Source organism: Trachurus trachurus, assembly GCF_905171665.1.
Source record: "Trachurus trachurus genome assembly, chromosome: 24".
Lineage (NCBI taxonomy): Eukaryota > Metazoa > Chordata > Actinopteri > Carangiformes > Carangidae > Trachurus > Trachurus trachurus.
This window is the reverse complement of record NC_139910.1, coordinates 16,463,761-16,531,368: the sequence shown is the minus strand read 5'-3', so window position 1 is coordinate 16,531,368 and position 67,608 is coordinate 16,463,761. Positions and strand designations below refer to the sequence as shown.

The following is a 67,608-nucleotide window of genomic DNA, read 5'->3' as shown; positions in this document are numbered from 1 at the left end:
CAACCACTTCACTGCTTTACTTTTTCCTATTTTTCAAATTAGAAGAACGATTTCTTGATAGCATTGTATTTTTGCATATTTCATACGTAACAAACATGAGTGTACATATTTCATTAATTTACTAAATAAAGTTGCATGCAGGTCATTTGCCTGTAGAATAGCATTTGATGTGCATTCTGAGTTAGATGCCAAAAATGTACTAATAAACATGATTGCTGTACTGTGAAGCTGTTAATGTTTTCTTCTATTTTACCTGCTTGTAGAGCAGGACACAATCTTTCTTTCGTTCTTTTTTTTTTATCATCCAGTGTTTTATTTTACATCTTGTACATTTCCTGACAATTGTATAACCTGAAGTGTAAAATAAACCTTCTTTTAAATGTCCCATTACTAAGTTGCAGCTAATGTAATGGAGTTCCTCTCACTGAGACACATAAATCACCACCACTACGCACAAACTGCACATCAAACTGCTTGTCCAGTTTCACAAAGGTGCATTTTGTTGCACTAAGTGCCGGCCAAGACTTAAAGCAGGAAACTGCGCGCCATGCATAAATCGCTTGCCAAGGCGGATCATAAAAAGCATAATGCAGGAAGTGATTTCCTGGTGCTATAAATTAATAAGGTAAGAAAATACAAGGTAGTTAAATTTATTGTAAACTTGCTCTATCAGTTTGAGGTAAAAGTGCATACAGAGCACAAAAAGTCACAAGTCCTTAAATATATTCGGATCACAAAACACTACATAGTCGATTATTTCAAAACATATTTAACACTTAGGTGTCACAACAAAACTCTTAAAAATGGTTGAAAAGGCTTATCAGGTCAATTAACAGCAATGATAAAAGCACCATATATTTTTATGAAATATAATCATAAGCCCTTTATAGTGCTTTTAGTTTTTGCAACTTTATCTTACATCACTTTATAGGTGGCTGTGTAGGATTACTTTCACAACATCCCTATCTCTCTTTAAAAGCGGGAAAAAAAGGTAATACCCCTGTCCTCGATGATATGACACAAGGTGCCTGCAGGTTCATATAGCAACATACTATAAATCCTGTTTCCTGAGTCATAGTGTTGGTTTGAGGCTGCAGGGAGTAGCTGATAGACGTGGGATTGTGTTTTGATGTAAGGGATAACTGGCACTGATTGTTTGAGAAGATAAACTCACGTCTTGTAAAAAAAAAAGAAAAAAGAAAAAGAAAAGCGCCTGGCTCTTGAGTCATCTTCATGGGCGGCTGTGTGATTCTACCAGCGTAAAAGATCAATGAAAAAACCATGAGAGTGGGGCTCATCACAGATTAGATGTATTTTCCTAGTGGTAACAAACATGTTTGAAGCCACTGTGTCTATTTGCTCGCTTCTCTCAGTAACACAACCTCTCATAGGGACTAAACATCCAGACACTTTACAGAACTAGTTTAATAAGCCACTTCACCTGGTATTTAAACTAGAATGTAGCTCATCAAAAATGTAATTACACTGAAGTATCTAAGAATATAGCTCATCTTAAAATAATCCCTATAATACTGCTTTTTAGGGATTAGTTGATAATGTTATACCTCATCCTAACTCAGTGTATTTGCAGCACTGCAGACTTCTTTCCATTAGTCCTTCTGTTGATTTATGAGCTGTTGGTACGGCTAAATTTAGCTTTGGTTAGATTTTAGATGTAATTCTGAGATCAAGGCCCACGTATGTACTGTGTGTCTATAAATAAATACAGGGTCTGCATAGGAACCTACTTTCATTATTGGCTCTATGTTTCCATGGGGGCAATACCAGCAGCCTCCTCTGTGCTTCATGTATTTGTGCCTGGGTAATGGAGCAGAAAGAGGGATGAATTAAAGGTTTGTTAAAGTTGAACACTGGTACTACTGGGCCTAAAATTCAGTTTTTATAAATGTGACCACTGACCAGTTTCTTTTAGTAAATGAAAAATGTCCCAATCTGCTTTTACATGGCAGTTATACCATACCATATAGCCTACCATATGGCAGAAACTGGATCTCACATGGCGCACAGCAGTGTACTAAATGTCCATCCACAGCTGTCCATACACTGCTGTGGTTATAAATATCAGTGTATCTGACCTTCATGAGCAACTTTCAATAGAGTCTCAATATCAAACAGTTGCAACCATTAGCAACATAGTATTAAGCCGTTAGGGAAGTGTGGGACACCTTATCAGTAGCTAATTGGCCATTTCAAAATTGTGTTAAATAGCCAATTAGCAATTAATTACACACTTGTGAATACTAAATGAGCTGTTCATTTTCAGATCCCAGGACACTGTGGACAAATTAGACATTAATAATGAACATATTGCCCCAAAGTTAAACAAAAATTCCTGATTTAGCATCGAGTTAATTATAAAGTCTGTACTTTGTGATGGGAAAATGTGTGAGATCATGTTCCCCATTTTATTTGACCTACATATAATGTCTCCGTCCAGATGCCCACTGCTGCCATAACAGAAAATCCTACCCATTATAGTTACTCTCATTCTTCATTCCTGCTCTTCAAAATGTTTTTTTTTTAAACTGCACACAAAAATTTCTCACTGAAACAAGGCTTAACTCTGCTGGCATGACATAGCCTACATGTACTCTGTGAGCAACAAGCTCAGATCTGTCAGACATCAGCGAAGGAGCAAAAAGCATTTCATGTGGAGAAACGCGGCCACAGTCTTGTCACTGAATCAGGGTCTCAAAGAGATCAAATGCAATTATCAAAATAAAGCCAATATCCACAACATTTTAAAACCTAGTGTACCACAGTGTACAAACGCAGCCTACAAGTTGTGTGAAGGCTTAACCCATGGTCCAACGCACCGTGACAGAACCCCCTCGAGAGATGCTAACCGAGCTAGCTTCTCTAACTTACTTGCATAGATAGTTGTAGCAATTTTAGCAATGACTGCACCATAACAAACATCTTTCCCCACGCGCAAACCGCGATCAAAAAGCCATTCATAGCCACAAATAACTTAATGCCCAGAACAACAGCACCAAACAAAATCAACAGTATTAACAGGGTCCCAGCACATAATACCAGGCATCAAACATCTGTTAGCTTTGCCTGGTTTCTATTGAAAAGAGACGAAAACAACTCACCCACTCTCCTCCAGTTATGCAGCAACTTTCCGCGTCCAGCTTGTGTCCAGGCACTGACGAAACACGTCCGAGTCCGACTGGCAGCACAAACAAAGTTTCAGTGGCCACCGGCAGTGACCACACATGACCACTTGATTCCCCCAGGTCCAGCACATAGACGCCACCGGCAGCTGTCCCTTTTTCACTTTCCTCCATTTCCTTCAGCTCGTCTTCGGTAAACTCGGTCTCAAACTGATAGGGGCGCCCATCGAAAAGAAAACAGTCGTCGTTGTTCTCAAACTGCATAAACTCAGCCGTGTTGTCCCCTCTGTGATGTCTGCTTCACTATTTTACAGACAATCTCTTCCGGCAACAAACGTCGTCCTAATCTTGCGTGTGACGTCACGTCTAATCTCGCGCTTGTTTACGTGATTTTCTCCCGCAAATATCTAAAGTTAGAAATGCCCAATTCCGTTCATTTCCCTGTGGACACTCGATAATAACTTTTATAAACTGATGGGCAAAATACATAGGAACTTTGACTGCATTGCATGGAGTAATAATCACACATTTTCATCCTTGAGCTGCCTAATCGCCTCCACACCATGTGGACTACCTAATCATGGCAAGCATCACAGAAGGGACAACAAGACTGAGTTTATTATGCAGTTTGACAACAACAACCAAAGATAGGCTACTTTATAAACCGTTTAATTTACGCCGAAATATCCCTTTAAGCATCTCAGTCTCAGTCATTTAGGTCACTGTTCAAGGGGACATATGGAAATATCCTGCAGCATGGTGCAGCCACCACAATCCGTGGTTTCTAATGCAGCTCATCATGAGTGATCCTTAAATGCAGCTGAGGCTCCAACTCACTAACATATTACATGTGGATTAAAGTGGTCAGAGTAGAATAGAAAATGTAAAATATAGTTTTGCTTCTAAACATCCATCCAAGGGAAAAGCTGTTACTAAGCTTCTGTAACCCTTAAATTACTCATGTCTGAGACCTGAGAGAGATCTTTACAGGCATCGGGCGCTTTTCAAAATCTACTCTGTGTAGCGGAGCTGTTTCTCCCTGCCCCTGCTGTTAGTTCTGCACAGTCTGACAACAAGATTGGAGGCACCCTGCCATGATGCAGCATCCATGACTGTAGAAATTAAACTGATATTTGCTTCTGCGAAAAACCAGCCTCTGAGGGAAATGTTGCTACTGCACTTATAAATAATTTTTTTGTACTTTAAAGCACTTTTTCAAGGTTAACCCGTCTAGCTCAGGTGGACACAGTGCACAAGAGTGAGACACAGTGCTGAGGTCACATTTTCTCTCATGACTTCCTCCTCATTAATTTCCTCTGAAGAACCACAATTAAATGTTAGCTACAGGTACATGAACATACATCAGATCACCAGGTAGGCTACTAACAATGATGTCATTCATTTACCTTTTATAATGTGACCAGAGCCCCTCAAAAGATGACACGTTGACAAAGCCCATTCACTGTAAATCACTGTAATACATTTCACTGCAGATGGCACACATCACTGTTCACCTGTCACTTTGAACATACTGCAATAAACCCCTCCCCGGCAGCATCACAGCTGCTCAGGTATAAATATTGTATCAGGTGCATCAACATGTAAATTCTCACAGCAGAACTCCTGACTTTTCAATCAGGCAAAAGCAGCGGCCTGAATCAACTGACACATCGATGTGTTTGTGTCAGTCAGAGAAGTCAAACAACAGAATGTCCTTGCTTTTGTTCAACCACAGCGAGCTGGGAAATGTTTTGAGAGAAAAACGCTGTAACTTCAATTTCACGTTTGGACTGAAATATTCTGGTCACGTCGACAGAAAAAACTGAAAAACACACTTTTAACATTTGTTTTTGGCTCCCATGTTTCTAATTGAGCTGTTTAGTCGGCTGTTTTTGTAAATGGTTTGTAATTTTTGGAAACAAAGTGCTTTCCCACAAAAACATAGAAACCGCTGTCTTTGTAATCAGGACTGCATGGAGATGTGTGGATTCCATTTTATGAAAAAAAAAAAAAGGTCAATACGATGAAATATTTGTACAAAGTCATTTATTATGCATAAATATGTAACAAACCAGAACAGTTACCAAATTCTGTACAAATCTTTACATGGTTTAGGACAACTGCTTGTGGTTTATTCATCATCATCATCATCATCATTATCATCCTCATATCACAACACGGCTGGAAACCCACAGATTGCATAGATAGAAAATAAGCACCTTCTTTGAAAAGTAAACTGATATTGTAAACGTCAGTGGTTCATTATGTGGAAATTGTCCCTCTTTTTTCCAGTTGATGATTTTCATCTTTTTTTTGTTCCAAGCCTCTGAGCCTCACTGGGTGATTTGTATTCAGTGCACTCAACTTGGCTTGTCATACCTCCAAGTGCAGGTCTGCCCTCCTCCTGCACAGAAAACTCTCAGCTTATGCCAAGCATAACCATTCAAGATTTGCTGGGTATCTGCCCACATCAATGCTATGCATACAGTTTGCTCTCCAAGTGACAGAAAACTCTTGGAGATATGTGCCATTAAATAATTTACAACAAGGCTTTTGTTCAATTCTCAGAGGATCCAAAGTGATTCAGACGAGCTTGGCTTCAAAAATCTAATTATATTACATTGGGGTTTTGTTTTAAAATCAATTACAATGGGAAGAAACTGGTTGAAAACTGTATCTCCAATAATTGCAATATCTAAAAGTGCTATTTATAGATTGTTTAGTACCATCACCCAATTCTCTTCCACATGCATTTGATAATAATGCAGCTTCTGGTGAAGCTGGGTCCAAACAGAGCCAATATTTGTTTGTCATTCGCTTTTCAAAACTCTTGTTTGTTGGCTGTCATTATTGAAAACCAATTCTGAGCCAGTATCTGGACAACAGCCCATCTCCAAATATCACTGGATAGCACTGAATCAGCAAATACAGAGGCGTCCGCACATGAATCAATCAGTCAGTCGATGATGGAGAAGAAAAGGAGAGAAAATGTTGCAGAAATCATTTCTCTGAGGAAAGATGTCGGAGAGGAAAAAATGGCTAAATTGTTGCTCTGACAGCGCATCCTGCTAACCTCGATCTTGGACAGTCAATACTCCAAAGCAAACATGGCTGAACAGATCATCCATAGACATGCTGGCAGGTATTTGTGATGTCTAAACATAACACAGAGCTTTCTTTCCAAAAAAAGAAGAAAAAAAAGATGTAACCGAGCTGGTATTTTCTGCCAATCAGGAACGAAACAATGAAATTAAGCTTCGTGGCATAACCTGATAAGCCATCCAATTATTCTGCAGCGGGTGTCATGACAACAACACAGGGCCTCTGCTACCTCCCGCCGTCACAATTATTCTCAGTCATGATGCCATGAATACAGAGAGAGGGACCACTTCAGCCAGACTGGGGCACAATATAATATCCTCTTGATAGAGAACGTCATCTAAGTGGTGGATAAAAATAATTTGCAGAGTCTGTGCAGACCAACAATCTCCCTGTAATAAGATTTGGGACAAAGGACATGTTCTGCAGCACAGACTGCAGTTAGGAGATGAAAATGTGAACTGCATCTGTGAGTGTAAGAGGTGATTACAGACTTGAGAACAGGATCATTGTTTTGTGACTTGTATACTGTTCATGAGTTACTAATGACTATTTAGAAAAAATAAAGCAATTCCTGCAGTAAAAAAACAAAAACACATACGGTTATATTTGTATAAATTGTCTAAACTAATGCAAAACATACAAGCATCTACACATTCACATCTCAACAAGAGTGATAATTATCTTTAAAAAAACAACTGTGTGAAGCCCTGATTCTATTTATCCTACTTCATTTACAATGTTACAATATGCATACATACATTACAGAGCTTTGACAATGAAAAAATACAGCATATGGAAATAGGTCTCTTTATTCTAATAGCCTTGCCTTACAATTGACCTCCTAATCTTATATCACCACCAGTCTTATAACAGCAGCTGAATGTGCGACAGCTGAATGGATAAAGAGATACAGTGAAGTCATACTGAACTGAGACAGCACTCAGAGACTGTTATGTTCAGTGAGTTTGAAGATTAAGTTTTCTGTCTATTATAAACAGAAATCCTATTGATACCCACATAAAATCACAATTACTGATCCCAAAGACTGAGTCATTCACAACAATAAAGTTGTGTGTTTGAATTTGACTTTTAAAACCATTACTGTATAAACACAGCTCTGCATGATTAGGTATTAATCAGCCTGGGAAAATGTTTTTAAGGCTCTGGACGTAGCCAAGACACGATGATGTTATAGTGATGTCATCCCCACTTGGATTTGGAGATTATTACATTTTCAATGCAAAGACTGAATTATAAACAGAGTGGTGTTTTAATCTGGCAGGTAAACTCTAATAAAAGACCGTTGTTTTGCATTATGGGAAACATAGGATTTTCTGGGCAGTTTGGTTCTACTGTCAAGATATCTCTAGCTCTTTTGCTTCAATGTTGATCAATAATTTATAATCTGTCTCTGCTAACTCAGAAGAAACAGATTACAAAGTGCAACACTAAATCACTTTAGGTGTCAGGTGTTTAGGTGCTGAAAGTCTCTAAGTGAGTTCACTTGAATACACAACTTTAAACTTTGTGAAGCGACAGAGAGAAAAAAGAGAGTCACCATTTAAAGTTTTAGCTGGAAGCTTCGTTCTTGACCTCGAAAAAAGTAGTTTGGTTAAAAATACCCAACACAAGTCCCACTTAGTTGGTGCCTCTAAAGCTTTAGCAACAACTAGTGTCCCTCCTCAGCAGAAAATAAAGTAACACAGATGTGACAAAGATGTTTTTCTTTCTTATCATATGATATGACCTACGTGTGGAATTTAGGTATCAAGAGATCAGGAGGATAAAAGGGAGGAAGGCCACAAGATGTGGTTGAAAGCTTTGAAGTAAGGTATCTTTGGGTTGGGATGTTCTGACCAAAAACACACAGAGCTTATGTCTGATTTATTGGAAATAAAATGTTAACACCGTCCACCACTCTGTACTGTATATGACTCTTGGACAAACATTTCCTTATTTCCCAGGCTTTACTGTCTGGTCTTTGTTACCATACATTTCTTCTGGCTATCTGTGTGTGTGTGTGTGACTGTCTCTACTACTACTGTATATCACATGCCTTTTCATTCTCCAAAGTGGAAGTGGTTCAGTCAGCAGCAGCACAAACTGAATAACGGATGCATAAATTCACTCAGTATCAGGACAGAACATCCACAGCGGCGTCTGAAGATGTTTTCTGGGGCTGGACTTCCTCCAGCCACTGAGGAGACCAGCAGCTGTTGCTCCGCCAAACAAACAAGAAGATCAGAGAGTGTTCACATTTCCAGAGAGCGACAGCGGCCTTATATACACACACAACCTTTTTGATGCAAAGTCAACTGTTGTGCAATCCTCAATTCAGAATTCAGAGTCTTTCTTTTTTTTTATGGATTGAAAGCAGGAGAGTAAACTTTATACATTGTTCAGCGTGTGATCTTCTGTGGGAAATTCTTGAGTAGAAATATATAATTTTTGCTTTGCGTGTGATGTGTTTCTTTCCATTCGTTCATCCGGCAGTTTGTGAATGTTTGAATATGGCAGGAGATGGCTGGGGATGGCTGTTTACACTGAGTGGAGTGCGTGTGTATTGACTGGCAGGCATTCACAGAAATAGCAGTTTATAATATCAGGGTATTCATCCTGGCTTCTCTCTGCAGCAGCAGCCACAGAATATCAAACAGAGCCTCTCTGATTCAGGTTATGCACCAGGGAGCGTGATATGTTTTTCTGTCTGTTCAGTTGACGTATGCTTTTTGTGTGCATGTTTGTGTGTATGTGTGTATGTTTTTTTTCCTGCATTTGGAGACTCTGGTGGGATTTTCTGTCAAATTTTTTGTAGTGCTGTAAATTGGGCAATTGATGTCGGGGGTGTTATTAAAACTCATTGTTGTGGATAGACAACGAATCCACAGGGGAGACCTCCTGGGGACTCAGAGCTGCATCGTCAGAGACGGGTTCGGAGCGGGACTCGGCCAGTCTGACAGAGACAGAAAGAGAAAAAGGTTCACACACAAAAAAAGAAGAAAAAAAAAGCCAAGGTTGAAAAAACTGAGGGAAAGACAGACAAAGTGTGACAAGGGAGGATGAAGAGGATGTTGATTTGTGTGATGGGACTGACAGTGAATGAGTGGAGGGGCAAACACACAGGGGGCAATGTGTGGAGCCGTCGGTGGCAGACAGGTGGCGGATTACAATAACCATGAGCTGCCGCATACTAACAAGAGAACAGAATAACCTGAGCATGGGAGAAAAAAAAATAATGTGGCTGGTCTGCTTTGTTTATATGACAAATGTATTCAAGGAGGCCAGGAGTTCCCCTAAAAGTACTGAAAAAAAAGACTGAGAAGTATGGATTTGTGGACAGCGCAGATGATGATGGATCAGTTATGCCTGGTAAGTCACTGCTGTTCTAAATATAAAGCTTCATGCAACATGCAGATCCACTTGTCACATCACTCACCAGTGTCCATGTCTACTTCCATGTTGCTGCATGTCAGGTAGAGGACAGAAGAAATCAGTGGTGAAATAAGAGAAAACACTGAGAATGTCAAGCTGAAAAAATGTCAACAGAAAGGGCACCAAGACTCTAACAAGTGTGTGTGAGTGTGTGTGTGTGTGTGTGTGTGTGTGTGTGTGTGTGTGTGTGTGTGTGTGTGTGTGTGTGTGTGTGTGTGTGTGTGTGTGTGTGTGTGTGTGTGTGTGTGTGTGTGTGTGTGTGGTCCCTGCTTGACCATGCGTAGTAAAGAAACACTCACAATCGCAGAAAAGAAGAACCTCGCCACATCCAGATGAGGTTAAATTATTTAAGCGCCTCGGTTTACGGAGGAGCCGAGGCAGTGGGTTATATAATAGCCACTTTAACTCCAGGGTCAGTATTAATTTAAGAAATCTTAAATACAAATCAAACCATTTAATTAAAACCATTTGAATAGCGAATGATGCCAATAGTTGTGAGCACCAAGCTGCTGTTCGAATAACGATCACTCAGTTCTAAAAAGATTTTTCACAGCGGCCCACACCCTGACCTGCGCTCATACGGTTAATTAAAAATGATTCTACTGAACTTAGCTTGGTTGCATAAGTTGAAGCTGAACTTATAGGACTATACAGCGCTGCTAGGAAGCCTCAGAGGCTGCGCAGCTACTAATACCCAAGTGGAATTGGATGTGGTTAAAAGTTAATCACCTATGGCATAAAGTAAGAGCATAATTTACAGGGGTTTTTAAGGGGGAAATTCAAGGTTAATTGCTTATTTCTGGTCTAACTTGTGATATAGACATGTGGCTTATGTTGAGTGGATGTTTCTTTGCTTTTAGGTGAATGAAAAAATGAATATATTTTGCAGCGGCCTTTACCAGGTCCTTATTTTGTCAGGTTCAGGGCATAGTGGAGTTTTTCTAGAGCATCTCGAACTTTGAGAACATTAGGAAAAGACCCCATTTAAAAACAAAACAAAGCCACAACCACAAAGTAACAATAAATAGGTACGACAGTCAGTGTGATCCAGAGCCTTCCGTGTTTCAAGACAAATCCTATCCACCATGCTCACACCGCCACTCCACAGCTCGACAACCTTGTCCACCTCCCCAGAGGAGGAGGAGGAGGAGGAGGAGGAGGAGGAGGAGGAGGAGGAGGAAGAGGAGGAGGTCTGCTCCAACGCTCCAACATCCTTCAGCACTTCCTCTCGGATGTCAGGTGTTGTGTTCCACCTTTCGTCCATTTGACAGCCATCCACGTTTGAGGCCGGTATTCCCTCATCGCTGCTGAAAACGGCCTCAGTACCAGCCTCCTTCCTGTTCCCTCCACACATAACCAGCTTTGTCTGTCTACATCGTCTCTGCCTCTCGTTTACACATTTGTTTTCACAAAAGCGTTTCATGCTCTAACACAACAAACGCATCTATTAGCCGCGGGCCAACACAGCCTAATGACTTGCCACGTCTTTAATGTTTGGGGCACCGTCCCTCCGCTGCTCTTCTCTCTTTAGGGGAGGATAATACAGCACTGCAGGACACATACACATATCATGTGGTTATATGAGGATAAGAGAGGCCATGCAGAGAGCTCAGCCAGTCACTGGACTGTGTGGCCTACATTCTCAGCAGTCTGTGGTGCATGGGCAGGCGATATCAAAGTATTTTAAACGCATTTAGTATGTCAGAGGGACCACATGCATATGCAGTATCAGTCCTGAATAAAGATTATTTCCATCACATGTATTAAAACAGGGGTCCATGTGAGTGAGCACAACCCATGTGCACTTGGCTGGGACCCACATTTTACCGTTTCGCTGCCGTGAAATGACTGTCACGCTTTCAGAATAAAAGTGTTGCATTGTAATCCTAGCTCCGTGATAAAGTGCTGATGCACAGTGGAGCGCCCTTGCTGGCTTCAGCGGCTGTGCTACTGACAGCTCTGTCAGCAGAGGTGACGATCACTTCGCCGGTCATCTCTGCTGTCTGCTGCGGTTCACTTGTAGCACAGTGACCTCACAAGAGTTCAGGATGCTCACTGCCGATGCTCTCTATGGTTTATCTAAGTCACATGTTTTGTTCAATGGTGTGTACTGCACAGTCATATAAAATGTCTTCAGTTAATGCAGTGGAAAAGAGGTGTACAGCTAAAACCACAGTTTTCTCAGCTGCAGCTAATTTTTTTTTTTGGCTGAATTCAGATACCTACAATAAAACCTTCAGCTTAAAATAAACTCTGCTATTAAAAAGCTTCAAATGGATCACAGAAGACATTACAAGATGATATTGCAACATAGATTTTTCTAAAGGAATCTGTATCATCTAATATAAATGAAATATTATATCTATCCAACTGTAACTGCAGTGCTTATTTTAGGAAATTAGACATCGATCAAAAACACTCAATTTTGGAGCCAGGTATTTCAGTGAAGTGTTTCAACTAGTTTTATAACAAGGGACTTGATCATGACTCCAACAAACTAAACGGACTATGCCATTCATTTTGTTTTGATTAGAGCTGATACATGAGTTCCTTCTCATATTACTCAGCTCTGGTTTAATAGGACAGATTTAAATCACAGTAACTGTGGTCATTTATTATATTAAGTTAGAAGGAAGCACTTCAGGGCAGCTTTAAGAGAGAGGACTGGGGAAAAGAGATTTCCTATTGATTATCTTGTGTGGTATGTATAAAATTATTTTTCCAATGTCATATTAAATCTCTGAAAGAGCTCTCATCATTTTATCCACTTTTATCCCCTCACCAGTCAGTGATGACTTGTACAACAGTATGTTCAAACAGCAAACACACATATTGAACAGTCAATACAGTAACTCCCTCTAATCCATAACCTTGAGACAGTTGTTTTCATGCAGCTACCTTTCTACCTCATGCCATTGCCATGAATACAATGTCATCCTTGCTTGTCCCTTTGTGCGAGTGAATTTCAATAACAACTTGAATTTGCGTCAGTCGATATATCTAATAAAGGTTTTCTTATTTAAAAGAGTTTAAGAGGTTACTGGCAGGTTACTGTCATCTTCTGCAACTGTTCGACAGTCTTCAAAAGGCAATCTATTTCTGATTAATATTAAAATCAACACTAATTGGTTTCCTTTTGTTATTCTGGGGCTGGGTGAGGGTTGGAGAGGTTTGTGTGCAGGAAAAAAAATCTCATCTCCTTTCATAAATGAAAGAACAGATCCCCAGTGTTCAGCAAACTTGCAGTCAGTCATAAGCAAAGGTTACCTTGAGAACGCATCATCGAGTCCATCCTCCACATCCTGTTGAGACATAAACAATATGAATCAATACACACATAAATTACTTCAAATTACAATCCCGATGCTACTCAGCTTGTTTCAAGCCCCAGTGCGTCGCCACTGACTCAGGTGTTTGTCATTACTTGTTTATATTCAAATGACACAAATTAATTCAGGAGCAAATGCTGCAAAGAGGCTCTCGGTGTCTGTACTACACCAATACTCAATCACAACTCACAGAGGGAATAACAGAAACTATGCTGTCTTTGTTCTAGTTTTTCCAACCTATTTAAATCCCCTTTCGTTCTTCTAATGCATTATTATAGCATACAGTAGTATTCATGGATACAATCTAATGAGTTGCACAGGGCAAAATACTATACTACATACTCCTTAACGCATGTGAAAAGATGTAGGGGAGGACAGTATATCCACCCAATAAGAGGTCGACATATCACAGTGAACCAGATGAATTTCATTTAGTGGGATCAGTCTGAGGGGAAGATATTCTTATGATTATAGTGTCACCTAGTGTTGGACATCTGTAAGTGAACAAACAGGATGTTGACCGCTGAGCCACTGCAGTGCAAACATTGAAATGTATTTACCTTAGAATTAGACTCTTTAACACACAAAATATAATTATTTAATTGTTGATTTAACTGAAAAGGAATCACTCATTAAATCATGAGGAAAAATAAGATGTTTATCATCAGTTTTGTGTTGGCCACCAAGGTCTGTTTGTGTTCAGGTAAAATCTGGCCCCCTGCCTTTGGCTGAGCTATTCAGACACTTTTATTCCATCCCAGAGGAAGACAATGTCACCTACAGTGGAGTCCAAAAGTCAGAGACGACTTTCTGAATCAGGCGAATGGGAAAGTGACTTTTGCACCCCACTATACTGTATATAATCTGGATGAAGCTGCTGTTGTTTTATTGTCTGTTGACGAATGAAAGTATATTGTAGTACATGTTTGTGTGCAAGATGTTTGACTTCTCTCAGGTTTTGTGAAAGTCTCATCATTGGTAAATGAAACTAAATCTTAATTCAATTTTAGAATTTAACATTTTAAAGGGACTACGAGGAGCGACCACTAAATAATAATATCAAAATAACTATGAAGACGAAACAATAGATTCATCCACATTAATATGAGACTCTTTTATAACCAAAAGCAAACTCCTCGGGGTCTCTTTAAAATGAATAAATAAATATGTTCTGAGTTTCTTATCAGTGTGATAGGAACAGTAAATTAAATGTTGCTATTGACTTTTGTGAGTTTTTTCTAAAGTAAATGTCCTACACTCATCACACACATCGATGTAGATGATTAGTTCAGGCAATAATGCTCACGTTTTATTTCTAACCATAGATACGGCTTATACTTAATATAATGGATATATAAAGCAGGTTTTACACATGTCAAGGTTTTGTATGCCAAAAAAGATGAAGCATTCAAATATCTAGCCTTTTAAAACTGCATTTATATATACAGTAAACAACGTAAATTGCCATTTTACAAGACACACTACAGTATACTGTCCTAAAGGGATATGCCAGTTATTGAGCGGATCTATGATGAAGTCATATTAAATGTAGTTGTTTGCTCGGAGCCATCATAAAGTCGAATCAGATTTAGACTCCTTCCCTGGCCTTATATTACCTCCCATAAATCAATGCACACATAAATCAATGCAGTGTTAAAGTCAAGAGGAAGCAAAAACTAGTGCTGGATCAGTTCTCAGTATTGGCAGATATCCTTCTGAGTTGAGGAAATAGAATTCAGTATCAGGAGGGAAAAAGTCCTTAAAAAATCTGCACATCATGTACAGTATAACCTGAAAGAAAACCGCTGACTGTTGCATTGGATTTGGCCCAATCAGAAGCACTGGCAGGCTGGAGACAGATGGTGTGACCTACCCAGGAGTCATGTTTGATTGGTCGCCTTCGAGTGGGGTTACTCCGAGGTGAAGGCGAGCTGAGCGAGGCAGAGAAGAAAGGCCTCCGCAGCTTCTCCTCCATCCCAACAGGCTTGTGCGCCTCTGGATACGAGGCAGCAGGTGTTGATGCCGGGACAAAGTGACAGAGCGACGGAGACAGAGGACGGGTAAGGGAGAAGGTCGGAGAAGGACAGAGAGCAGGAGAGAGAGAGAGGAGGGGGGGCTGTTAGCAGTTCTGTCACAAAACATCAACTCCAGACTCTCATCCCTCTCTGCAACAGGCAGCAGTTTAAATCACGTCTGTAAAACTTTCTCTGTGTTGCTCCCACAGTGCTTGAGGCTTTCAAATCAGATCCTCTCTCAGTCTCTCTCTGGCCACTACCAGTGGGAGTGGAGCACATTTTAATTGAAAGAAGCTGGAAAAGCCAGGACTTTTGCCAACAACAATCAGATTAGTCTCTTTATATAGACCATTTGACCCCCTGAGGAGTGGGTAATAATTTGACCTATAAATGTCACGGCAATTGGAAAGTACTTGAAATCTACTGCTCCTCTGAATGACTAATAAGTTACTTGTAATTAGGCGATTTATGCTCTCTCTCTCTCTCTCTCCCTGTGTGTGTGTGTGTTTGAGAGAGGAGGTGACTGTTATGTACATACAACCACGAGAAAGGTCATTCTAAAGTCATTACACGACTGACTGCAGCAGCATATACTAAATCATGTTCACTGGAAGCTGTTCGGTTTGTGAGGAGGAGCTCCCCTCAGCTCAGGCAGTGTAATATACTACATCTATCTATCTATCTATCTATCTATCTATCTATCTATCTATCTATCTATCTATCTATCTATCTATCTATCTATCTATCTATCTATCTATCTATCTATCTATCTATCTATCTATCTATCTAGCAAAGCAACCAATGAGAATTACTGTAAGATTAAGAGATGTTAAGATAAGAAGAGTATTACCATGTATCAGTATCATCAATACCTCCTCCACTGTCTGTACTAGCTAGCCTGGTTCTCTCCAAAAAAAAACCCACAGAAAACATATGCTCTCTAAATTCCCTCACTCATTATGTCTTGTTTATTTAATCCTTGCAAAATCCAAAAGTCTAAAAACTGCCTCATTGTGGTTTTACAGGCGGTTATGTGCCAAAACCATTTCTTGGCTAGACGCAGTAACTTCCTGGCACATGACTGCCCGAGAAAGTCCAAAGTGTAGTTTTGGCACTTCAGTTTTGTTGTGCTGATCAACAGCAGAAAAAATAGTTGTGAATACTAATCAGAGAGCTTTAGAGGTTCTGGTTGAATTAGTTATTTTTAGGACAGAGCCAGGCTAGCTGTTTCTACCAAATTCAAGTATTTATGCTATGTCAGTTCTGTGCTGCAACCTTTCACCAAACCAACCACATCTGTCGTTACTCTTAAGCTCAGGTCGATGTGGATGAGGACAAGATAAAAGAAAACTCACCTGCTGGGACACACTGAGTGTCTGTTGTCGCCGTCTGCCCATTGCTCGCAGCACAGGAACAGCAGGTCCTGGTCTTTTTGCTTTTGCCTGTAGAAAAAGAAAAGTACTATAAAACTAAACCTTTTTTTTTTTTTAAGCATTTTCAATAACTTTCTTGCCAAGTTGGCTTAAAAACCAAAGGAATACTGTGATTAGAGATGGATTTCAACCCTTTCTTACTCATATTGTGTCTATAAACAGCCCGAGAGGAAAACGTTTAACTGAACTGGCCTGCTGTCACCTTCCCATTGTTCAGTGAACTCACCTTCCTGAGCAATCTCCCACATATCCAGAGCTACTTTAAATGCCTGGGCTACTGTTAATGTTACAGCCTGAGCCTGGAGGAGGGGAGAAAGAGAAGGACAACAACAGTAATAAAACATATATATATACACACACAATATACTAAAATAAAAAGAAAGAAAATAATAATTGTTGTGTGATTCCATTTTGTGGTCCAGGACGATTCTGATTTAATTTGTTCAGTTAGATTGAGATCATCATATTCACATTTTGAAAATATATTTTACATTTCAACTGTTAACAAATCTATATCATGTGGGTGTAATGTATTTATATATCAAGATCTCTGTTATTTGTCATTATTGGTTATTCTAATAATTATAATAAAGAAACGTGAGGCTGCCACAAGATGGAGCCAGACACCTAAACATTCGTGCTCCCTGCTGCCTTGATGCAGTTGATTACAAGGAGTCGATCCTGGAGCAATCTGACCTCCTGACCGGCTTAAGTCTACAGAGTATACACATTCAACAGCTGTAACGCTCAAAACAGCTACATACAGAGGTGCAGAACAGAATCACAAGTGTTGTGCACTTACAATCTTCTTCTTTTGGCAGAGAAACGCATGGCACTCCAGAGTCTCGTTGAACTGACTCTGAGAGACGTACGCAAAGACCTTGTCCTGAGTTTTGTCTGCTGTGCAGTAAGAAATTCTGAAAGAGACAAGGCAGGAGAACAAAAAGGAATAGATAATCATTACAGCTTTATCAACTCTATCAACATTTGTTTCATCCTAAAGTAAATGTTTTTTTTATTTTATCAGAGGACATACACAAATAGAACAAAGCAGTACAATCAATGAAACCTGAGCTACATACTATAATACAAGTCAATTTAGGCCATAACTTTCCTTTTGTGCTCAACCTCTTGCATATTTATGAGCAAACCAATCATTGCAGGATGAGAGCGGTTGTTATGAATCTTATGTTGATGATCAAGTCCCACAGCTGGGAACGGTAGTGCAGGAGACAACAGCACTGACACACATGAGAGACACTTGAAGCTGTGACAGAGCTCTTTGATGCTTTCCATGTCAGACAGTACATGTGCATCAACGCACATAGTGACACAATGTTGCCGTGCGGAAGGTTTTTCATTTTTCCATGTAAGGCGTTCTGTCTGTCAATGGAGGTACAGGGACACACAAGAGTTTCAAAACCTTAAAGGGATAGTTCAATTTTTTTGGCAAATTGGCCTATTGCCATAATCCCTATAGTCTTAGGGGTAGGTTCGTTACCTTTAATTGTCATGCAAGCTATTTTTAGAACGGCGGAGCAGAGCCGCGAGCTGCTCAGAGCTACTCTACAGAGGCTAATGGGATTTCTTAGTTTCCTTCATCAAACTCATCAAATTCACAATCTAATAACTTCAAAATGCTCTGGTGGACAAGTTGTGACCTGCACATTCACCACACTATGAGATACTGTAATAATGGAACGTTGCGAGACAGAGTTGTTTTCGAGGCAAATGCAGAGACTGTTTGCTGAAAAACTGCCCCTGAAGGCAACGCGCATCAGCGGTTTTGCATGAATTTACCTCGAAAACAACTCTGTCTCGTTACGTTCCGTTATTATCTCATAGCGTGGTGAATGTGCAGGTCACAACTTGTCCACAAGAGCGTTTGGAGTTGTTGCATTGTGTATTTGATGAGTTTGATGAGGGAAACCAAGAAATCCCAGGAGCTTCCGTAGCGTAGCTCTGAGCAGCTCACGGCTCTGCTCCGCCGTTCTAAAAATAGCTTGCACCAACGATTAAAGGTAATGAACCTACTGCTCAGACTATATGGGCCAATTTGCCAAAATGTTGAACTATCCCTTTAATCTTTTTTGTGCTGTGTTGGGGTAAGTTGGATGAGTTTTGTCACTGGGGACACCAACAGCAGGAGAAATAGTTGTGAAACTTAAAGGGATAAAGAAAACTGTTCCTTCCTAAAATAATCTCCCTTTATGTTACATAACGTTTTGCAACTTTCTATCAACTCCACAAAAATCCCCCTGTGCTGCGGGTACACGTATTGAAATATCTGTATTTCTGCTGTCAGTGGAAAGTCTTGGATTACGAATTGATCTCTGCTGTTATTACATTGCAGTCGAAACCTCATTCCTCAACAGTCACACTGGATCTCTTCTGCATCCAGTATCTGGTTTTCAAGGAATCCAGTCGTCTGCAAATCCAGTCGCAGCCACGGCCATGTGATTTTAAACGGTTATCTAAAACCAATCCAGCCCACCCAGACATTTTGCTTCACCTTGCAATAGCTCACAGTGGTTCACTGAAGCCCAACCGGTGGATTTGTTTTGTTGGATTTTATGCAGGCCATTAGAGGCCGTATCGATCTCCAGTCTGTCTGTACGAAGCTGTTACGTGAACCAGCAGTGTGCATCATGTTTGCTGCTTCAAATAGATGCATAAATGAGCCACAGTGAGTAATGCATTTGACCTTTTGTCACTATAATTAAATATACAGCCTTTATTGTAAGCAGCACAAGGACAAGATTGGCTCATTATGGGAGGGGGGAAAAAAGCTCTGCTGTGAAGGCTGAGTTGTTTTCAATCTCAATTAGATTTAGATACTCAAGGCCTCTTAATGGATGTCGACTGCAGTCAGCAGCTTGTGGATCTCTCCATAATTATTACAGTAACTTGTAAACTGTATGCAAAGCCACTCATCTATAGCAGACCACATCAAAAGAGGCGCTAAAAAGGGAAGTTATTAATTTGATCAAACAAACAAGCATGAAACCACCAGCCCTCACATCTCGCTCTCAGATTGTTTGCTGGCTCGCACCACTGATGCATGACCCACATAGCAATGCCCAGGACACCTAACTCTGTATCCCTCCACACACCCACAGTCACCCACCCAACCTCACACAGCCTCCTCCCTCTCTCCCATGTGCTCAAACTCATATTTGGGCCTTAATTGCATAGAAATGAGCAAAGGAAAAAAGTTGAAAGTGATGACCTATTTAGGTTGGGAAAACAAGCGTGATATAACCCTCTCCTGTAACTGCTCAATAAGCTCTTAATTATCGTTTTATTGCGGTATCAACTTTCAACTAACTTCCTGTGCTGTTTTCTGCAACATGATTTTCATTTGTGTCATTGAGCTTGCATTGCTGAGACCTCCACAGGTTTCCATGCTGTCGTCCGTGCACTATTGTTTTTCAAAATATATTAAAACATTTATGAATCATTATATATAAAAAAAATACTACAGCATCATTCAATGTAGTTACTGTAGTGGTAGTAAGCAGGTGTGTTTCTGTCATTTCTGTCGCTATTATTTTGCAGAAAAGTTGCAGAAAAGTTGATTTTGTTTAGGATTACTTCTAATTGACTAACCCAACCCCTGTTTTAGCCCCCAGCCCAGTGCAGTGTCTGCTAGGATTGGCTCTAGCCCCTCCTCCCTACTGTATATCGCTAAGCAGTATGGATAATGGATGGATGGTTATCTACAATCAGTAAGCATGAGCGAAACGAGCAAATAGGTCAGTCCACATGCAGCACATGTGTCACCAGTGTCTCCACATACTGTATGTGTGTCAGAATAATACATAAGTGCAATGTGAGCATTGAAGTAAAATGGCATAATAACTAAATGTAAATTATGAAATTTGCATATGCACCCCATCTCCTTCCATTATCAACAGCAAGAATGTCATGAATATGAATTTATCACACATTTAAGTGTATACATAAGGGTAACCCAGAGATTTGTTCATCCATGTGAGAATAACAGACACACAGACAGAGCCACCTCACTGAAGTGAATACACATTGAAGATTTCATCTTTCTGGCAAAGACACACAATCATCTTCTATTTACTAAGGTACAAAAGTACAAAGGTTTCTTTATAAAAATCTGTCTGCATTCACATGGTGCAAGTAAAAGACAACATTTTTACTGCTGCCGCCAGTGTCACAAACAATGGATCATATTCCCAATATAAGCCTACAGCCTGAAACAACAACAGTAGAGGGAAAAAAAAACAATAATTGACAGCCTCAGAGTTCTCACTAAGCTTGAACAACAGAAGCTGAGCTGTCAAGTTGCATCATATCTCCGAAGGGGCTCTGTGGACGGCAAGCCTTTGATCTCCTCACTGCGTAGAAGCACCGGTGTTTGTGAGAAAGAGACGGAATATCAATGGAAATATTTAAATATTTACAGCACAAAGCCTGAATAGAAGTTCATACATCAAAGCTCCCAATTCTCTGTGTACACAAATAAAGCAGGTATGCTATTTATTACAACAATGAACTGCTTTTGTTCAACTCTCAACCCAGTGTAAGTACAATAATGGCAAAAACAACAACAACTTTTGCAGCTTTCGGCTGCAGGGAATCAGGAATCAAAACACATGATATTTTTTGCAAAGTGGTGAATAAACCAATCTCTTAACAAACAGTAAACATTTGCAAGAAGGTTCATGAGCAGCGCAGTCACTCACTCATCTTGGATCCTCTGTTCAGAGATCCTATAGACACATCTCACTAATTTAATGGCATGGCAGAACCACGTGCATCGCTGTCAGGTTGAGTGCCAGTCGGTGTTTCATCTCTCCTCCTCTGTCCTGCGTGTTTTGCTGATTGATATGCTGGTCGGTCGCTGAGAGCTCTCGTCAGAATATGAATCAGAAACTCAGGTCCAGATGGAAGCTGAACACCCTCACAACGTTCTGCTCGCTGGTGGATTTTAAATAAGGGCTTTTTATATAAGGACAAATAAGGCAGACTGATTGCATTAGAATTCAGTACCCACATTTAGACCGGCTCACTTTGTCAATACAGAGAACCAAACTAAACACTGGTAACTTTCTACTTGAACTGACAACATGTTTCTTCACACATCTGTACAGTGTTGTTAAGATGCCTATCATTTTTCACATTGGTGTTAGAGATTTAACTTTAAAAAGTGGTAATTGTCATTTTTGCTCATCAACATCCACTTAGTCATGACAAAATGAAAACATGTTTTTAGAAAAGTAAGTATGACTTAAGTAAAATAAGTCAAACCTCTTATGCAAAAGCATTCAGGCTTTTTTGCTGCAGTACTTCAACTAACTTTACTGGAGTCTGCCCGTGGCAAATGGATTTGAAGACCCACAATTCACACTTCATGTGAGGACAAAAAAACAAACTGCAGCAGGTTCAGCAGTGAGATGGAACAAACTGCCAGAAGGACAACTCTCTCAGCAGCACTCCAGCATTCAGGCCTTAATGGCAGAGTAGCAGCACATAAGCCACTTTGCGTAAAAAGGCATGCACAAAGACCAGCTTTGAGTTTATCAAATGACATTTTAAAGCACGGCGGTGAAGGCATCATGGTGGGTGGGTGGTGCTGGTGTCTCAGTGGCAGCCACATGGTGACTGGTCAGAATCCAAGGGAGATGAGAGCAGCTAAACACAGATACTGTAGGTCCCCTGAAGAAAACCACAGTTAACACAATATGTAAAGTGAGTGGAGTGGCAGTACAACTTTTGTGCGTTCTCAGGAGGTTATGTGCTTCTACAGGCTTGTGTTTTTACCAATGGACAAAGCCAAGCTAGCCATTCCCATCTGCTCCGAGCCTTTATGCTAAGCTAAGCTAACCTGGGTATAGCCATACAGATGTGAAAATATACATGTGGCTACATGTCATGGATTATCATTATGGATACCAACATTTACATTACAAATGTTCACTCTGAGCACAGTCAGCATCATATATCAATGTGTTTTAATAGGTTATGGATTTTTTTTTTTTTTTTTTTACATTCGTCAATCCAACCAAGCTTCACTGTCATGGTAGAAAACCCTCAGACCTCCTGTGTGGTTCAGTGCTTTGCTACTATAATTCCAGCAGTCAGACCTCCAGCAGCAGTACAAGGCCGACGTGACCATGGAAGCTGGAAGATCAAGCTCGTGATAATACAAGTTGAATGTCTGATGCCGCAAATGAGATGCACTGCAAAGCGTGCTGTCCTGAAGCGAGAGGCTGATGAAGCTACCAAATAAAATTTCACGTTGGGAAACTGTGAGCACATCAAGTATGATATTGCATTGTGGGTGGGTGGGTGTGAGCAGGAAGGTGTAAGCAGGAGGAGGGTGGGGCATAGTTTGAACTAAAGGATCCTTTTTCCCTCTATTTCCACTGCCATGCACAATGCCTTCCAGTCCATTTTTTATCCCTCACTAAGCTCCCCCTGAGGGAAGCAGCCAGTAAGTGCGGATACACAATTAACTTAACAAACACACACATTTACATACAGACTCACTATATCAGGTGCACCCAGATGTAACCTTATCCATATATATGCACACACATACACATACTCCCTTAAGCACAGGAAACAGGCAGATTTCATCCATCCTCTGAAATCTACACTTTCTTTCACCCTTCACTTGGTGTTCTGGGCCAATAAATGGATTATGAGCAACAAAAATACGACACAAGAAAGGAAGTGAGGGGAGGGGGAAAGAGCTATAAGTAGGAGGGGGTGGGGTGGGGTCTCAGAAAGGGGATAAATCAATCCTCAGTCAACCCAAGCTCTGTATGTGGCCCTTCAATCGCTCCTGTATCATTACTCGAGGGGGTACGGGGAAAGACTGGCAGCGTGAGCTTCAAAGCGGGCAATTAGTCGTGGGTATTCCTGCGTTCAGAGCTCTGTTTATGTTAATATAAGCAGAAAAGAAAGATGTCTGTCTACACAGTGAAGAGGAAAGAGGAAGGTAGAGAAGAGGACGATAAAGAGAGAAGAGAAGGGGGATCAAAGAAGAGGCTGATCACTCTGGTCTGGGGTCTGTTACCACTGATAAGGTGGATCAGAGGGGGATGCAGACCTCAGTGTGTGCACCCGCGCACACACACACACGCGCGTGCACCCTCTGTTCTCATCGCAGCTTGTTCTGTAATCACAGTCCAGCCATATGATATTTAGACTGTAATCCTCAATGACATGAGGTCCAGTCTATATTACAGGATGCTATCGTGAGAGGGGAAAGCCAACCAAACATAACACACTCCACACACGCTCACACACACCCTCACTGATTTGGTAGAATGAAACCTCGCATGGATGCTGGGAAAGGTTAGCTTTCATTGACACTTTGAGACAGTAGCAGACACCCCCTGTGGCCCCCTCCTATTATTGGTTTCCGAGTAAATTGATCAAACACAAGACTCAGTGAGCAGAAAGCTGTTTGGTTTAATCCTGCTAGAAGAAGCTGAAGCAGTGGACAAAGAGGAAAGTGACCTAGATAGATGATGATATCAGTTTCTTCATGTATCAAATGAGGCCACCTTTGTTCTAAGGGCTCGGTTGGAGTAATTAGTAGCTTTGTGACACAGGGGCCATAAAACATTCAAACCATACTGTAGAGCGGTACCAATTCAGTTCATGAACCACAGTGTTAAGTCACTATGTATTATTGCTCACCTATGCTTATAAAGTCAGGTATTTGCTCACTCGACTATTGGAATTTAGAGTCAGACTCTTCATGCAGTGAGTTGTGATGTTGTACATTGTGTTTTAAATTATTTGCAGTAGGAGGCTGGTGTAGTCCCACACTCCACTCTGCAGGATCTGATGTTGAATCTGTGTTTTTCATTAGGACCCATAATTCTGAGGGAGATGTGCACGTGTGTGCACTTCATATAAATATATTTAATGGTTGTCAGACATTGCACTTAAAAGGAACTCAATGTGAATACATGTACAAAATGTATGAATGTCTCTGGAGGATTTAATTAAACACAGTAGTTGCTGAAACATGTGTGGGGATGGACAAATCATTTACCTGTATATGGAGACATTCTCTATGAGGTCTGTAGTCTCTGTGTCTGTGATGATGATGCCTTTGGGTGAGACCGTCAGTGTTACTTTCCGAAACTTCTTAGCACTGGCTCTGGCCTGTGGATATGAAAAATAAAAACACACAGTCAGAAATTAAAATCAGATGGAGAAACTCTTGCCTCAGGCACACACACAGAGTCCGCCTGTCTCCCTGACCTTAATACAAGATGATTGTACTTCTGATTAAACACTAAAAGCCGTCAAATGTAACACTAGCTGTCGAGCAAAAAAAACAAGCAGGCTGTGTAAGTTGTCCCAGAAATGAGGGGAATTTATAAAAAGTGACAGAACTGCAGGAAGGGGTGAGAGCGGATGGGAGGGGAAGGGAGGGGAGGGGAGGGGAGGAAAGCTGCAATGTGCAGCCCAGAATGAGTACTCGAGGTCGGGCTGGCAGCCACCGACTCCCCCTGCCGCTCTGCTCCATCTGGAGTTTCAGAAAATACAGCCCTGGTGCTGAGCTTGCAGTCTGCGAGATCGCCTGTTGACAATGGCGGTGACCTCTTTAGCATAAAACTGGCGAGCAAATGAGAGCAGTTCAGTTTTGCGCCCAAATGACAGCAAGTGGAGTGACTGCGAGGGAATACAGAGGGGGATGTAAAGATAAAGGGACTTTAAACGATGTGATCTTAATCTTTGATGAAAAATGTATGCATTCACCCTGCATGACAACGCTTTCACTTTTGCAGGAGGTGAAATAAAAGTCGACAAAAGAAGAGAAGCTGAGGATGAAATGGAGCTGGATCTTTGCTCAAAGAGAAACTGGGACTTCAAGGACGTCAGGAATGGTGCCACAGTTTTCTGTAGGAGCCCAAATGCCCTGGAGATGGTGACAACCAACACAACCCACAGCAGTGCCATGTATGGGAAACTGAGAGCGAGGGGCTGCTGTGCCTGACTGTGGCAGCTCATCCATGTAGGAAGTGCTAACAATCACATTTTTCTGCTGTCATGTTACAAGTGTCATGCCACGAGGCAAAAACCAATCTGTCAGCTCCAGATAGAGCCCGAGTTCAGTCTTTCTCCATACGTCTGGCCCCCTCTGACTTGTCTTATCACCACCGACTACAGCATGTCATAAATGGGGAAAGCCACAGAATGTATTCAGTCACCCCATTCAGGATGATTGGTTTCCAAGGGAACAGACCGAGACAAGTGAGTTTTCTCTCTCTGTCCTAGTGTAAATCGATTGAATCTTAATCCTGCCATTAGGTTCGCTTCAGCCTGTAATTGAGAAGTAGGGGGGTTTGTGATTAGGCTGCAGACAAAGCTTTCTAACAGATTAGACATGTTCATTGTTGGCTCCATTCAGAATAGGTGTGTGTGCATGCGTGTGTGCACACATGAATATAATGTGAGGTTTGTGCACAAAATAGATACTGCAGATACTCATGGGGGATTTTGCGAGTCTGTAAGTTTTTATTTGCAGTCTGAAATGTTCTAGTGGACGGACAGGGACTGAATGTACGTGGAAAACCAGACTCAGAAATCCCATGTGCATCACATAACATCACTGGTTTCTGATGCAAATGTTTGACTCTTGATAATCCTGGATTAGCGGCTTTGATTTCATGTGGCCATACTGACCATCATGTAAACAGTGTACGCTGATTATATAGTTTGAAAGTAAATCTGGTGGTGGCAGCTCAGCAGTTTACAGAACGGTTAGATGTTTTTCCCTAAAGCCACCAAGAGGACGGCACATTTTTACTCACAGTAGAAGGTCACACTAATCCGTGAATAATGAATTAGACGATTATGACAGTAAGCATAATCATTTCACAACCATCTGAGAATACACTGACTTTAGTGAGTTTTCGTCTCTTTGTCTGCAGTGCTGCTTCAACTCTAGATACAGTGTAACAATTTGCCAGTTTCTATCCTGCATGGTCCTGGGTCATTGGGGTAATATAGATACAATCTAAATTGAACAACGATTCCCCTCTAAGTCATTCAGATAATGTGTATTGCAGTTTCAGGCTGTAATTTCACAAATCCACAGGAGAATTTCTATAAAAAGCGCCACTGTAATTGAAATCTTCACAGTGTCACTCTTGAAATGTAATGTTGCTAATGAAGGTGCTGATCCTGCCTACAGAAATAAAAAAAAACATAGATCATTCACTGAATGCAGAATTTACAGAGGAATCAAAATAGTATGCTAGTTTTCACAAGCAGGGATTGAGAGATGTGTCACAAAGGTTATTAGTTAGTCACCGTGGCGACGATTCTGTGAATGGCTGCTGAAGCCATGTCCTCTCCTTTGGGCTGGCCCACCAGCGTCATGCCAAGGTACTTCACGTTAAACACCATCCCCTCCAGCAAGGTCTCCTTGGTGTCCGTCCAGTTCTCTGGCAGCTCTGAGGGGACAAAAAACAGGATGTCAGAAATCAATGACACCTAATCAATGCCACATAATTATAATAATGGCTTACATTTATATAGCGCTTACTGTACACGATACCCAAAGCGCTTTACAGAAATCATTATTCACTCATACAACTTTCACACTGGTGGTGGTAAATGGTCTGTATTTATATAGTGCTTTACTATACCTGAAACGATACCCAAAGCGCTTTACAGTATATCATACAGTACATTGCATTCACCCATTCACACACTGATGGCAGAAGCTGTCGCTCCACGACCCATCAGGAGCAAGGTGCGTGAACCGGGACAGAACGGGATTCGAACCGCCAACCCTCTGATCATTGGACGACCCGCTCTACCACCTGAGCCACTGCCGCCGTGGTAAGCTACGTCTGTAGCCACAGCTGTCCTGGGGCACTGACAGAAGCGTGGCTGCCAATGTGCGCCAAACGCCACCCCTCCGACCACCACCAAACAACGCATTCACTCGAGGCAAGGTGGGTAAGGTGTCTTTGGACGGAGCAGGAATCGAACCGCCAACCCTCTGATTATTGGATGACCTGCTCTACCTTTATGTAAATGTCACATAGGTGAATAACAATCATTATTTATTACCATAGAAGAATATATAGGTGGGATGCTGGAAATACTTGTGGATGCTTGCAAATCACAAATGAATGCACTGTCTATAAATGTTGAAGTCCAGCAGACTGTTGACAATGGTTGGCAGTGGCACAGACAATGTGTGAGCTGGCAGAGTGGAGTCACAGCTGAGCAGACAGTGGTGTGGACATCCAGACAAAGACAAATTCTGTGTCATGCAACCATTTCAATATGAAAGTCATTCATTTTTGCTGGGCATTTCGAAATACCTCTCTGTTGAGCAAAGTCTTAACAATGTGTGCATGGGATGGGAATTACAATAATTAATAAGTGTGTTTTGCGTTGTTATTTCAGATGAAGCAGATTATAATTATTTATTTTGTCAGAATGGAAATGGACATCATACTCCAGACAACTGTATGTGTGCATGTCTGATTTTGATTCCATCCAGCACTTGAACGTCACTGAGCTTTGTCGCCATCTTAAAACTGTCTGAGAAGCCAGAATTCCTGTAGTGAAAAACATTACAGGTTGCAAAAAAAAAAAAAAAAAAAATGTTGCACAGGCCAGAAAAAGTAGCAGCTAGATCCTGACAGACTGCACTGAGTGGCTGTGATGTCCTGCTGCTGCTGCGATTTCCAACAAGTAGTACAGGGCTGTACTCTAGATGGCTACTGCAGGCAGGGGAGGGGGGGGGAGTGAGCCCATGCGGAAAGCTTAAAATATCTCTCAGAGGCACCTGGACACCCCGTAGAGGAGCATCAGGAGAGGAATAACTTACTTACAAAACTACGCAACAGACCACATCCTGTGATAAACTTAATGGGGCAATAAGTGAAACATGATCCATTAATCCACAACATTTCAATGCATTCTTTTAACAAGGTCCGCTCGCTGCGATGAAGAAAACCATGTAATAAATGCATAACCAGCTGGCAAACAGGCATGGAGATTATTTATGCCCAAAGCACTGAAAAATATACGATACAGAAAGAAGAGCTTGGAGCGAGAGCGAGAGTGAGAAACAGACATACACACACACACACAATCGTGGTCCAACACTCTACTGGGCTTATACTGGCACCAAACTCTCCACACGGGCTGAGCCATCTGTCACTGGCAGGCCCCATGCAGCTGTGAAGGCGAACAGCAGAGAACACCATCCCCGTTACACCGCTTCCAACAACTCTGAATTATTAACTAATCTTCAGACACACTGTGGGGGCTGCTTCAAAACCGGAGAGCACATTTGATGTCATCTCATGTGATTGCTTGGATACATAGAGGACGGCAGTGGCAGCCTGGCAGGTGCCTTTGACTGTTGTGGATGAGAGGTGCATGACAATGAGGAGAATATTCTGGAAGTTGAGATTTAAATGCTAAGAGAAATTCTTATAATAAATATAATGCACTTATACTCTCCTGAGCCTGGAGACAAACCACCATCCAAGGATGGTGCTTTAATACACTATTGATCCACCAGGGAGAAATTCATCTATTTTTGCTGTCTCCTCTCCACAGCAGGTCAGAGGTCAGGTTCAGCTACAACACAAAGGGTTTCAAGTCTTGTGCTTCAAGAGAGAACGCTTTTAACAACACAAAGGCGTGATAAGATAAATGGATAGCACACCATCTCTGCAGCAGCACTTTACACTTGGATTTTTCAAAAGGATTGTTTTTTTCATGCTTGAATTTTCACAATCATCCCATTGTCTTCCATTGTAATGAGAGGGCTGCGGAGCTGTCAGCAGCGTATTTGACGATAATGGCGACTAAAATAAAACCTCCACCCCACTAAACCCCCTCCAATAAACAGTGACAGTGCAGACTTGGCTCAGTGTGTGTGGAGCTGTAACCAGACTGATGCTCAGTGAGTCTTTACTTGTTTGTTATGAATCATCAGTGAAGGTGAAAGTGTTGACTTTTGACTGGGAAATGCAGCCTCTGGTCTTTTAGCACGTAAACATGCATGCAGCAAATGTGCATATTTACGAGTCTCTCTTATCTTTTTTAATAAACTTAATCTAATTGACTACACATGCAAGGGAAAGGCAGGGAGAGAGGGGATGACATAAAGCATATGGTCGTAGGTCGGAGTCAAACCCGTGGCCGCTGCAGTTAGAACTACATCCATGTCTACATGCTCTACTGGATAAACCTGCAGCTCCTGGACTGTTTTAAAGGGATAGTTCAACTTTTGGCAAATTGGCCCATCGCCATAATCCCTATTGTCATAGCAATAGGTTCGTTACCTTTAATTGTCGGTGCAAGCTATTTTTAGAACGGCGGAGTGGAGCCGTGAGCTGCTCAGAGCTACGCTATGGAGGCTGATGGGATTTCTTGGTTTCCCTCATCAAACTCATCAAATACATACTCCAACAACTCCAAAACGCTCTCGTGGACAGGTTCACCACGCTATGAGATAATAATGGAACGTTACGAGACGGAGTTGTTCATAGATATTTGGACAGACATCAATACACTTTAAATGGCATTGTTTGTTTCATTTGTTTTAATTAGCACTTTTGCATTTTATACTTGTGATGATCTGATCTTCAAGTGTTAAATAATGTAATTAATGTAATGCAAACAGCTGATATGTCATCACTTGGAGAATAGGTGCCTTTTTCTGGTAGCGCTATATCTATGGTAGCTGTAAAATCTTCTAGCAACAGTTGCGGTTTCAGGCAGCAAGATTTTTAAACAAATTTTAAGTTTGTTTAATTAAATCTGCAGATATTAGCATTATAAAATACAGTATATTCCTGACTAGAGTGAAGGTCAACAGACAGAGCAACAGGGACTGTACAGTATGTGTGGTAGGGAATAGGATTAGCAAAGCTTATATTTTAATAATTAAAATATTATAATATAATAATATTAAACTTTAAGCAGTTTGGACCAGCGACACATCAACTGGTCAAAAGCTTTACTGCCCGGTTGAATTCTTTAAAATGTCACAGCACTACAAAGCATACATAAGTGCTACAGTCTCCACCATACCGGCTACACTCATGAATTATTAAAGAGCTTCATGTTGATGCTGCAGGGTTTCCAACATATTATCCCCCTAAAAGAGGAGCGCTTAAATTTTTAATAAATCCTGTGTGAGCCTACAGAGGCGCTGGGACTGATAAGAGTGACAGGAACAAGTGGAGGGAGGCTAATTGGATTGTAACATGTTGAAGAAAATACTGAGGCGTACAAAGACGAGTGCCATTTGGAGTTTCCAAGGAGGCCGGCATACAGTACGCGTCTGTGATTTGGGTAAATGTTTGTCAGGGAGTGAGAGCGTGCGGATGAAGGTGATCTAATTTTAGAGAGCACAAAAAAAAGATTAGGGAGGGGTCGAGGTGGTGCACTGATGACGTTTGCATCTTTATTAAACTGATGCCTGGCTGGCGACACCCTCACACCTGGACCTCTGCAGTAAGTGCAGCGACTCCATTATGTGCGCACAAAGGCATCACATCACAGCTGGGGACTCTCACTAGAGGGAACAGTGCATTACAATGACTGCACAGAGCGAGTCGATGCCATTTCTTCTGCACCGGGGGCTCAAGAGTATTCACATAAAGTTATAATAGTAGCTACTACCCTGAGATGATGAGCGCTGTGAAATTTCCGACACTCTGTTGAACAAACAACTGACAAGTGTAGCATTTCACAGTAGCTGAGCCGACTCGGAGAAGTGCTGTTGAAGTATAATAGGCACCATGTGCTCTGCACGCCTTCAGCTACATGCAGCGATCACCAGCTGTTTCTTCCGAGCTCCTAATTCAATTTGCACAGAGAAGTCAAAATCGTACCCGGGTGAGTTCTCCTCTGGCTCAACATCCACACTGACGGTTAATTAATAACACCAACAGGAGCGCACAGATACGCACGTCGCACATCATGGGTAAAATACATAGCAGGAGAGGGCACAAACCTCACAGGTGCGGGTACACAAACGCACACACACACATGCATGTTCTAGATATGCTGAATTAACTGCAAAACCTGGTGGTGTAAAGTGTGTGCTCCGGGGATCAAGATAACAAAAGCATTGCCTCTTTTTTTTAATTTTTTACTTTCACTGCAGGTCAGCCAGCACAGGCTTTACACACCGTCTTGGTTGAAATCCAAAGGAGTTGAGTGCAACATCAACACATGAGAAAAGGAAAAAACATCAAGCTTGCTGTCACCCACCCTCCCGATCCTCTACGTCCCCCTCCATATAATCTCTTTGCCTCTCTGTTTTACTCATCTGATGGAACTTTGTATCTAGGACACCACCTTGACAGGGAAAATAGGCCGCACATTCAGGGAAAGATGGTGGGCTGGGATAGCACGTGTGTGTGTGTGTGTGTGTGTGTGTGTGTGTGTGTGTGTGTGTGTGTGTGTGTGTGTGTGTGTGTGTGTGGGAGGGAGGGAGGAAGGGAGGAAGGGAGGGGAGGGTCTGTAACTGGTTTCCTGATTCTGCCTTGAGGGGAGAACCAAGTAAAGCTAAGTCCTTCCTTTCAAGCTCTCTCTCCTCTTGCTGCTGTCTTTAATCCTCAGCTCACCTGTCTCACCTATCGCACCTACACCCCCTCTGCTCCTGATAGCACCTTAAGAATAAAAAAGAGTAATTAGACGCCTCTCAATCAGTACAAGCTACGCCTCAAACACCGACAACATCAACAGTAACAAAGACAAGAGTCATGGGATCAAACAGCAGACGTTGCCAGGCAACCACAGGCACTATCGCTACCCAGCAGTGGCAAGGAGGTGGTACCTGCAAATTACATTACTGAGCACCTTGGCCAGGCATCAAAAGAAATGTACAAACCACATAAAATGCTCAAATAACAGTGGGATTAGCCTTCGCTCTGAGCTGCAGCAGTAGCTACATAAAACTCCCACCTCTGGAACTGAATATTACACGTCCCCCTGGGCCCACACACAAAACCTCATGTCACGCTATTTTGAAATATTACCAGCCCAACTTTGACTTCCTGCCTTCAAGTCTCACACAGACACGAACCTGACAAAGCAGCAACATTAGCGAGCGCCTGCAAACACAGAGAAGTATCCATTACAAGTTCCTCAAGCCAAAAGGTGATGTCTTCATATTGCTTGGCTGAAACAACCAATGCTGCAAAAGACTTAAGGATTTTTTTCAAACTATTTTCACATAAGAACTTGGAAGAGCAGCAGATCCCATCAAATAACAACAATTTTTATCATGAAAATTATATATATCAACAACAGTAGTACTGTTACTGTATATCAAAATAACTGACAATTATGTTTGACACTGGTATGCAACACAGGAAACAATAAAATAAGATGCCTCCAAACAAGTTGTATCCGTTTGTGTATGATGAAGAATGAATGTGAATCCTGACAACAGCCCTTTGCCAAATCACATTTGTTAAATACTGTAAAGAGTAATCATCTCCAGTATGGCACTTAGTGTTGCCAAGTAGTTGTTTAATCAGTGGATTACTACTACACACAGACTTCATTACAAAATATAGTGCTACTGCTGTTCCTTATTTGATTACAGTGGTTTATTTCATGGTGTTTTGTTCTGCATCGCTTGTATCAAATAAGTGGAAATTACATGAGAAAGTGTTTTTTGGGGCAAAAACGAAGAACCCTTTGAAAATATAATAGATTTTGGTTTGTAATGGACGGTGTTACTCCTTGTTCAATCTTTTAATTTGATCACCCAATCAAGTACAGCCACCTTTTCATTTGCCTCCTCATTAAAGCTTACAAGAAGCTGTTTTATTAAGAGTTTTGGCTGAATTCATGTTTCATTGTGATAATTTTGCTTTCCTCCTCACAAAAACTGGAAAAGACCAATGTAAGCAAAACCAATAAAAGGCATGATTCAATCCCTGAAGACCATAAAGGGATTTAATTGCTTGCCTTTTTTTCTTATATTTTAGCACAGCTGAGCTTCTCCACCACTTCCTCTGCGCCTCTACTTCATTTGCACTGACAAGAAAAAATATGTCTGGAGCCAAAAGATTCAGGTTCAGGAATCAACTATTTGCCCTGGAGGTCCTTGAATGAATCAGTGCTGGTGTGGATCTTTCTACATAATCCCCTTTTCTCCAGAACCTCTCATTAATTGCTTTCACTTCAAACACCCTATCTGCTGTTAATCATAATGAAGATATGAGTTATCTGCTGTATGCACGGCTGAGCAAATAGAGCCGATGAAAAGTGGAAGCTGTTTAGGTCATGGTGGGAATATGAGGGAGGAAATGTGAATTGTTGGGCTTTTGAATCACAGCTAAAAGATAAAATGAAACGAACATTATCTCAATGTAAAAAAAAAAAAAAGTGCTAGATGCTGTAAAAGATACAACTCAATATTAGTTATTTTTACATATAAAGAAAAAAATCAGCATTCAACTGGCAATTGTGGCTGGCAGCATGGAATATACAGTGTGTGATAAGCAAGTATTAAAAAATGATAAAAGACTTTCCTATAATGTTCTGAATGCTAATTGCCTTTGAATGCAGTTATTATGCAAGACAGAGGCCTCCTATCAGAACCTGTCCTCCAAAGACTGTGAATCATTAATTAGCGAGGATCAACCAGACGTCCTCCCATACTGTACGGCAGTGAAGCAGCCTTATCTGCTGTGAGCTAAGAAGCATGTTTTGTCCTCAGAAGTGTCCAGAGAATGAAATGGGATTAGCGCTGGGGTTATTTTGCGGGCAAGCATTATTACATGCTTCAAATTAAAAATCAACACAGACGTTTGGGTTTTGTCTGTGAATGACTTCCTGTGATCTAAATATAGCTGGCATCCCCACTGGGAAAACTGTGCTAATATTTGCTCTGCAGACGGTGGCAGTTCGGGTGGTGATGGTGGTGTGGAGGATGAAGCTAGATAAGCAGAAAATGATTTTTTTTTCTTTTTTTTATAACAAGCCAGGTGGCGTAATTCCAGGATGCAGAATCCACAGTGAAGAGAGTGACGCCAAAATAACTGACAGTAGTTTCCAAGTAAAATACAAGCTGACTGGCTTGTCACACTAGTACAATATACCCATGGGAATGAAGGTGACACTGACAACCGCTCATGGATGTCATCGTTTGGAAGGAGCAGTAGCAGCAGGTGGAAAAGTTTCTTTAAGGGCTGGAAAGGTTATTCAGTATGCTACTCTTTTTTCAACAGCTGAAAGCTACAATATTTTATATTCCAACAATGACAATGGTCATGTCATATTTAGACAGAGAAATGTCACAATTCAGTTTCCCTCAACTTTACCAAGCTTTTTAGTGTCTTAAATCTCATTGTTTTGGTATTAACCTATTTTCCAGCAGCAGACAGACAAAGTCAGTGACTCAATGGACAACATAGCTAGTGGAACAGGTGGTGGCTAAAGAGACAGATATTTTCCTAGATATTTGGAAGAGACCAAAACTGAGCTAAAAAGGAGCAAGCGACTTATACATCTAGGTCATGTGAAACATGTCTGCTGGATGAGTAACTACTAGAGGCAACTGTTTGCAAAGGCATGGCCCAAAACAGCTTTATTAGAGGTGACATGTTATGCCCCCTTTCCACAAATTAAAATAGTTCCCAGGTATCTTAAAGACATACTCTCAAAACCACACTGTTCAGAGCGGCTGGTTTCAGTGCCTGTCCCTTTAAATGCAAATGAACCACTGCTTGCCCCGCCCCGCCCTTTCTAAAGGTCACAGGTAGGGGTGGGATTATGCAAATTAGAATCCTTACATCACTGGAAGAAAACTGAGGGAACAGCTCATAAAACCATGTGGATTTCAACCTAGGGAGCCTGCTCATTACAGATTTTTTGTCAATTCTCACATTTTGGGGGCCAGAAGGCAAGACAAACACCCAAATGTATGTTAAATAGCCTTCAAAAAGTGATATTTCCATAATGTGTCCTCTTTAAGTCAGTGTCAGTGGAGTTTGCTTATCTGCCTGCAAATAGAAAAAAAAAATACCCGTGAACATTCAACATCTTTTAGTCATGACCATGACGCATTCCCCAACCCTCATGAAATAATTTTAGTTCTCTCAATTTAACCAAACCTGAGGGCACTGACAGCCTGTTTTGCTTTATTCCATGACTTGTGTAGTAAATTAAATGCTCATTTATCTGCTTCACTATGCACTAATTCATCAAACCCAACATGGCAACAGGGGACACTGTTAGCAATTTACAGTGTTTACAATATCCTGACAGTTATAGTTCATCACTGACTAAAGGCGCATAAACAGAGGTGACTTCCACAGTAAATGTCCATTGAAAGTGGCTTGAATTATTTTTACTGAGTGACTCAGCAGCTACTGTTTGTCTATGCCCCACGTGTCCGCTACTGTGGCTGCTGTGCGTTAAATTAAGAATTTCCATATAGGTCAGAAGCATCAAGGTCGATTTTTCCACCCATATAACCTGAATGAATATCTCATCACACAGTTATTACTTTAACATTTCCAAAAGCCGTTTCCATATGTAGAACCAGGAGTATTTCTGACTGACCCAACAATTGTTGACAACAAGGACAGCACGGTGGTGAGTACACAAGAGAAAAAGAGTACAGATTTCCAGGACCATGCCAAGACACAACCCTATTACCAATGCAGACTCCACCATACTGAAAGAAATCTCTCCTCACGGCTACTTACTCATTAAGTATAACTGCTCAGCACCGTGGAAGGATTGTTTTCATTAGCAATTCAAACAAGGCATGGTTTTCTCTTTGCTGATACACATCTTTTCCCCCTGGAGTCTGCTGGTGCCTATTACTGCAGCTATATATAGCTACTTCAAAAAGAAACCCATTCATGAAATAATAGGTTTATATATCATATATTATATATTTTGTTTTCTATTCAAGGATTAAGCCGTGGTGGGAGAGAAGGAGGAGGAGAAGAAAAAAAAACAGGTTTCCCAATTCCCATCACAAACTGAGAGCTAGGAAAACAAACAACACCTTCCTTGAGCAATCATTAGCTTCTCCATCCAACAAAAACAAGTCACCTTCGAGAGCTGCTGATCTCATTTGAGACAGTGCGCCTCTGTGCCCTGTTAATAGATGAGGACTTCCCACAGGAATCCCCCTCTAATGTGGTAGAGCACTTAAGACCCTTCCACTTGAGTGATGGATGCTAGTCTGACACAGCTGGATACCTCGGCTCAGGTCTCAGCTCCCTCTGGAGTATCAGGATATTAAAGGGGTAATCAATGTGAGTGCTTGAGCTTTGTTTTAACAGCGTGGAAATGTATCATTCAAAATAATTTTCTTGGTGTGTTTTTTTTTGCCTTTACTCCACATCAGTATTCAAGTGAAAGGCTCCTGGACTGGACATGGCTTCAGAGGATGGTGCATTGGGTTTTGGTTTGGGAAGAAGTGAGGCGATCACAATGAAGAACAGCGTAATATCATATAGCAAAATATCACACTGTATGATGGAAAGTAGAAATCCTCTATAAATTCCTGCATAGGAGTTAATAAGAATGAATTTTTCCTAGAGACCTGATACATTGTTATCTTCTTGAACGGCCATCTTTGCTACAAAGAGCACTGTGCTTTACAGCCTGACCTTTAAGTTTATAATCATATCATTTTTTATGAGAATACAATGATTAATAGAATTAAGCACTCGTAATTTGTAATCTATTTATTATGTTTTTACTTACTTCTACTTTATCGTATACTTGCATCGATAGTGTTGTAAGCACTTTTTATTATAGACTACCAGTACGTGCCTTTCTGTGTCTTTTAAAGGGGACATACAGTATTATGGAAATATAACTTTTTGAAGGCTCTTAAACATATATTTGGGTGTTTGACCTGCCTTCTGGCCCCCAAAATGTGAGAACTGGCCAAAAATTCTGTAATTTGCAGGCTCCCTTGTTTGAAATCCATGTGGTTTTATGAGCTGTTCCCTCATTTATCTGACAATGATGTCATTAGTTTTCGAAATTTGCATAGTCATCACCTCTACCTGTGAGTACCTGTACCGGTACTGGTAGAAGGGGCGGGGCGTGGTGAGCAGTGGTTCATTTGCATTTAAAGGGACAGGCACTGAAACCAGCCATTCTGAACAGGGCTATTTTGAGTGGATGAAAAGAGAGATGTAATGTTTGATCCTTGGGGTATTTTGACCGAAGCATAAGACACCTGCCAGCTATTGGAAAAGGGGCATGATTAACCTACTATTAGACTCAAAAAGAGCCCTGCACAATAATTCCTATGTGCCTGGACTGTTTGGTTTGTGCACAAATGGCAAAAAAAAAAATCTCTTGAAGTTGATCATTTGCATCAGGGTTCATAATTAATATCAAAAGTAATCAAAGAAATCAGTAAAATCTAATTATTGATCTCAGCAGGTTTAAACACAAACAATACCATCTGAATTATTTTGACAACCACAACATCAAACACTGTTTTATGAGACAAACCCCATTGGTGCTTTGTTCTAACCATTATACAACACATATGATGTGTTTCCATGTACCAATGAGCTGCAAAAGTTTTCCCATTTTAGTACACAGTTATTTTTAGAAGTGGGTTCCCTGGCTCAGATTGGGACATGATGTGTCAGAAATGGTGATGGGATTTTGAATTTTCCAGTGGAACAGAGCATGGAGATGGGATTTAGCTTTCCAGTGGTTGAGCAGGTTCAGCTGATATGAAGACACACACACACACACACACACACACACACACACACACACAGACACACAGACCAAGTGAGGCATCTGCAGTACTTAATCTCCCTCTCTGTCGCACACACTCACACACACACACACACACACACACACACACACAAATACACAAACACCCCAACAGAATAAGAGGAGAAAACATGCTCAAAAAGACTCTTACACCAGAGTGACAGCATATCCCATTTCACAGACAGCTGTCATGGACATCAAACAGAAAGAGTACTAAGATGTTCGGAGTAAGGGACTAAACAGGAAGCTGGGTTGTGTGCATGCACGTGTGTGTGTGCGCATTGCTACAGTCGCGTGAGCAAGCAACTCTCCCAAGATAGGGTCTCTCACTTTCCTCATGTTGCATAATTCACTACACTTCGGGCCAGGGAAGATGGTTAGTGCTAAAAACCCTCCAGAGAGACTGCACAGAGCAGCAGAATAACGAACCGAGAGGCTGAACCTGTGGTTTGATTACACGTGTAAGTGTTTACAGAGGTGAAATAGGGCACAAGCCAGTCTACGTTATGTTGTAGGAGTACAGGGATGCCCTCATCTCTGTTACTGACAGCCAGGGATAAAAATGTAGGTTTAGATCATACAGGAGGCTTTAGAGAAACACATGAGTTACCAAACATAGCCATTTACATCTTACTCTATATATACACCTGCCATAACACAAACTCTCAAGAGTCCGACAAAGGAAATCGATACAGAATATGATGTGGAGCAGTTTTTAATAACATGAGGCTGAGGCTTCAAAAAAATCAATATTTGTGGAGTAGTGCAACAGTGAAGAAAATATACTCGCTCCTCAGATGTAACAGGCACAACGCAGCATGTAGAAGAAGAAGAAAAAATCATTGCTGTCATGAGAAATTGGATTTAATATGTGAATATTGAGTTGAAACGGAATTATTGGAGGAGAGTTTCCAGCCTGATATACAAGAAATTCAATGTAAAAGTTAATTGTTGCTGCTGGAGGGAAATTTTAAATGGCGTGGTGCAGTAACCTTTCCAAGAAATTGGTTCTAAAAGATTTAACCAAACCCCCCGGCACAGACTGTAACACACGCGCACAAGCGCACACGCCTCGTTACAGCCCTCACAAATCCTTATTTCAGTCTCTTTGCATTAGGTCCTTTGTTTTGACAACAGAGAAAGATAAAATCCCCACTGTTCAATGTATCTTCAGCTAAAACCGTCCTCTGTTATCCTTAAACCACCAGGAAGAATTAAGGTGAATCTCCTTGGGATTTTACGGCATTAATAGAGAAATGATAGATGTGGAATAAAGGACAGATGGGCTCCCACTAAGCTTTGATTAAACCCGGACCTGTGATAGGAACAGAATGAAGCTTTATTCAATTTCCAAACACCCATGGCAACTGCAGCGAGACAACATAAGACGACAAGTATGACAAGAGGAGCAGTTAGTGCAGTGAAGCACTTGTCAACCCAGTGTGAGGCTGAACAGCACTGTTCACACCTGCACAAACAAAACTGCGCAAAAGCATGTTCGGTGTGAAAATATCCTACGCCCATTGAATGCTCCATCTGGGAAAATGTGGTTTTGTTACCTGAACCCGGATTCACATAAATAATCAGATATGTGATTCACACAGACAGACTAATAATATTTTTTTCAGCACCAAATGTAGAAACTATGAAACTGACTGCAGACATCAAAATACAGATTAACAAGAGTTACTGCCATGCTAGAGAATGTGCAAGTGTGCCGGGTATAATATTCACCCTCCTTGTAGAGTGTCACCATGCTAATATTTGATAAAAACCATTAAACACAAAGGGATACCTAAAATCCATTCGCTGATTCAATTCTATCTTTGTTTTATTAATCTGATATCATTTCATAAAATGAATGTTTAATATGAAGTTTACCTTTTATAATCTCCCATGGCTATACAAGACTATCACGCCACTAGTCTCATGTCATCGGTCTTAACATGCATAGACTGTTCCACTGAAGGCCGCGTCTTGTGTGTTTTCATCCAGGTTTGAAAAAAATTACAAAGACAGTGAAGTGTTTAACAAAACAAAGCTAGATATGCAAGAAGGAGCCAACAGATGAAGAAGCTGTGATAGTTGGTACACACAGTGCACTTACTGTAGCAATGTGCATTACTGAACAACCAATCACTTATTGAGATGAGTGTCTCAAATGATGGTCATGTTATATAAAAAGTACATTAATGTGACTCAGTTGAAGTGTATTGGCAATGAACAAATATCAATAATGCATCAGAAACAGTTTATAGCACTACTATACTATAAATCCAAGCCAAACTGATGTAGTAACTGAAACATCTCCAACAGAAGCTGTATTGAACCTAATAAAATTGTATCTGGAGTCACATGCAATCAGGACCCAGTGAATCCAAATTGAATTGGTTCAGTAAATCAGTGGCAGTACCCAGCCCCTCCCTTGGGTTTTGCTGCAAGGCTGGAAAGGACATAGAAACAGAAATGTTTCCAACTGGACATCATCAGACACACAAAATACCACCACTTATGGCAATAGGCCTGTGACTGAAACTGTGCATAAAGTTTCACAGAATGAAACTAAGTGGGGGGGGGGAGTCAAGAGACAAAAATACAGCCTGTGCTGAGCTGTCACTGATGTAGCTTTGCTTTTGACAATAATCCAACTAATCACAGTCTTGGGGGGATTTAGCTCATGTAGTTCTCTTCTGACCAAAGTGGAAAGAGTCAAAAGGCCATGCTCTCACATAAAATCCTCTCAGTTATTCTCCACACAATGAAATGAAAATGCATTTTAATATTAGGTCCACAGCCGTTTTTGTAATTTTCACATGCACTAAAAAAGGGGAAAAGAAGGAAAAATACGATGTTCAAATTCTCTTATAACACAGTGTCTTAATCTGTTGCTGCTGGTCCACTTGACCACTTCTCCATTTAAAAATACAGAAAATTAATGATATTTTTCAACTTATTGTGTTGTTTATATAGTTTGCATCCATCAATCCGATGAGGCAGTACCTCCCGACTCTGGCAACTGCTGATGTTTGAAATAAGAAATCCATTAGACAGGTTGCTTTCCTCAAAACATGCAGCATGAAAACTCATTAGCGGCACTTTATCATCTAATCTATCCTCAGTGAGCGACTGGCGGGACTGATGAGGCTGTGAAGATGAATTATGCAGAGGTGGGAAGTCTGCTCGGGTAAAACATCACCCGATATACTCAAGCTCGGCCATAAGAGCACATATTGGTTCAAGTGATCCTCTGAATGAGTGTGTGTATTCTATACCCTGGTGAGTGCGATGAAACACAAGAGTTCTTGTGGAAGGCTAGGAGATGGAAAAACGGTTGCAAGAAATTGAATAATAGGTACATAACAACAAGCAACTATTTTCTGTGAAATGAAAGTGCATTAATTGTATCCTGAACAGAGAATGAAGATACGTATAACCCCCTGTTAAAATCAAGGCTTCTCTGTTCTTTCTTTGGTATCCATCAGAGTGCTAGTTGGTGTTCACCCCTGTGTGAAATCATTGGCTGCAGTGTTCAGGTAAAAGCAACCTTCCAGTTTTTTGGCAAAGAGGGAGATAATACCAGAGCACAGGCTGACTGGCTGAAATTTGATACATACAGTAATGCTATATGGTTAGCTTACTTGCTGTTTCCTATATTATGAATTTGGTCAGCAATTGTTGGTATTTAGTTGGCTTACCGCCAGCATTTCTGTTGGACAATGCTTATGACTAACTGTCATGGCCGGATTGATTTTTGTTTGCATTCATGAACGCAAGGTAATTTCTTCAGTTGTGCTTCTCATTGTGTGTTTCGTTGTAGCTTCATAACAACTTGCTGCTGGCTGCTGCAAACATAAAGTTTGCCGAAACAAACACATCCCAGCAGGTTCATTTTTTCCTCTTTGCATTTGAGATTAAGGACTCCATCATGTTTTACTTTTTGGTAAGGAAATTATACTAGATATGAACTACATTTTTAAGACAAACATAAGTGTGTGACACCTCAACAACATATTCAAAACCTTCCTGTGACGTCTTCTCTCTTATTCTCATCTGTTTGTCTGTTCTTTTAATGTGCATGTCCAGCTTAACAACTTAAAAAGGGCACCACCATTAAAGGTCATGTACTGTATGCTAATACAACCTTTACTGTCGACGACATGATGTTAAATGAAGCAGGAGCCTCGCCACAGAAAGCACAGGATTAACACTGAAATGATTAGTTCCACGGAAAACAGTAATTTTCAGGACCACAAATGAACTTCCATTCACCTCCTCTATTTTAGGGCGCTAACAGAAACTTTCAAAGTGCACAGTTTACAACCAGGGCAAGGAAAAACAAAGCCGTCAGCAGTTGGTCAACATTAGGAGAGCGAGAGAAGATACTGTATGTGTTGGTAAAATAACTCTTTACATGGGTATCCCCAGCTACAGAGTCAGATTGGATTTGGTACTCAACATCGAAACTGCATTATTGTGCATCATGACTCAAATCCAAATGCGCCATCAGTGCCCAATCATCAACTGCTCATCGTATTTATCACATTCAAAGCAAGTGAATCCCCCTGTAATCTGCTGCACACACTAATCCCAGCCTTCATCCCTCTCTTTGACACTCCCTGCATCATTATCCTGGGCATTCCCACCATTCCCTGTCCTTTCCTCTTCCTCACTGCTGGTGCCGTGGTACTCCAGTCTTAACGAGCCACTGAGCGATAATTGCTCCTCGAGGGGCAGTGCTAACTGACACCACTGCCTTCTGCATGTCATTCAGTCAAGACCCTGTCAGCTTTAATAGAACCGCCGGCTGTATTCACTGGCAAAGTTCCCCAACCAGTCGAGACCTAATGACTGTCGAGTCCACTAATTTCACATCAAGCTCCTCTCTGGGCTTCAAAGCACAGCGGCACAAACAGAAAATTATTTCCCTCAAAGCAGCGACGCTCGAGAATCTAAGAGAAAAACACAAGAGAGTGTATTCAAGGACTAAATTAAACTCGTTATTTTCAGTTCTTTTCTTTGATATCGATGACACAGCTTTGCAGTGGGAGCTAGGGATGTTATATTCAGCCCAGAGAAGAAAAACAACAAACAACAGAAAAAAAAGCCTAAACCCAAGGTCACAGTCTGATCGGATACAACACAGTCTGTCCCAAAGCTACAGCATTTTAAATTGATGCAGACTGTAAAGCACAGACGTCCTTGGTGCCAAGGGCAAGTGTGTGGGACTTCAGAGGTACTGAAAGGTCCGTACTGCCTCTGTGTGACGTGATGCGAGGAGATGGCTTGTACTCCAGGCACATGCTGTGTCCTCTTCCATCCTGCCAGTGGCTTTGACCCCAACAGATGACAACGGACCGCCGCGAGCGGTGATGGGAAAATGCTGTACATGTCAGTTCTCTGCTGGCCACAGAACTGAGAAGTGGCTATATGTGTCCAGAAATAGTTCGTTTTATGTTAGAGTGGTGGAAAATATAGATGAAGGGAGTTTCTCTTTACATGACTGGTACAACTTTATAAAGTAACCAGTCATCCTGTATCTTCACTTATGTGTCGCATCACATAGAGGTCAGTCATTTAAAGAGGCATATGCAAGATTTGCACCTTAATTTAGCACTTTTGGGTAATCGTGAGGGTTAAATGACTTGTTACAGGGAGGATGGAGGCTCTCTGTCTTCAACCTAGCGTCTCTTGGCCAAAAACCAACCTGGTTAGTGGCGGGTTTTTACGACAATAAAAATATGCACTCAGAAACTGTAGAGGGAGCTCCGTAAAGAACACCAAAACAGTGAAAAAGCAACCGGCTTAGATAGTTCCCCTTTACAGAGTCTCGTACATTGCACATCAGGAATGCACCATCTATAGTGACAATTTCAATATTGTTCAGTTTGTTCAATACAAGTTTTGGCGACTAAAATTGCACATACTCAGAGTCATGTTTATCCACAGTAATCCCTGATTATTCCTTAATCCTTTCAGATGTGCAACACAGAACAGTGCTGGCTTCATCTATCTGTTTAAGTGGCTATTTTTACAGTGGGGTTTTTTTAGACAAAAGGTGACATGAGTGTTCGTCACAGATTGATTCAGTTTTGACAGGAGCCTTGTGGAAGGAGCCACATTGTTTTTCCACCTGGTGCACAAGAGACAGAGCAGGAGGGTAATCTCCCTCAGGCTGCTTCCCCAGTTCAAGAGGTTATGCAGCCTATTGTGACTGTGAGGGACACCCACCCTCTCTTCACACAGTGAATTCCTACTTAATATGAGCACATTTTGTTGCCTATTTCATAATATCACAAAGACCCAAACACAGAGTGACAATACACTAAGATGGGGCTTGTTTAATATCTATTTGCACATGTGGTGTACACACGAGAATTTTGTGGGATATCCATCATTGTGCTGGTTTGATTATGACTGAAATAGGCTTCTATAAATAAACATTGTGACATGAAAAAAGCACCAAAACAAATTAAAATTGCCCCATTCACAATTGCAATCTTCCCCAGCTAATTTACCCACTGTCTTTGTGCATGAGATGTGATAATTAAACAATAGATTAATTACGCTGCTCTTAGACAAGACAAACAAGACATGTAATCCACTACTAAGCATTTCATTTTGCACTGCATTTAGAGCCTTCGATTCAGACTTTGGCTGTGTTGGATGTCTTATAGAAACACTGCTTGGTCCAAACTTGTGAGATTGTGTCGTGACTTTTAAATATAAATGGCTCAGGTGTTCATTTGCACATTAGACCAACGTGTAAAATTGCCATTATTGTAACAAGGTGCATGTCTGAGAGGGTCATTAGCTAAAGTGTTGGTCGAGGGGAAGTTCAGCCTCACAGTGGTGACAGCAGAAAGGTCAAGTGATCAAATAAATTATGCCTGCATGGTGAATTAAACGCCGTCCCTGTTGTGCTTCCTCTGCTGTGTCTGTTTCATCTCATCTTCACTCTCCAGTCTCATCTGAAACAAATCACCACATCTAAAGCTTTAATACTGATGGTCTAGAATATTTAACACATGGCCTTTGAATAGAAACTGTAAATGCCATGATGGTAGTTTAAATTAATTGTGGTATTGATTTTGTGTCATACAACTGTTTTCACTATTAAACAACCTTGCAAGGCAGAGTTCATACACACAATCTCTCCACAGATTAACTGCGTATTGTCATTAACTGTGCTCATTTAACTAAGGCGATGCAATTTCCTCCTGTGAATAAACAGGACACAAATAATGCGCCACTCTTTCTGAAACTTTAATCACACCTAATCTGTGTGACTGTGCCAAGCAGATGCAATGTCGCCTTATTTGCATTCCCACAGCCATCTTTGACGCATCGCCACATGCTGGCATAAGGATGCTGTCCTCTCTCCAAATTGCCTGCTAAGTAGCTTCTGGACATCAGCAGTCACCCTGTCTGGTCTGTGCTGTTTGTGACTGCTGTTGTGTTCACATTTTTTTAATCCTGATTCCTCCAATGGCACACACACACACAAACTGCCTCTGTCATCAGCAGCTGAAATAAAGCTGGATTCATCTCTGACAGTATCACTCTGCTTTTTCTTCCCTCTCTTCCTGACACCAGCAACAATAAGAAAAGAAAGTGCAACGCACAGGCTCCTGCTAACAATGTGACACAGACAATGTCTTTCCAGATAACATGATGATGGTTTGCTTGTCAGCTTTTGACATCATAGAGTCGCCATGGAAATGATGGAGAAATGGTGATGTTGGCAGTGTTGGGGATGATAATAACAACTCCAATCCATCAGTGTTTGCACAAGAACCAGGATCAGAAGTTTTAGCACAGCATCCATCAACTTGTCACTTGATGTTGTCATCTTGTGCTAAATTGAGGAAGTAAATACAACAAAAACCATCAGAAAGACTCATTAATGCCCTAATCCAATGAGGAAACTTCAAAAATCCACACTCTCAATACTACTATATTCAATCATTTATGCAGAACATTTCCTCGAGAGTGTGTGTAAACCAAGCGCATCTCCCTGTACTGGCTGTGAAATTAATCAGTCACGTTTAATGAAAGCTGGCATGGGCGGGCGGCTGATTATTCTCTAAGAGGGAATTCAGGACGAGGAAAAAGCATCATGCTACTGTAGCATTTGAGGCAGTGTGAAGCTCACAGGCGACGTATCTGCAGGGAGGGAGCGTTTGAGACAACGCTTCACACATCAGTGCGACAGCAGAGCTGCGGGCTGCAGCCCCTCGCTCTCTGCCTGACACTGATGGTGTGACAAGATTTGCTGCTCTGACCCTTCACTCCACAACCTCCTGTAGCCTACTTCACACTGTAGGAGTCTGGGAGCAGAGTTACATTATCTATCTATCTATCTATCTATCTATCTATCTATCTACTAACTTTTAACTTTTATTATAGTGTGTATGGTACTGACTTGAACGTACTGCTTTTCTCAAGTGACAAAGCGTGACAGCGTGAACTACATTAGGACTCCATTAAGACTGTTGAGGTATGAAGAGAGAAAACAGACAACCCTAATAAAAAAAATCACTATGACCAAGGTCCTAGTTTCATCCCATTAGGTAGCCTATTCAGTGCTATATAAAATGAAATGATTCACTTATGTATTTCTATAGGGCAGAGTTTTAGTGTGGCACTTCATCAGCAATTCATCTGCACATTATTTCATTAATGAACCAGTTAATCATTTATTGTATTAAATGTCAGAAAGAGCTGAATCAGAAATTACATTACATTAAGTTCCAGCTGATGTCCTATCCTATATGGAGCATAGAAACTGTAAATCCTAACCAGCATATAGCTTTACACTTAGCATTAATCTTTTTTTTTAAAGCCTTTGACCATATTTTCTGGCTCCACTAATCGATCATTTGACTCTTAATATCAGTTGTAATGGGCTGTTCTTAATCCATGCTACTGGCTACTTGTTTCCTGAAGCCACCGCTGGTAGTAGGACTGACCCATCACCCAGGAGGAATGAGAGTAAATCACAGCTGAGCCTTAACAACACAATAAAGCAGCTTTGTACACCACACTACATCCAGTCCGTCAATCCACTGGCAACAAGACAAACAAAAGCTCTCCAGTAATAAAACACTACAGGACCACAGGCTGACTCCATGCAGCCAGAGGCAGCACTGCCCTCCTCCTCCTCTATAGACAACAGCACCTCTGCCTCATCGCCAAAATAATCAAACAACATAAATCTTTACAACACTGTAGCCTACCACAATCCAAACACTTCATACTCACTTTCGTGCTTTGAAGTTCCCCATGTGTGCCGAGGAACTCCGGGGCTCTTGATGATCGCTCTGCCGGCGGATTTCAGTGCATCCATCCCGAGATTGTGTGTGTAATGTGTATGTGTGTGTGTGTGTGTGTGTGTGTGTGTGTGTATGTGTATGTGTATGTGTATGTGTATGTGTATGTGTATGTGTGTGTGTATGTGTATGTGTCCGGGCAGGTGGACTCCCCCTATAGTAGTTTCTCCCCGGACCACAGGGAGGTAAACACTGAGCTCGACGGCTGATGCGCCAAAGCAGAAGTTCCCACCCTCCACAGCCTCCCTCCTGTTTCCTGCTCCACTGGTGATGTGAAGGCGCTGAGGGTGAAGCAGAAGCTCTCCTCTCCTCTCCTCTCCTCTCCTCTCGCACCCACTGCACCGTCTCCAAAGTTAAGGGCGTGTCCTTCTAACCTTGCTGAGCCAGGAAGCCTCCGCCAAAGTGCTCCAGTTAGGAGGAGAAGCCTTAATGAGGAAATCACTGCAGACTTATTAATGCAGTGTTGAGGGGAGTGACAGCCACTAATGAGTTGATGGCTAATGAGCTTACAATTGCACTTTTTATTTCCCAGAATTTTCTTTTTCTCTCAGTTATTGACCTGTGGTGGATCCACTGCAGCTCCACTGCTTTAATGTCTTTTATATTTCTGGTCTGCAGCAGAAACAATATATTGTTTTTTTATTTATTTATTATTAATTCTATTATTATCAATAAATTTAAAAAATAAATTAGAAATGTATGAATGAAAAATGTCAGTTTCCAGTCACCCCCTGACTTCATGGTGAGCTCTTAAAACAATGCCTGATTTTAAAAAACTATATATTGGTTTGAAATGTTTTGTGTGTTGGCGCCATCTATTGGTAATAATTGGTTATTGCAACCGTATTCTGACCCATCTTCTAACCATTACAACGTGTACTGTAGGGATCTTATTTATTAGCAGTAAGTCTCTACAACACATTATTAAGTGTTATAGGTTAAAGGGGGAAAATAAACTAAACAAAGGGTAATTTCCTGTTTTCAAATTTTTCTATTTGCTACTTTTTTTTTCATGGATTAGTGCCTCGTTTTATTTTTTCAAGACCAACTGAAGGAACAGAACAGGGAACAAAAAGTCTACCTGAGCCAAAAGTTGCAAACTTTTCGAGGATTTGTAACAACTCACATGTTTCCTTGTTCAGCTTTGACCGGTGTCTTCAAAGCCCCCTATGTTACTGTCTGTACTCCTACTGTAAACTTATAAAGTAATTTCAAAGTGCCCCCTTAAAAAAAAAAAAAACTATTTCTCCACATGTGTTATTTTAGGAAAATGGAAAATCTCCAATTCCACTTGAACTTAAGAGAAAAACAAATTCACTATTGACACATAGAAAACATGCATTGTGTTTTTGTCCTTCATGGTGAAATCTTTATTTCATTTCTCTCCACAACCCAGCACAGGTCATCATGTCACGTCTGAGTTCATCTCTCACAAGTATTTCACACTCAGGAAGCGAAGCAGTGCATGTATAGTCATGTATTTCTCATAAATCATCTAGAAGGGGTTATTACAGTTTTAGCCCGAGGTGGCATGCTGCTGTCATTTTTGGTGCTCTGTGATCATTTGAGAGGGTCTTCAGTTTATATTCAATGTCCCCAGCAGTGCACACTACTGGTGGCTACGCTGAGTGCTGTGTGTGTGTATGTATGTGTATGTGTGTTCGACCATTTGTCTGTGTCTTTGTGTGTGTGTGAATATGGAAGTCTTGCCTGTGTGTGCATATATGTGTTATCCTGGATACAGTATAATCATGCAGCTATTTTTTTTTTTAAACGTAAGACTCTTCAGAGTGCAGTGTTGCTGCCATGTTGCCACTAATGCAAGTTAAGTGTCTGCATTAGAATGAGCAATTTTACAAACTAAAGCAATGTCTCCCTCTCCAGTTCAGAAGGGGAAAGCCTCTTCAGGGTGAAACGCTGTACTACAACAATGCAAAAGTGACCACTGGGCCTTCTCTCTGCTTCGATGGAAGACTGTGGATCTGTGTGATTAATAGTTATAATTCATGATATTTCTAAGCCCTCCGGCCGACTCAGCCAATCACTGCCACAATGTCACAGAGCATCTTTGAATCCAGCAGACAACAACAGTTACAGGCTTGCTTTCCAGTTTCCAGATGTCTTCTTTAAGAACAAAATCAATCCAATATTGCAGCATGCGTAGTTTGTTTTACGTTGCCCAATTCGGGTGTGAACACTGCATCGTGAAAATTCTGGAGAAATCGTTTAAGGTAGAAAAAGAAAGAGATTTGGGAAGTGTTTGATATTTACTCACTGACAAGATAGTTGTTGGATTCTTAATTGGCCCGTGAAACAAATCATGCTTGCGAGGGGTTTCTTTATTCGTAAAGGAGAGGGAGGAAGGAGGTGAGGTCACTAAAAGAATTATAAGAGTACAGAGAGGGCTTCATGAAATCGTTTTATAATAGAGGGAGAATAAGGTAGTGTCTATTCAGAGAAGACCACAGAGAAAAAAAACAGACTGAACTAGTTGGTTATCATGCTCTCGGTCACCTCTGATGGGTGCCATCCTGTCTGCTTTACAGTTTATTTCCCCTTGAGTTCTTATGTCGTGGTCTCATGCTATTTGTCTCACACACTCACATCTTTTACATTTGCTCTCTCTAAACCTGCGTCTTCCTTAGAGGCTGGAGCTAGAAGGCATCTGGTGGGAGGGCCCGTCTTGGAAGCAGGAGGCGGCCGTGGCCAACAATTTTTGCAGGTCAATCCAGTGACGTTTCAGCTCATGGATTTTGTTTATTTCCATAAAACCTGACTAAACAAGAGTACAAAGCCTGCGTTGAAAAGAACCTCATACACCATCTACTTCAAAGACTGGAGTCCCTTCGTCTCCCCCTGCTGCCTCCCCTCCCGGTTTCTCTCTCCCTTCCTGCTCTTCCTCTTTTCCTCCTCCACCCTCTCGTCTTCCCTCCAGTTCTGAGGCACACATGTAGTCTTGGGACTGGGACTGAGACTGCGAGTGTCCCAGGGACTCCACTGACAAGCTCCGGCTAGACAGGATGCTACTTAGGCTGGACTGGCGGGCGCCTCTGGGATGGGTCTCAATCTCCACACGGACCTCAATATTGGTTCCGTCTCTGTAGTGACAATAGACAAACATAGACATATCTATTAAAATACAGCACAGTATTCAGCAATATCTTGATTATGAAAAAAAAAAGCCACAGAGAGTGAAATCCGCCAGCACGGCTGGAACAGCAAAACTGTCATGTTAAATTTTATTTTAAAAAATGTTGTTTGTTTGCAAAAAGAAAAAGGAAAATGAGATGTGATAAACAGAGAAAATCCAGAGGCGACCTTTACCTCAGAGGAGGCGCTTGTGTGTCGTCCAGCTGGCTGTCAGGCACGATTACCACCTCGCATTCAGCCGGGCTGTCCTGCTGGGTATATTCATGGCGTTTTGTGGTTTCGTCCAACCCCACATAGTTATCTAGCTCTGGGGGTGTGGTGCTCGTACTTGGGAGGACACCCACTTCCTGTACACTGACTCTAACTTCCTGGACGCTGGTGTCACTGAGCGCCGGGTTGTTCTGACCCGTCCAGTGGTCACTGACTACATGAGAGAATAGAAGATCTATAAGAGAAGTTGAAACTTCAGATTAGGCCGGGCCGTTTGGAGCGAGAAGCACAACTCATCACTAATGTAAATCACTTCGACACATGAAATCCCTCACATCAGCTTTACAGTGACTACACTCCGTACTCACAGCTGGCTAAGTCCTCCAGTTGGATCTTGTGTGTTTCAGGCGGTTCACTCTGCGGTCGACACCAACCGTTCCTACAGAGCGACATTGGGACGACCCCATAGACATAAGTCAGCATTAGCGGTACACCCACACCTGCAGGAGAAGAAGAAATGTATGAGAAACCAATTTATAATACATTATACTGTATATAATTGGAACCATTTGTCTTTACAGCTTGTGCCAAACGACTATCATTTAATGGCATACAAATGGTTATTAAAAGAGCCCTGCTGCGATTTAGTATTGCACTACATTAAGAGGTTTTTTTTTTTTTAATTGACAAAATCAAAGCAGCCAAGGCTAAAATATCCTGATGTTTGGCTTGTTGTATGGTTCAAGTTCAGACAACACTAGAATGGCCGGCTAAATCTTGTTGTGTTTTAATGTGCACCCACCCCAGGATAGTAATAAAAGCTTTCTGTTAAAAATATCTAATATTAAAATCCAACCGCTGCTATGTAATTTCATTAGCTTTCTCTACTATAAAATGCAGTTTTATGTTAGTGGCTTTTATGTTTTATGGACAATTACAGAGTCGTACATTTTCAAGATGAGTTCATCCTGCTTTACTATGGACTGCACTGAAGTTTCCAGTACGCACTTATTTATAAAGCTTTTCTTGGCATCTTAACTGTTTTATTTATGCAGTTTAATTGTTCCAATTAAAAATAAGGACTACTGCTCATGCTCCAGGAAATTATATATTGTGTTTCAAGGTGTGCACCAAGCCAGGGACTCATTTTATTGTAAACTTTTAAATCGATTTTAATATAATTACAGTCAAGCTATTCAACCACTTTTATAAGTTTCTTTTTGAAACATTTTAATGCACTGTAAAATAACTGTTTTTTTTATTACTTCTTCTTACATCATCTTACTTTATCTGTTTCAGTTTTGTGACCTATGACTCATTATTAGTCTGTTATATGTTTTGAAACCTCTGTGTTTTGTATATTGTGCTGCTCCCTTGGCCACGGTGCCACTTCCTGGTTATATGATTATAGTTTTATTAAGTTGAGGAGGAGAGACATCCCTGCAGTGGACACTTGAAAATTAATAGAGTATTATTTTGTCCTGCTGCTTTTATTTTCCGGCTACATAGGTTGTGAACACACCCTTAAATGTAGCAGCAAGGCTGATTTCTATACAGTTCATGCGTTGGTGGGATACAAATGTCAACATTTTTGACATAAAAATGAGGTAATGGATAGATAGTATAAGTATGGATGACTTGTCTTTATGTTAAATCAAAATAAGACCACTGCAATGCGTAACTACACTGGCAAAGTCAAATTATGAAACAAGTTCACTTTCTTCTCTCTCTCTTTCTCTCTCCTTCATAACCTTCACACAAGTACTTTCTACAAACCTCCAAACTCGATGAGCAGCGGCCTGCCTATGTTGAGTGATTATGTAACCTGTGATTGAGATAGAAATTTGGGAACACAAAAGCAGAGTGCCAGCCAAACAAAGGGACATCATTAACACAGCGGGAACACTGGGCCGCTATTGACTCAGCAACAGGGTGAAACCAGAGCAAGAGGATGAGCCTGCCAACCAAACTGTTTCACATAGAGAGTGTCTGCATGGGTGTGTGCGTGTGTGTGTGGGGGTGTGTGTGCGTATGTGTGTGTGTGTGTGAGAGAGAGAGAGTTAAAAAGAGAGAAACAACAAGACACAGAGTCGTGACTGAAATTTGAGAAACAGAAGAGATACGAGGAAAACATATGACGGAGAGAAAGTACAGCCAGAGTGAAAACGGAAACGGGGGTGGAGAGTGGGGGGTGGGGGGTTGTAGAGCCAGCAGAGAGGTTATCCACAGGGGTAGGAGGAGGCGAGGGTGGAGAGTACAGTGCGGCTAAATGTTTGTTCGTGTATGTGTGTGTGTGTGTGTGTGTGTGTGTTGGTGTGTGTGCCAAGGCAGGGCACGTCAGTGTGCGGTAGCGATGGCTGTGACACTGCAGAGAGAGGATGAGGAGCTGATACAGCCTTAAGGGCTTCAGTCAGAGCCACCAATGTTACCTGGGGGTAGGAAGGGGCATGAATCATCAAAATGCTACTTTACACCGTGTGTGTGTGTGTGTGTGTGTGTGTGTGTGTGTGTGTGTGTGTGTGTGTGTGTGTGTGTGTGTGTGTGTGTGTAGTTATGAAATCAAGTTGCGTGTTTGCATACACGGATTTGTGAGTATTCATATGGCTGTATCACTCTCTGTAGGGTTGTACTCTGAGGTTTGTGCCAGATGAACCTGGATGCTTCTTAAAATGCGTGTCAACTCTCTAAATGTATAACTCATAATTATAGGACGGAGTGTCTTTTATTTTTATTTTTAATCCATATAAATACTGGCTGAGACACTGGAAGTTCTGATACAACCATAAAACACAATATTCTAAATATTTTAAAATTATTATTACTATTCAACCTATAAGGTGTCAGGCCTTAACTGCTATTTTAAGGTTATTGCTGCTGTTTTATTATCATTATTATTATTTTTTTTAAATAATTGTATACTGCTAAATGACAACTAATTTAGCAAAAAATTGCTAACTATACATTTCACTGTTTTCTGATTACTCCTCACTGTGCAGCACAGAAGGCAGCCATCTTGTTTCTCCTTACCCACAGTGACAGCTGCTATGACCGGCGACACAAACACAGACATCATCACCCCACTCGCCACAGTCAAGTAGTGCTTGCTTCCTGAGATACTGTTTTTCTTACAGCGACCATGGACCTGGATGGTAATGAATAAAATGTGAGTTAGACGCTCTAATTTCATTTTGTAAATAAACTTTGTCCTGTCATTTTTCATGTCCACTAATAAAAGTATCCCAGCATGCATTGAGGGAGGGGTACGACCAGAGGGCAGTACTCTAACATACAGTAAAGACAGACGAGTACATTCACAGTTCAGATGCAATTGTGTTATCGTTAGGTGTTTAATCCACCTGATCTGCATGTTGGCGATTTGTTCATAAGTGATTTCACATCTGTTGATTACAAGCAAATTAACAGGATTTGAGTTGGAGTCATTTAAAGACCGTGAGAGAGTGTTTACTGAGTGTTTTTATACCTTTCGGCCCATGTAGATTGGTATGCCCACAATGATGACAGGGATGGCGATGCCCGCTATAAGGGAGATGACCACCGGCGCTCCGAGCAACATGCCCACCTGCCACAGTACCTTGCGGGTTTGCGACCATGGCTTCTTCCCCCAGAACGTACATCCTGAGGGACTGAGACGCAACAGGGGAGATCACCAAAGAGTTCACAGCACCAGCATGCAGAGATTTAAAAAACAAAACAAAACTGTATCTTTTTTTGATCTCAGTCTCTCTGTTGTTCAGTTCACCACTACTGAATGGACTATGTGACATTTTGTGCAGACACATGGTTCCCTGCCCACGTGGGCCCACTGAGGGCTATTGTGGGTTTAGTGTGGGAAGGGCAAAACACACACTAATCCCCACACAAGGCCCACATGTCCTTCGGCTTTATGTGGGCAGGCCCAAATGAGGGCATATCATTTAAACCATTAACATCATATCAATGGGGGGCTCCATACTTATTGATCTGGGCAGCCCACACACTGGGGCTTTGCAACTTGAGGCCCACATGTGCCCCACATTTCAGGCTGGTAAAGGGGGCCCACATCGGTCTGCCTGCAGTGGGCCCACAGAGGCCCCGAATGGGCATGTTTGCAGGAAAGGATGAATCCTAATGACTGTGACGATCCCCCGACTTTTCCCCTGGCAGCACCACAAGGCTGAAATGTTTGGTTTTGACAGAAACAGCTTGACAGCTACTGGATGGATGTTATTCAAGGTCTTTAAATGTTGAAATCTCAAGACCCTCACTTTTCACTTTACACCATTAGATTCTTTATGACAGCTGGAAAACTGAGAAGAAGAAAAAATCCCATCTGCCTCAACAGTACTACAAAATAATTAGCAAATCCTAAAGTGAAACATGAACCCAGTACACATCACCTTATATCATCATGTTAGAAATATGATTTTGAGTGTGTGCTGCTGTCAGCATTTAGCACCAGTGTGCCGTAATGTCACAGCTCTAGACTCCCATGTCTTAATGTCACATTATTAGCACAGAGTTTTGGTTTTATCCAAACTTTATAATCACCATGCATCATTGTCACATAGGTCATGACCTCTCACAGAGCTTCAGCCCACTCTGGCGCAAACATAAAAGATTATGATTCAAAGAGAAATTAGTGAAACAAATGAGCACTGGCAACAACATGACAACATTAGCAGGCTGCCTGATTGCTGTCATTTCATTATTACTCACACTAAATGATCTCATTTGCATTCATCACTTTATCTCCCTGAATGCAACACCAGTTCACATATTTCTTTTTTATGTGCAGCTATTAAGAAAAGTCTGTTTATTCAATTCTGTTGACAAGGAGTAGATATTCTGTAACCTAACATGACTTTAGATACAATAACCGTCGCTTTAGGTGCTACTTTAATCTTGTATCAGCCTTTGATGTTGTGGTGTAATTCTAACTGCCAACACTGACTAATACTGTTTGGCCTAATGAAGCAGCAATGAACACGTAGGAGCAGCAGTGACAATACAGGGAACACAAATGGTACCTTAGGGCCATGCTATTTCTCAAAGCATGTGTTTGTGTTACAGCAGCAAATGTCACTTTGGGATTCTAAAAGCCTGGCTGAGGGAATTGCAGTGAGATATTATGGTTAGCAGCACTTGCAGATCTGCTGTGTGATGGTAAAAGCTTTGCCCTTCAATAGGACGTTCACTGTAATTTATAGTGTGAAAGACAGACCGGTGTGATGGAAGAGAAAAGGAGGAGGGGGGAGGGCCTAGGGGAAAAGGAGGAGAGACAGTGCAAAAGAGACGATGTGGCTCATGCAGGCAGCAGAACCACATGAAAAACAATCAATACATGGAAAAAAAAAATCATTAATCTCGACACCTTTCATGTGTTGTAGTTCTATAATGAGTCAATGGAAAGATTTCCCTATCATCCTCTTGTTAGTCTTGTAGCTTGAGTTTCATTCTGCCGCATTGTTGGACAAACGGAGGCAGACAGGGCGGATGCACTGATGACAAGTCAGCAGTCGATGGAGGCTCGGAGGAACCGTTTAAAGCAGTGCAGCCCCTCACCAATGACATACAGTATTATGCGCTTTGCTGACTTGACCAGTTTTTTTTTTTATTTCCAACTGGGTATTACTTAATGAAAACCTACACATGGAATATCAGTGTGAACCCAGGTATAATATCAGTAATTATAGTGTGAATCCAGTTATAAAAGTTTTAGTCCTCTATGATGAATACTTCAGTATCTTACAAATGCAAAAGTTGGACTTGTACCATCAAACATTTTTCACCTCATGCTGTTGTGAGACTAGGATCAAATTCTGCTGCTCTGTCTTTCTCTGTCTGTGTTTTTGAGCAGTGCTTTTACTGCATACGTAGGTCTCAAGAACCAAGATAAATTGTATTACGCTAAACTAGTGAAAAATCCAAGGTGACCAAATCATGAATATCCCACGTTAATAATTAGATGAATGATTATTAGCTGCCAATAATGTACCAGCTACTCTTCCTGTAGTCAATGATTCATAATTATGTAAATTGTGTAATGATTACTAAATGTGATTTATTTTTTTGTCATTATTTGAATAATAAATTCACGGTGTGTTCTCAAAATGTCTGTTGTCAATGTTTGACATTTGTTAGTGTTCCTGAGCCGACAGCTAACAACACACCTGAGGTAGTGCACGTCGGTGATCTCCTGCATACACAGCCAGCAGAACTGACAGGCACACACAGTGCAGTTCATACGGTTACAGCTGCCATCATTGGTCTTCATGATGTAGGCACCACAGCGAGGGCACGCTTTGATCTCCTCTGCATCTACAGCAACAGAAGGAAGATGGAAAGACGGGATGACCACACATTGTGCAATATCTATTTATTCACTTCAAGGGAAGAGCTGAGAAATTTCGGGGGGGGAGATGAAGCAGCTGCGTGAAACTGCCAAGAGATGTCAAAGGGATGTTTTTATGCTTCTGTGCAGATTAAACGAACACAGTTTAACACATTAATTAGCTTTGGAGATGTTGGTAGACAGATTTCCTTATCACGTTGGACACCGCAACAAACAGAGCCACATGTCCTATACCTCCTCCTTGTTCTTCATTGAAGACGTACAGCGTGGAGGCATCGTTGCCGCCTGAGGTGTGGCGGGCCCGCTGGCGCCGGGCCTGGTCACACGTCTGGTTGGGGTGCCACAGCTGCCGACAGTGGTAGCAGAACTCTGTGTCGCATCCCTCGCGGCCACAGCTCAGCTTGGGGCACTCGGCACAGCCGTAAGCTATCACTGCATAGCTGAGGAGAGACAGACACTGATTCAGATGATAACTGAGACCTGGGAGGAGGGATTCTTCGTCTTCTCGTAGCTGCAGTTTCTGCCGAATATCATTGATTTTGGTTGTCTGACTGGAAACAACAACAAAAAACACGATTCATATGTCTGTTGCTCTCCTTGCATCGTTTTCCCGTTAAGCCTTGTGAAGCACAGTGAATTGTTCATTGTTGTCTTGGCTCACAAACAGCACATCTGTTGACTCAGTGAGAGACACAGCTATCTCTGTGGGACTGGTTTACAAAGTTCAACACCTGAACCCTGAATGATTGCACCCTCAGATCTTGACTTGTCATTGTGATGATAGCAAGGAACTTAGTGCCAATGGACCTAATGTCACTCCTCACAGGGGATATCAACACAAATATTAATATTCATAAGATCATGTGAGTAATGATCAAACAAAAGTTAAAGTAACAGTGACTGAGTCACAGGTCTCTAGGATCCAGGCAACGCTGCTCTGCTGTGAAGTATTTAAAGCTCCACCGGGGCGAGTCAGCCCCATGTGGTTTTCAGGTTTATGTGAAGGGACTATGGATCAGGCAAGATGAAGGCACACACACACACACACACACACACACACACACACACACACACACACACACACACACACACACACACACACACACACACACACACACACACACACACACACACACACACACACACACACACACACACACACACACACACACACACACACACACACACACACACACACACATATATACGAGGATAATTAGACTGCTGCCTGGATTCCACTTTGGTGTCAAACTAGATTTGAACTGTGTCTGATTCTCAAGTCAAACACTTGCTCATGCATAAAAACATTTCCAGGTATCAGTTGAATGTCTTTATCAGAGAAAGCAGCAGTAATTGGCATCACGCAAAGATGTTTTAAGAAGTTCTGACAGCACAACAGTGGCAATGTCACAGGCTGCTGACACCTTTCACCTGACAGGCAGCGCTGCACTTTTATTTCTTGTCTCTGACAATATAGATTATTGGCAGATCAAAGTTTTAGCAAAAGCCTTTTGCAAAATATATGCTTATATAATATATAAATACATTCTTAAAGATCCCCTCCAGACATGCTTTTAAAAATGTAAAACGCTCTAGCTTTGAAAAATAATTGGTGTCTGGAGTGGGCCTTCCATATATAGAGATTCTATAAATGTGCAACTATAAGTTTTAAAAAGCCTAATGGCAAGATAGTTTTTGACTCCTGAGTCCAAACACAGAAGGCTTGTGCATTCATAAATGAAAATTATGTTTTATGCGCACAGAGAGAATTTCCACTTGTTGAAGTGTCAATCTCTGCACATCAGTGAAGTAACACTTCGCAAAAAGTAGAACATTTGATTGAAGGAGGGAATTAAAGGTGCCCCAGGAGTTTTTGACCACTTGTTGCACTGCAAGTTTTCAACAGTGTATGACTGTTTCTGTCTATATCTCATGAACGAGGATGCACATGCATGGGCCCCGAACACGATACATGGTTCCTGGTAATGGTTTCAGGCTATTCCACTGATTGACAGTTGGTGGTGGTAATGCATCAAGAAATATGAAGCAGCAGCGCAACAGCAAAAGGCAGGGAAGAGTATTAGTCAATGCAAACGGAGAGGTAAACAAAGCAAGTGGAAAACAGCTTTAAAATATCTGCTGTTTTGTCAGGAAGAAAATGATTTCAACATTTCAACAATCACCATTTTTGGTGGGAGACGCTAATGTAAAAAAGCCTTTGTTTATTTTGAAGAAAACCCCACAGGGCACCCGTAGTTCAGTACATATCTCGTAATGAGAAAATGTAAAATATAGAAGGTTTGACAGGAGCCCAAATCAATTTATTATCAATTTATTGTGTACATCATTTTGGGCTGACATATTGTGACATTACAGTAGATTAGAAACATTAAAGTGTTTGTGCACACGCAGTGCAAAACGCACATTTTGCCACACTTTCTTAGAACCAAGATAATCTCCAGCTAAGCTTCTGTCACTAAGACCTCGAGGAATGCCTGTACTGTATGTGGAGAACATGGGGTACATACAAAACATATCTGTGAACTATGAATACTTTACGTAATGGGTCAGCACCTCGAAAGCTCTGCCCTGTGGGAACTATTAGTCATTTTAAATGTTAAATACTACAACATTTGCCTCGGCTCCATGCCTTTTTTTCAAAGTTTTGTAGATACTTTGGAAATCCGATCTCTCATTCTCTGTGTTATATTTAATCACCACAGCATTGGACAGATTGGCGTATTGATTTCTGCTCCGCTCATTCATCATGACTGGGCTGTGAGCACTGACAGCCGGGAGAGACAGACAGTCTACCACCAAGTCCTGGACCCTGGTGCATACGTGCTTCTGACCACAAATACCCATCGAGCACACACACACACACACACACAAACATAACAAACACACACACACGGCACACATCACGATTTCCCATCAGGCAGCCCTATCCTGTTACCCGCCTGTGAACATTAAGGTGATACAGCGATGGATTTGTGTCTGTGAATGTCATAAAACAACAGCAGAAAAGAAGCGTGTTAACTCAGAACATGTTTTGAGGTTGCATTGCATTGTGGTCTATTTTACTGAAGCTGCCGTCGATAGAAAAACATCTGATTCGTCCACAGCACGGATTCCTCCCTGTACGATTTATGATGATGTCTTAGATCAATTCTGCAATGAAATCACAGTGTAGGTGTGCTTTAAACATTTCAGCCAATTATCCTCAGGAGCAAGTGAGTTAAATGCCAGACCTGTATTTTGCGTTACCCGATATAGTCTCACATTTGGATGCGGTAGATTTAGATACATTAAAAAAAAAAAAAGGTATAGTTAGTTTCCCTCATCATTCACAACCATGTGTTCTGTTCCTGGATCTGTATAAATATACTGCTGGAATCAAAATTTCACAAGCCTCAGGATGCACATAAAACTCAAACTGAGCTTTCGCTTGCTGTCAGTTCGGCTTTTTAAAGTGCGATCAATCATTCTGATGTTGAAAAATGTTCACAGCTGTGTTTCATAACACAAAGCCTGCAGTGGGATGACAGGGTTTGACAGGGGCTGTCATATTGCAGCAGTGGATTAGGGATAATTGTTTTGTGCCGCAATTACAGTACAGTGAACAGCTATTGCGTGACACAAGATGCCCATAAAAATACATTTTATTCAAGTTTATAGGCCATTATTTCACATTTTCTGTGTCTTATCTTTTTCTTTATTTACAGTAATTATCTTCTCTCTGTGCTCTCAATAAATTAGATTTGTATTCTTTATAACCATTAATTATTTCCAGATTAAAGCTTTTCTAGTGTAAATACACTTTGTTCTAGGGAAAAATTGTTGATTTTCTCCTTTATTCTAAAAGAGTGGTGGTATAAGCTTGATCCTCACCTGCAGTCAGGTGCGGGACACCAGCGGGTGTCCGGATCAGAGGCCAGAAAACGCCTAAGCTGGTACTCCTCAAACCGCTCCAGCAGCGCCCGGTCATCCAGGATGGCGCGGACGTCCAGCGGTGCCAGCGTCTCGGGACACTGCGGGCACGCGATGCCCACCCGGCTCTCTGATATCTCAATGCGCAGGTACTGGCGGAGGCAGTCGGAGCATGCCCGGTGGGAACAGGAGGAGAGGCGTGGGAAGTGGCAACGCGGTTGACTGAGCAGGCACAGTGGGCACTCCTCCAGGTGTTCATCCAATAGCTGCTCCTGGCTGGAGGAGGAGAGGGACAGGACACCAGTGGAGCCACTGCTGACCCCGCCCACGCATTCAGCGGTGGCCGCACCCTCCTCTCCCACCTCAGCCGCTGCCGGCGGACCTCCTCCTTCTCCTCTTTCTGCTCCAGAAACTCTTGATTCTCCAGCCTCTTCTGCTGTGATGCTGAGGTCCTGTGAACAGTGACAGTGCTGCTGATTTACTAAATCCAAATTGTGACCACTATCTGCTTTTCTTCTCAAGAAACATTTTAGTTTGAAAGACATAAACATGAACAAATGGAGCATCTTTGCCTTTCTTTTGAAGAAGACTATAGGTGAATGTGTATGACGTGTACAGGCTACTTGTGGCTACTTGTTCTCTTTGGTCACTTGGTTTCTTGGCAACATAATTTCTAGAAATTACCAATTAATTAAATAAACACGCTAATGGATTCGGGCTATAACAGTATGAGGAGATGGAGGAAGCAAGCGCAGGGTAATACAACCAAAGTTAATGATTTGCAGCCTCTCTGCGGTTTCCTCTGTCTAACCAAACAATGTGAGACACAGTCAGACTCAGTCAGAGCAGCAAGATGTCTAAAATTTGACTTTTGTGAACAACAAAGACTAAAAAACTCACTGGATATATGGAATAATAAGAACAAATAATAAACATGTAAATTAATATGTCCTATGTTTCAAAGGTAAGATCATTTTTAATGGTGACACCTAAAATGCAGAGGTAGTGTACCTGCAGCAACAGAGCAGTGAGACAGAATCCAAAATAAATAAATAAATATGTGATGTGACAGATCAGTAAATTTCCAGGCAGTGAGTTTTCAAAGCCAGCCCTACCAATAAACTCCACATAAGCTTCTTAATGTACAACTAAAGCTCAAACTGGAACACAGAAAACCCAAAGATCAAACATTTACAAGTATTTGATGTGGGATTACTTGCTCACTTTCACTCTCTCCCGGTAATATCAACACTAATGCGAGAAACATCCTCACCTGCTCTGGATGCTCGCTGGGAGTCAGGGTGATCGCCACCTCCTCCTTGGGCCAGGCTTCCACGGGCTTCTCGGGCCTCGGCTCCGATTTGGGTTTCCTGCTGAAGAAGTTTAGGAAGCTCAACGGCCCCGTCTGCTGCTTGGGCCTCTTCATAGTCTGGGACTAGAGCAGAAGCAGCAGCTGAGGAGGGCAGGCCAACGACCATGAGCAGGATGCAACTGCGTATGTGTGTGTGTGTATGTGTGTGTATGAATGTGAGACAGCGAGTGTGCGTGTTTGAGTTTGTACGTGCGTGTGTGTGCGTGTGTGGGTGGGTGAGCACAGCGAGCTCTCACGGCTCAGAGCTTTGGAGCTGGGCGGCTGCTCTGCTGTACGCTGGAGAGACGGAGGGGGAGACGACAGGGAGGAGGTAATCCCCGCCCAAGGGGAACATCACTAATTTGGAGCCTTTCCTAGGTCCGTGGTCATGTGGTTTACTTTGTCTTTTCAGTCCTCTTTATCTCCTCCACCTCCGCTGCAGCTCCCTCGCTCTCAACTAGTCCTGTTGAACGGGTTGAACCCCTGAGTCCTCCTTCATCGTCTCAGGCCTCCTCTTCACCCAGAGATCCCGCACACTAGAAGCAAAATAAACACAACCAAGACTGTGAACAATAAATACATGTACTTTACTCTCAGATAATATATTGTGTTATACAAAGCCCTACATGAGAAGTGGCGCTAGAGGCTCGACAGTAATCCAATCCAATATAATTATTAATCAACTTTCAACTGCACCATGTGGATTTAATTATATTGTGTTGTAGTTGTGTTGTGCAAATCACTCCAAGCTAAAATGTAATTAAAAACTAACTTAATAGGTTACTGAGGGGTTTATTTACAAAGTGGGCTAGGGTTAAAGCTTGGTCTAATGCAGTAAAGTAAAACAAAATTCATCACGTCATCTTCTATGTAACTATATATCAAGATATAGATTGCAATCTAATATGTAACAGATCTCAATATATACAATATAGAATTAAATATCTATAATATCTATATAAATAGGACATTCATTTTGAACAGTGATTTTGATCTAAAAAAAAGTTTCTAAACCTACTTTATATTTTTAGTTTGAACTGATATCAACCACTACACATATGCAGTAGATATTTCTTCACTTTCACAGAAAAGGGTTGGGGACTAATGCTCTGAACCATATTGTCCAGCCCAACATCAGTGTCACACCCATATTTATAATTTACCATATCATTAGCCTCAGCATCAAATCACATCTGCACTCATGTTCTCTCGTTTGAACTCTGATTCCCTTTCAAACTTTTTTTTTATTTTTTTTATGTGGAGCAACCTCTATGTGAACCCCATGTACATGAATACAAATGTTTTTCTATGAACTTTTTTCCCCTCTGGCTGCAAATTCACAGCCACATTATACGAAACAACAACAGCAAACAGGCCTTTCAAACAAACAGTAGCTCAATCTGATGCTTCATTTGTGATATCTTCATCATTAGCAGCCCATTCATATTTAATCAGTGTAAATCTGTTCCACATAAATAAAAGATATATTGTGTATTAAACACCACATTGAGGGTTTTGTTGATAAACAGATGCTCGAGACCTGACAAGACCTGACACCAATACGGCATTTACTCGAAGCAGACCAGGTCCTCATTTTAAAATTTGACCTTTCAATGAAAATAGAAATTCATGAAATAAGTTGCAACATCATTTCGCTCCAAGATATCAAAGTCATTTATATGAAGTAAAATATGGAGGTTTTGGGCTCTCTGCACCCTGGCCTCCCCCTTTTCATACGACCTCGGACATGAGCAATAAGGTCACAGCCATGAGACACAAAGAGCTGAGTCTGGGAGAGAGTGCTGTGACTGGTTTGACAGAGAGAATCGGGGGAGTTAGAGGGTGAGGGTGAGGCAGAGGAGAGGCGGTGATAGACAGCACAGACAACTCATTCTGTCTCCATTAGGCAGCAGCGAGCTTTCATAATCAGGCCCAGAGAGTAAAGAGAGCATGAGGTGATTCACATAAACCCGAGACCAATTAAAATAGCTGTCTCCATATCGACACAACGTCAAATCAGAACCACGGAACACAACATGAAATATTATATGGTTATAGAATTAGAATATAATCTATATTAGGATCTAAAACAGCCCTCTGTAATTGCAGAAAAGTTATCTCAAAAAGTAACACACTTTATTTGAAATCAACTGCAGTGGCAAGAGACAGCTAGCTACAGCTGAGCTACTGTCAGTCTTTAAAGGGGGGATGCACAAAGAACCTGGATTTATGTAACACTGCAGTGCTGAACCTGCCTTCTTGCATTGAGGCTGGGAGTTCGAGTTGTATTTATATTCCAGTCATATGGATGTCGACTGTCGAACTCAACATGAATCGCACTTTTCATGCAGTGTCACATTATCTAGTCTTAGAGTAGAGAAAAGAGCTGCACTATGAGAAGTAGGCGCGCAACCAGTGATTAAATGATGCACTATAGTTTGCTACTGACAACAGGCTTTACTGTAGGTACAGGAGCTTCATGCTGAGAGCATATCTGTTACAACTGCCTTAACATCTGTTCAAACCAAATTAAAGATCCCCCTAAAGAATATCTTATTATTATCAATGTCATATAAGTAAACAGAAGAAACATTACACAAAATGCACAAAGAAAAAGAATAGATTCAATAAAACAACTGTCTGAGCATCACGTTACAATGATTTTGAGACCAGTTGTATTTGTTCAAACATCCACTAGCAACTCTTTACTTTCCCCAACATGTAGTCAGTGAAAACTGTTGATCTCTCACAGAGAATTTTGTTGGCAGACAACAACACAACACAACACAAAGCAAAGAATGCATTCTGTTTAATTAAGTAATAAAAAAAAAACTGCACCACAGCAACTATTTGTAAGGGTTTCTCTTTCAAAATCCTCTGCTAGTAGCTTTTCTTCCGTTTCTACAGTAGCTGTCACTCTTATATTCTTTATCTATCCACTTGAATTTCCCCAACAACCACACTCCACACTGCATGGTAAGTGACTTTCTCAAACCAAACACATGAACCCAACGCACGAGCTCTGTGATGAACATATCACTGCGCTGCTGTTTATTTATAGTGATAAATCCAACACATGAAGACATCAAAAGCACATAACCCACTCAAGAGTTCAATTCAGAAGCCATGAACATACCGCCTCTATAGTGCATCCATGCCTACACACTCCTTATATGTGCTCAAACACACACAGGCACCCTGGCATGTCTACAAACACACACACACACACACATGGAGAGACACAGAATTAGAGTACTCTTAAAATACAGCTCAGTGGGCTTCAGCCAGGGCTTATCGCTCTATACTAAAGACAGATAGCCAAGTAATTACGACAACACAATTCGCTGTCTAGCGACTTAGATAAGTTCCCACAGCGAGGGAATGAAGTTTTTCATCTGAAAGTTCAGAATTAAAAAGGCTTGTTCTGTCCAATCCTCTCTTCTCATACACAGCAGAGCACAGACAAAGCTGCGCATGTGAAATCAGATCTACAGAACATTAGACGAACAGCATGCAATGTAAAACGTATTATTGCAGTCTGCATGAAGTCTGCAAAGATTGTTGTTCTACTAAAGGACCACAATTTATTACTGATCAAAATCTTTCACTGAATCAGTTTTTTATAGAAAAATATGAACAGCAAATTAAAAACAATACTCTACATAACATGATACAACCATTGCACTTCTCTGCTAAATGTCAGCAAATTTTGCTGTGTTTTGGCACCAAAGGACTAAATGTGAGTTGGCTCTGGTCCGTGCTTAACTGTCAGATTTGACTGGGATTTAGGGGCTCAGACTTGGGTCAATTTAGGCTGCGAATCAGCTCCATTTAACTACTACACCACTCAGACTAGTTTTGGACCAGTAATGGACCCTAGAATCAGCCAAAGTATCCTGGCAGGTCAACTTGAGACTCTAAAGTGCACCGAAGCAGGAGCAACTCTGGGCCAAACATTTTTTAAGTGTAGGTAGTATAAAAACTTTTTCCCTCAACTTCTGACTAAAGCTTCAATTTATCACAAATGATGTTCTCTCTCTGCGGTTCACAATCTTACATTGTTATAGATCATCATCATCATCATCATCATCTTGTATCATCCACCCATCAAAAACCCAGATGGGCACCTATACGTTGTTACGCACAAATGGCAGACGAGGGTTCTGGGTAATGAGATGCTGCTTGTCTTCTACAACCAGTGGCTAAAATAGAAACACAAAGAGCATTACTGTTTCATTACAGCTTGCAAAAACAACAAAACAGATGTTCTTGGCACATCAAAAGCCAAACACATTCAGTGGGAGCATTTGTTTTAACCTCACTGGTGGTCGCTCATCACAAATACGTGTTTGCTTCTTGTTTTTGCTTCGATGAAGAGTTGTAAAAAGCCGATGAACATCATATATAATATGACCCATGTTTTCCCTCGATTTAAAAGGTAAAGTAGGGTTAACCTTGGTTACAAAAAAGTCAGCAATAAGGAATAAACAAGCACAACTACAATGAGATACATAGAAACCAGTGCCATTCAAACACGCAAGTCCAAAAACATTGTGGTGTCAGTCTCTGGTTTGAAACCTTGAATTCTGCGCCAAAACAAACATCCAGGCTAATACATGGACTGACATTCATACATACGATTATGCACATCTAAATCATAATAACTGAGATTATTGGGGTTAAGCAAACAGTGTGACCTGTCTAAATATATGCAGTGATGAGACAATGGGGAGTAAGAAGAAAAGGTCCTGTCCTCTTCAATGTCCCTCTGAAAGCTCAGGGGAAGACAGCTAACAACAGGAGGCACGGCCGCAGATGCTGCTCGGAGAGAGAGAGACAGCGCATCTTCAGTTTACAGCTTAATGGCCTTCTTTTCTCTTGAATGACGATGTTGATGTATGTGTGTGTGTGTGTGTGTGTGTGTGTGTGTGTGTGTGTGTGTGTGTGTGTGTGTGTGTGTGTGTGTGTTTGTGCAGTACAAAACGCTCCCGAGGCCAAAGACCCACTTAAAGATTTGACCTCCTCTCTTTACACCGTACGGGAGTCTGACGCTCTTTT

General features: G+C 41.4%; 2 protein-coding genes across 2 annotated transcripts; both read right to left on the bottom strand.

Moving 5' to 3' along the window:
• Positions 1-9,148: 9,148 nt before the first annotated feature.
• On the bottom strand, positions 9,149-47,574 carry LOC311007081 (low density lipoprotein receptor adapter protein 1; the record flags this gene model as incomplete). Its single annotated transcript, XM_084000168.1, has 10 exons — positions 9,149-9,195; positions 9,679-9,704; positions 12,942-12,976; positions 14,877-14,998; positions 16,374-16,460; positions 16,678-16,750; positions 17,254-17,368; positions 24,499-24,611; positions 26,769-26,911; positions 47,490-47,574. 10 exons carry the CDS (start codon positions 47,572-47,574, stop codon positions 9,149-9,151), a joined length of 846 nt encoding a protein of 281 aa, XP_083856294.1.
• Positions 47,575-50,367: 2,793 nt separating this feature from the next.
• On the bottom strand, positions 50,368-62,741 carry LOC311007891 (E3 ubiquitin-protein ligase RNF19A). Its single transcript, XM_084001280.1, has 9 exons — positions 62,473-62,741; positions 61,161-61,651; positions 57,504-57,709; positions 57,088-57,235; positions 54,399-54,561; positions 53,945-54,059; positions 51,286-51,417; positions 50,882-51,152; positions 50,368-50,655 (listed from the first exon to the last, which is right to left on the bottom strand). The coding sequence occupies exons 1-9, from the start codon at positions 62,623-62,625 to the stop codon at positions 50,370-50,372; spliced, it is 1,965 nt and encodes a 654-aa protein (XP_083857406.1). The 5' UTR covers positions 62,626-62,741; the 3' UTR covers positions 50,368-50,369.
• Between the last annotated feature and the right edge of the window lie 4,867 nt (positions 62,742-67,608).

What these genes read in the sequence shown, in the direction of transcription:
- LOC311007891 (XM_084001280.1), bottom strand. Translation starts at nt 62,625, where the DNA reads ATGAAGAGGCCCAAGCAGCAGACGGGGCCGTTGAGCTTCCTAAACTTC. An exon ending in CCAGCGAGCATCCAGAGCAG is followed by an intron (nt 61,652 to 62,472) that starts GTGAGGATGTTT and finishes CACTGTTCACAG; the next exon opens with GACCTCAGCATCACAGCAGA. An exon ending in ACACAAGCGCCTCCTCTGAG is followed by an intron (nt 50,656 to 50,881) that starts GTAAAGGTCGCC and finishes TTGTCACTACAG; the next exon opens with AGACGGAACCAATATTGAGG.